Here is a 70716-nt window from a genome sequence, read left to right on the forward strand (position 1 = left end):
GGCATAAACGTCGAAAAAAGGTGGCATATCCTTATAGAGAGGTAGCTCCTCTACCAAATGGTGGTTATTGAAGCCATTGAGGTGCTCGGAGATGCCATGTTCATTTGCCTAAATGTGGCAACTCGATCAACTTTCTCGACTAAAAAATATGGTAAACAGGGGTAGGCGATGTGTCACTCAGTTTCTTCATTAAATTTGAGTGACATATCGTCTTCTTAAACCCTACAAATTAGGTTTTTTTTAATTAGGATTTTGTAAATTTCAATTTGGTCCAAGTTGTTTCAATTTAATCTCAAACATTCTTAATTGAGACAAAACTGATTAATTTTATGTGATTAGGCCCTTGCCAAAAATCAATTGAGACCCCTCAAGTCTATTGTCTTTTACAAAGTGGACCTTGGTTCTCAATTTGTTCAATTTAGTCCTCAATTAAGCCTTAAAGTTTGATTTTCTTCAATTTAGTCCATGTAAAATTTTGGTACAACCCCTCAATGTTGTGTGCCTTTTGTAGAAAGGTTCTTGGTCTTGAATTTATTCAAGTTGGGTCATAAACTTTAATTTTTTTGCAATTTCATCCCTTATTACATCCGATTAAGCTTGTAAAAGTTAAATTTAAGACCAAATTAAGCTTCTAGGATTAATTTTTTACCAATTAAGTCCTTCATAAAATTAATTTGACCCATTAAAAGCCTAATTAATTCATTGCACATAATGAATTATTTTGATTTTGGTCTAAATTAATTTATAAACTTAATTAAACCTTTAATTAGGCCCGTGATTAAATCAAATCAGCCTATTAAAAATCTAATTAAGTCCTAAAACTTAGTTTTTTTTATGCAAATTCATCTAATATTTATTTAAGTCAACATTAAATTTGTATTGCTTTTAACATCTAGATACTTCAAGGGTGCAATTGAGTTTCTAAAAATGTCAAAGATCCAATTTGGTCTCTCTATCTATTATTTATGCATGTAGATCCTTCTTCAGCCTATTCTTATTAACCAAGTCGCTTGTCTTCCTATAAATTTTTTTGTATAAAAAAAGATAAGTTTGAGAGAACCTAAAATTAGGTTATGATAAAGGTCAAGCCTCCATGCTTAGCCTTATTTTGTTTTTTCATTATGTTCTATTTTAAAAAAAATAAACAAATGATTTGTCATCTATTAGTAAAGTCTCTAACCACTATAGGTGGCCAAAAAGTCAGGCCATGAGTTTTTGTATTGTAAAAAATCTAATTTTAACCATTTTTTTCATTTGAAATAAATTAGAAAAACACCATAAGCATCTCATTAAACTATTTTCAACTTTAAAACACTTTTAAATCAGTCAAAATTTCAAAAAATAACTAAATCAAAACAAATTTCACTAGCTCCAATCTATTTTTTTAATAAAATAAAATTAAAAAAAAAAAACACCTCTATGACACTACTCTTGTTAAAATGAACCTTCTAACACAAAAATCAGTTTTTTGTTGCTAGAATGCTGATCATTTTATTTTATTTTTTTCGATGACTTTCTCTTTTCTCTCTGAAAAATTAAAGATTGAAATGTAAAAAAAATAAAAGGTAAATTACATAGAGCATCTTGTAGTTTGATAATTATTAGTAGTTTTGGAAATTTAGCTTCAGTTCCTTAACTTAATAAAACTTTACATCCTTAAGTTTTAGTGAAAATAAATCAACCAAAAATATACAGGATTGTCATTATATTTTATTTAATAACCAAAAATCTCTTATAATGTTAATATTACAACTTTGCCAAGGCACTAAAAAAAATTACCAAGCCACCATTTGTCTTCCCTGTTATTCAAAACAAAAACAGAGGTGAGGCGAGGAAACCTTTAAAGGGCTCTTCTGTGTTTTAAAAAGATGAAAAGAGATGTGTTATTTTGTAGGAGTGTTCTCATCAACCAGAAAGGATAAGAAATGAAAGAGTACCAAAACCCATCATCGTTTGGTGCTTCTGTGCTCTTTTTTCCCCTTGATTTCCGAGAGAGAGTGCTACCAATAATGACGCTACAAGTCCAAATTCAATGTTGCAAATCCAGTTTGGAAGGAAATGGTAGTGTTGTCGATAAGGTCGTTCATAAATTCATGAAGAGGTAGTTTTTTTAGTTTTTATTTCGGTCATTCTTCTTGTAATTGTTTTTAATACTACAAACTTAAATATTAATTCATGGAATTAACCTCTAATTCAGTTCAGATCTTTCATAAAGAACCTTGAATTGTCAAGAACATGCATGGAGAAGAGAATATTGTTAAGTAATATTTATCTAGTTTTATTTATTAAGGGTAGAATAGTATTTTCAGTTTAACCTATATATAATTTCTTTGTATTTAGGTTAACTTAAGCACTCATAATAAATATATCATTGAGAATTCTAGCCTCCTTTTATGTTTGATCTGAATTACTTTAACATGGTATCAGAGCCTAGTTGATCGAACCCTTAGCTTGTTAATTTTATGGAACTCGCTGCCCTTGTAGAAATCATGTTCACCAATGTCAGAGCCACTGCTCGTATCAAAATTGTTATCATCATCCACTTCATTCCCTGTAGGATGTTCCAGCATGCTCAATGCATTCCTTTGAAGCTTAACTTCAGATTCATTTTTCAAAACATCAGACATGAGTTGTTTGACCTATTAAAAGATGGAGGATGAAGATCAAGTTTTGTGCTTGCAGCTGAAGAATTAATATCTGAAACTTTATTTTAGATTTTTCAGCTTCTACAATTTGGTATTTCTGTTCTGCCTCTGCAATTGTTTTGGTATTTCGTCTTCTCATCAGTCTCTGCAATTTGGTATCAGTTTTTGCAATTTGGTATTTCGGTTCTGTCTCTGCAATTGTTTTGGTATTTCGTCTTCTCATCAGTCTCTGCAATTTGGTATCAGTTTTTGCAATTTGGTATTTCTGTTCTGTCTCTGCAATTGTTTTGGTATTTCGTCTTCTCTTCAGTTTCTGAAATTTGGAATCAGCTTCTGCAATTTGGTATTTCTATCTGTCTCTGCAATTGTTTTGGTATTTCATCTTCTCTTCAGTTTCTGCAATTTGGTATCAGCTTCTGCAATTTGGTATTTCTGTTCTGCAATTTGGTATTAGCTTCTGCAATTTGGTATTTCTATTCTGTCTCTGCAATTGTTTTGGTATTTCGTCTTCTCTTCAGCTTCTGCAATTTGGTATTTCTGTTCTGCAATTTGGTATCAGCTTCTGCAATTTGGTATTTCTGTTCTGTCTCTGCAATTGTTTTGGTATTTCGTCTTCTCTTCAGTTTCTGCAATTTGGTATTTGAGTTAAGTTTCTGCAAGAAAAATAAAAAATTTGGAGTGATATTTTGTCTTCCGCTTCTGCAAAATCTGGTATTTCGACTTTCCTTCAGCTTCTGTCATGGCATCTACTACCAAAGAGATTGTTTGGTTACGTTGGTTACTTGCTGATATGAGAGTTTTCTTTTCTCATCCTACTTCTATGAATTGTGACAACCAGAGTTCTATTCAGATTGCTCACAACTCGATTTTTATGAGCGAACTAAGCACATTGAGATCGATTGTCATCTTACTCGTCATCATCTCAAGCATGGCACCATTACTTTGTCTTTTGTTCATTCTTCCTTACAGATTGCAGATTTCTTTACCAAGACGCATTCCATATCTCGTTTTTGTTTTCTAGTTGGCAAACTCTCGATGCTTGTAGATGCCGCATCGTGAGTTTGAGGGGAGATGTTAAGTAATATTTATCTAGTTTTATTTATTAAGGGTAGAATAGTATTTTCAGTTTAACCTATATATAATTTCTTTGTATTTAGGTTAACTTAAGCACTCATAATAAATATATCATTGAGAATTCTAGCCTCCTTTTATGTTTGATCTGAATTACTTTAACAAATATCACATGGAAGGATGAGATTATTTAGAAAATAAAGCTGAGTGACAAAAGTGAAATATGAGGAAGAGCACAGTAATCAACAATGAATTGACATGTCAAAGTTTACAGTCGTGAAAATGGTGGGGGGAAAATATGCAAGGAGAAACTCAGTTAGCCCTTAATCTATATGCTCATCATCAATGCAAATCCAATTTCATCGACCATGTCTCGTACATTTCACACATTCTCAATTGGATCCTTCTCTAGCGTGCATATTTTATAATTAACATGAGATGAGGAAAATATTTCCTCGGAAAGTCAACCGGTGACTTTGAATCCTGCAACGCCTGAATGTACAGGCAAATCAAAATCTTGAAAAGTGAATGACATGAGGAGAGAGATTCCCATTGGAAAAGATCCATCACCTCATTTATTCTGAAATACATGTTAACAAGTTTAAGAGATTCTATGTGAATAAATATCAAAATTGTAGCAAGAACGTGCGAATTTCCATGGGACCAAGTTCAACAACGAGAGTTGAACTATCAACAGGACCACCTCTAACAGGTGAAGGTTGCTCTCCGTTGTCTCCCTCAACCTTCCATGTCATCTTCTTCATCTCTGATTTCTCTTGGTTTGATGACAAGCTCATTTCCTTCAGCTCCTTAATCTGAAAGTTGAAACACCACTCAGCAACAAACATGAAAGAAGACAAAACACATTGCGCTGAAACAGATAGAAATATCCTTACTGCTTTTCCACTGAACATCTTCTTCAGTTCAACTTTAGCTAGTGTTGAATAAGCAGCATCTTCTCCCGCCTGACCTCATTTGCAGCATTGAAGAGGTTCGGATTAGAATTATTTGCAACTTAGCCGGGTTACTTCAATTCAATAAAATAAACACTATCATGAAGCAGGATAATGCTTGGTTCAAAGTTTCACATCTATCCTTGACAATGAGACAATCATCTTGGTTTCCAAGATTCAACATTCAGCAACCGGAAACGCTGAGGGTTCTTTCCCACAATCTTCCCTTTGTAAGGTTGAAGAAAGACAGGTCTATTCTTATACTTGGTGAAAGGAGTTATTCAATGTTCATCTTGCTTGTGTAAACACGGGTCTATTCTTATACTTGTTCTCATAACGGTGCTATTTTTTAGAGTAAATATGATGAGAAACTAAGCAACTAAGAAGTGGTTAACGGATGTCAGCAAGTCATTGCAGAGCAAAACAGAATGGCAAGGTGGAGTACACAGAGCATGAGTAATGAGCTCATTACCTCATATAAATGAGCCAGACGGAGAAGAACACTCCCATCATCCAGCTCCTGCAAGACAACGACAAGTGAGAAAGAACTACTCTTGAGCAATGTAATTGTTATTCTACAATAGGATGGCACCCTCACCTGAAGGGTTATCAAAGCAACATTTAGTGGCAAGCTGTAGCCGGAATCCATGGCAGTTCCTGTGGCCACATGAGATGCTTTCCAAGTCTCTTCCTTCTTTATAATCAATCAATTGCCAAATTAGGATCTAACAAAATTCATACGTATGGTTATTACAATGAGGGCATACCTCCTGTGTGAAAGCTGCAAGAAGTGGTGTGTAAATCTCTTGGCCAGTTGTTCGGCGCCAGACTGCTCCAGCCCCTACCTGGTTGATGCTCAAATAATAATTTCCTCTAATCTGAAAAAGAAAGTAGATTGATTGTAAGGAAAATGAGCATATGAAGCATTTATATCCTTAAGGTGCTTATCCGCAGCCCTTTATTTCATCCAAGAATGAGGTCAAGAAACTTAGAACAAGCATTTTCTCACAGCTGTCAGTTTCAACAACGCAGACCATGTACTTGTCAAGTAACAACTATGAAATTGTGGTCAGAATGAGAATGAGAAGTGTTCATCCAGGACTTCTAGAATATAAAGTTGCTACTTCATGGTAAATCATACCGTTAGTCCTTCACATTCATCTCCAATGCAAACACTTTCATCAAGGGCTTCATTAACTCCTCTGGAATCATCATGGAGAGTCCGCCTTGTGTATGAAAGGAACGACAATTAGTTTAGTATGTCCACAGATGAAAAGCATAGCGATTCTTGAGCATTGAAGAAAACATAATGTAACTATTTGAACCTATGAAGCATTAGTTCTAGTTGACCATCTTCAATGCTGGCTCCTCCAGTGGCACGATCAACCAAGACTGATAATTCAGATCTCTTATCCATCGTAAAAATTCCAAGGTTAAGCTGAAAAATTTCAAAAGGTATCGATATTATTTGTTCATTGACCTTTTTATGATGATTGATATGACAGATCACTTTCATCAATTTGGAAGGGGAAAAGAAAAGAACTAGACTAGCAATTTATAAGCAGTTGCTAAGTAATTGTCAAAATGAATCTGAATAACTGGATCTCTTAACAACGATCAATGTCCACAAAGACAATATGTTTTGCAAAGTTTCACACGTGAAAAACTGAATTTTCTGTAGGTTGATGCTAGCATAAAGAAAATTACTGGATAATAGTTTCCTGCAACAGGTTCATTGACTGAGAGGCTCCAGTCAGCTCTGTAGTCTCGAATCTGTGAAAAAATAATGATAGGTTAGATTAGAGAATACAATATCCTTAGTTACTAATGGAGGCTTCAATAAGAGAGAACAAAATGAACAGTTTAAAAAAGAGAACGTAGGTTGAGATGGATGGACCTCTGTGAAAAGCTGTTCATAAACCCAAAACTGACGTTCTTGAAGGCAATGCAGATTTATAATACATAACTTTGTATTCCAACCACTCATTGCTTGATGCATGCAATAAGGATGAGTGCAATTTATAATTGACAATCACAAATTTGATGTGTCTTTGCTAGCTCCTACTCGTGATCAAGTTGAGAATTCTTAACTTAGCATTATTTAATGTGCATGTTCTTCCACTAAGGATATATTGAGAGGTTCTGACATTGGAAAGAAACTATAGTGAGAGTTACCCGCTTTAGAAAGTCCCTTCCATTAGAATCAGTATAAAACACCTTTTCTGTGGCCATATTTGCTGTCATTCTTGTGATGACCTCTTTTCCAACACCATCTTCAAGGGGAATTGGGCCAATCTTCATGATTCAAAAACTTGTCAGGAATGCTTAGTGTGAATCTTGAGACAGATTTTTAACTTCTAGTTTACAGAAAGCAAGCAGCAACATTGGTAGGCAGAGCATTCTTAGTTACAAGAGTTGAATGTTATTGTGAAGAACAAGTCAGACTTTCACAAATGAATAATAAAAGCAGTTAGGATTCAGAAAATGTGACTTACAGTGTATTCAAGTTCTGCATGCTCTTGATCTTTGTAAACTCTTGTTACCTGATAAACAAATATAAACTAAAATTCCAGGGGAAAAAAAGAGCTAGTGGTGGAGGAAACATAAACCATAAAAATTTATGGATAAATGCTATAACAAAGTTCTCATCATATATTGTGAATGTTCTTGTCGGAACTCAAGCGCAAAATTTATGGTCAAAAGGATTTGATATTCAGTATCATAGTTATTAATATCCCATTTTAAAGAAAGAAAAAAAAATTATAGGGAGAGATGCCTATAGATGTTGACCTGGTAGATCCATGAATTAAATTGTTGGCGAACCTCATCAAACAGTGGTCCACGATGAACCTGCAGGGGCACCTGCAAATAAACAAAACAGTTTCAAAATAAATAAAAACATAATCAACTCATAAAATAGGAGCTAGAATTTAACCCTTTATTCTTGGGGTGTGGGGTAAGCACTACAAGTCCACATGATTTTTTTACTCATTTGTCATTTTAGTTTATACTCCACGCAAGAAAGGGTTGGTAATTTGTTAAGCATAAGAAAAAAGAACTTACTGATCTTGCAACAACATGGGGAGGGGAACCATCAGGCCTTAAGATATATGCACCTGAAGATTGCTGTATAAAAGATGGCACATCAGCAACTACTGCATCAATTTAGTCTCAGGTATAAAATCCTTATACAGGTTGGGAAGTCGCATACCATGCGCTCAGAGCTTGAACCATACCAAAAGTAGCTTTGCTGTATTGGCACATCAACCTAGTAAAATGTAACCAATTAATTATAAATGATGTCCAGTTTCACTGTCGTAACATCTCTTGATCTATATATTATTTTTCATTTCAGGATTGTCATTAAGAAATGATACAAGGTTCTATATTGTGAAGATTGATGTTACACAACAAAGAGCCAAAACTAAAACTAAATGATAAACGAACTAAAGGAATAGAAGCATATGCAGATTTCAAGCAAATTTTAAGACAAAAACATCTCTACATGAGTATTGGAATTTCCTTTTCCAAACTGTGGAGTTATTTGTAGGCATGCTTGGTAGAAAAGAAATTAGCTCCTGACAAGCATAATGTTTGCAGGCCGTAGAAGATTTCCCAGAAGAGTGACATGCATGATTGTGGTTGAATAACCACTGCACATGCCGGCTACTTTCAGAGTTAATATCATAAACTTGTAGTCAATTTATTTAAGAATTTCAGTATGTTGGCCACAAATACCAAAGTAAGAAGAAGATTTTCCTTCCCAAAACCTAAGAATTAATTTTAGAAGGTCCAGAAAAGAATGGAGCAGCTGGTAAAGAATGAATCAAAACCCATAAGGAAAGCCTATGCTGCCTCCATTCGTGAAGTGAAACAAGGTCCAAAAGAACAATCTGCCAAGCATTATAAACCTCTCATAGGAATAGTTAAAAAGTCTACCCCTGTTTTGGAATTATACATCCGTTTGAGTTGACCAGTCATTGAAGAAAAGGACATTTTCAAATTTCCAGATCCGATTTCAATGGTATCATTCTGTGGGCTGTCCATCACAGAGAGCCCGTTTCTTCTTTTCCCTGCATAGTTTTGTTATCCAGAAATGAAAAGGGTAAATTGAAAGAAAATAAAGAAACAAACTCAGTTTCATGTGTTTCTCTTCAGCAGATCAACCTTAGAAGAAATCACGTTAGTCTTAAGCAGGGTCGTAGAAGGAGAAAATAAAATCAAATGCTTACCTATCCCAGTAGCACTAGCAATAAAGTAGGTACTCCAACCGAGTGGTGGCACAGACACTTGAAAGTGCAGCCAATACCGGGGCACTTGAATGGATGGAAATCCATATGCCTTCAAATAAAAGTTTCTTAAGTTGCTTGTGGTATTATCCATGGTAACATATTGCGTCTCGATATGTTTTCCATAGGAATCAGCAACAACTAGATTAGGGTCATTAACCTGGTAGATATAGTTACTCAACAATTTTAGTGAAAGAATGAACTCTGGTCATAGAAAGAGAAAGGGAGAGGACATCTTCGAATCACATCGAACTCAATTTAGAAAGACTAGAAACTGCAGATTGATGCTGAAATTACTGAACAAGGAATGAAACACCCAAGATGACTTGACCGGATACTTCGAGCTGAACGTGCTTAACATCTAAGTCATGATCAGGACAGGTCAATGCATAACAAAAAAATATATAAATGAACTAGAATACAGGTTTTTCCTGCCTTTTAATCATTTATCCTAACACCTTGATTTGATTTCATCTACTAGTTGAATGAAATGAACCCATTTCCTCCTTTACAGTATCAACAACAAAACAAGATTTTACTTACCGGTATCCTAATAACATCAGTGCGATTCCATCCAAGAGCGTTATACAAAACCATGACCTAGAAATAACAAGTTTTACATAATGAATAGGATTCTGAGTTAAGTATTCATAAAGAAAAAGTAGAAGAATGTGAGATTACCAATCTCTTCCCATTTGCAATAGCTTCCTCTGTTGGTGGGCAGTAACTGATATTTAGTAATTGACACTGACAAAATTCAAAGAGGCAGCATCAGGCCAGGAGCATTAAATTGATCATCTAAATGGACATATTTGATAAAGATTGAAATTCAGTGGTGAAGACGTAAAGGAAATCCTCAAATAACGAAAGTGCGTTGCTTCTTCTCATGGCCTTAGTGCAAAACTATATTTTCATCTGAACAAGGAAGATCGATTAAGCAAATAACAAAAAGTACCTGACTAAAATTCAATGCTGGTTTTGCACATTGATCTCTTGATTTATTGCTAACCAAGCATGACAGAGCAGAACTCACACTAGCTTCTGCCTGTACATTAAGTTAACTTTGAGGAATAAAACTAACTAGCAACGATGAAGAACTAAGGATCAAGTAATTCAGAAGAGATTTTAGCTGCCCACCTCCAAGGCTCCAATAGCAAGGCGTTTTTCGTAGTCATTTGTAGTGTGTTGTTTGGCAGTGCCAGTGACACCATCATGGTGCTGTGCAATGCCTAAAGCATCTCCAAGTCTATATGTGTTGGGACCAGTGGATTTTTTCCCAACCAGGAACTCTAGTTGTCGTGCTGCCTGTTTTAGAAAGCAAAGAATTGTGTCAGTAAAACAGCAACATTCTACCGCCCAAAACGATAAAATTCAGCCAGAGTAGCCATTATAGATGTTTTCCTTTCTCCACAGGGTACTTCCATTTCCACCTGGTTCAAGCAAAATTAAAAGCAAGCTCTAATGTAAAAACTTTAGAACCAGATCGGAGCTTTTCTTAATATTTTTTCGAAACCACAAATCACCAAGACAAAGACGCTACTGACATACCAAATAATATCCACTCAGCTGACGAACATATCGCTTCAAGGCTGGGCGACTAGTAAAAAAGCCAGTCCAGTAGGCATTTTCCGTATCTGCATAACTGACCAAAAACAAGCATCAAGTGTGTGTACTCAACAGACTGATGTCTGATGAATAGGGGAAAAAAAAACAATAAGCTTTGCTTTTCTTACGGGAAATAATCATCAGTTTTCAGTGGCCAAGACTCATTTGCTGCATTTTTCACATCAGTGTAGATAGATGGTGTAGAATACAAAGCATTCACTCGACCATCCTGAAAGATCAATATGCTTAATGGAAGTTCAAATTGCATTTAGCATTTAATATCTTCAATTGCCTGTGCTGGGATTTTGGATTAATAAGAGTTGAAAAAGCATTGGACTACATTAGTTTCTTATCTTATCACAACTGCAAGAAACTTAAACAAGAGCTTTCTGGTCTTCCTACATCTAGTATATACCCTATAACACATGTCGTTAGCAATCTGATTGATGGGCTCACACTCTTTCTTTCTTATAAAATAGTAGTGATAGAGAGGTTCTTTGCGCATCTTCTGTGATTGTCCGACATTATATCTAACTGCGGGGAAAACCAAGTAGATTATAGGAGGTAAAAGGCAGGGTGAGAGGGAACAGCGCTTGGGAATTACACCACAACAAATTGCTTCTGTAGAGTTTTGGACTAAGCGCCTCTGGCAAGCATTATACATCAACAGTTGTTAAAAAGGCTTAGAATGATGAGATTCAAGAAATGTGTTTTCCTATTTCATATAAATATTACCTTGTTAACATAGTGAATTAATTTGTCCATCTGCTTGAACCAAGACTCAGCATATTGATACTGGAAATCATCACCCATGGTCCACATAATATGGTTTGTCCTTGTCACATTTGCCTGCATGATAAATGGTGGTATGATTCTATTATACATGGTCAGCTCATTTAGCAAAATGAAGTGCTTAACACCTGACTCCTTTGCAGCCATGAGAAGCACATAATTAGAGAGCAAGAGAGGAGTTCAAATTTTACTTGGGTCATAGCAGCATTTATAAAATCATTAACCCGCTGCTCAACATTGTAGTCATCTAAAAGGGGGTTGTCCTGCAATATGACATGCAATAGGCTAGGTGAAAGTTCAACAAGAAAGTTGCATAGTATTTGGAAATAGTAAGTAAACATTTGTAGTTTGTAGTTAGAACCTGGACTGGCACAAAGTCGTCAAATACTTCGAAATGAAAACCATTTGGGGGACTATAATGTACAGGAAAGGCATTGGCAAAAATCTGCAATCAGCCCAAACATGTGAATTGTCAACCCACGGACCATTTTCAATAAACAATGGATAGGTTGTTGTTAAGAACCTGAGAGGAAGAACCAAATGTCTTGGATCCACGCCATATAACTTCAAGAGCTTTATCATCTTTGCGCTTCGCTCTGTCCTGGTAATCAATCCTTGCAAAGTGTACAGAATCAAATCCAAGCTGAAGGAACAATATAACTAATCAAAATGTGTCCACTGTCAACCCATTGGAAAATAAGCCAACTTTAAAAAAAAAATAATAATCAGATGACAACAGTACATCAACTTTTGATAACGAAGGTTTTTATTTTATTTTATTTTGAGAATAATCGTTCTAATAAGATTCTACACCTCAGTCCCAAGAAGGTAAGCTTGCACTGCAGAATGTCCAAATGGATCAATCTGCCACCCAGCACGAGGAGTCTTGTTAAACTGCTCCTTTATTGCGCGGTGACCTAGAGTTGTTTGGTCAATCATGTCTATGTAATGACAAGTTGCTTCATCATGCATACACCAACCACCATTTCTGCAATTGAACACTTAAACGCTTGTCATTTCCATAAAAGAAATGCATGTTGTGCGTCCATAACTACCAAAAACGTTAAATCTCTCCCTCCCTACAAAAGCACATGAATATGCAGACACACTGAAAATTGCTTTATAACTACTGCATACACAAATTCCAATTGGCCAGCATCAACAAGTTTCCTCACTTGCTCTTGAATTTCCTCACTTTGTTCTACCCACCATCGCTGGAAAAAAGCCTACATATCATGCACATTCAGCTTTGTTAGATTATTGTAACCGCATATGTACTGGATAGCTTGACAAGGGAAAAAGGGAGAGAGAGATAAAAAAGACATGAGAGAATTTCACATCAAATGGCAAGATATCGTGCTAGTAAACAGCAGGAGCTGCCAAACAGCCCTGGATTAGTCCAAAGATTTGGGTACTCCACTGTGAAGTCAATCAACTTCCATAGGAGATCCAACTTCTAGTTAGAGAGAAGAAGAAAACAAAAATTGTAAGTTTCTATATTGACGATTGAATCTTATGATAATCAAGATATAACTCTTCCAAGCCCTATTTTCTTCGTAGCTTGAATGAAATTTCAGAATCAGCTAATATGTCACAGTTATCCTTAACTATAAAACTAATTCATAGAACAGCATTTGATGTATGAATTCTCAGAAAGTCTAACAACGCAGAACTGCATTTAGGATTCCTATAAAAGAGTAGTGTATCCTGCACATAGCATATCATACATCGGTTGTTTGTGCAGAAAAAGCAATTGATTGAAGTTAGAACTTGTAAATAATATTCCAGGAACAACGAAAACAAAATATGCAAAAGGGATTCCATGAATCTAGTATTAGACTAAAGACCAAGCAGGAAAAAAGAAAAATCTTCATTTCATTACCATTTCAACAAAAACAAACTTCCTATTGGAATCTCGACGCAATGATTCCACCACTGAATCCAGCACATTCTCAACACAAGCACCCTGCCAAAGAACGGTAACGAAGTCAAACATGAAAATCAATCCCTTTAAAGAAAACCATAAAATCAATCAGAAGACAAACAGATTAGAACCTGAATACTGTTATTTGATCCAACATAGTATTGATCAACAGTCTTTAACCAACCAACATCATCATGTGAATGTGGTACCAAATGGACATTCAACTTTCCTGGCACAACTCCACCTCCAGTATTGTAATCCACATAACCACCATTAACTACTGTACCATGCAAGCCAAAAACAACCACGAAAGCAATAAGAACCCACCCATCAAACCATGTCAAATCCCTCTCAAGCTTTTCCATTTCAACCCCAACAAATTCTAAGCATGAAAGGTTGTCTTTCTGTTTTCTTTTGTTTTTTAAAGGGTCCAACGTATTCAGCCAAAGGAATGTTTTACTTATGGCATGTAAAGACAATTCTTTTCCTTGGTCTTATCTTCTCCTGCATTTCCTTGCCGGCCTAGTAGCTGTAAAGAGTCAAAGGAGTGAAAGGAGTCTTTATAAGGAAATGAAAAGGAGGGAGAGAGAGATAGATTTTTACTGTGGAATCTCATATGAAATTTTGATAGCTAAAGCTCGAATTGAAAGGTCATCGAGTTTACCTAATAATAAATTCCAAGATTTAAATTAAATTAAAAATCGAAAACAAAACTCAATTTTTATTTTTAAACTTTATTTCTTTACTATTTTATTCTTGCACTTAGTGTTTACATCATTCACTTTTATTTATATTCCATCACATCTACATGGTGTTTAGGATGAATTAAAAATTAATTTTATAAAAAAAATTAATTTATTGTAAAAAAAAAACAAGGAGTCAAATTAAAAAAACAAAATCAGGCATTTCATTTATGTTGTTCAAAAGATATAAAAAACTACAATTTTATCTATGAAGTTTCAAATCTTTACATTATTAGGTATAGAATTGTATGTTTACATCATCAATTTTATTTTATTTGAGTGTTGATCCCTATATATTAAAGGAGAAGAGAAAAATCATTTGATTGATTATATTTCAACAATTAAAAAAAAACTTATATTAATGTTAAGGGGATTCATCTTAAAGAGTAGAGTTCTATGAAGGTGGTTTAGAACTTTTAGTAGCTGAAAAAAATGAATTCAAACTTGTTTTTCTTGAATAGATTTAATTTTGTTTTTGGATCGATTTTTATTATGTTTTGGATAAAAATATTAGATTTGGATTTTTAGGATTTTTTTTAAAAGTGTTTTTAAATAAAAAAAAAGATTGAAAATGAGATTTTTAGATTAAGAACACAAAAACCAACTTTCTAGCTAGAATTTGAATTAGATGACAGCATGTGGTACATGTTATCTATTTTATTAAAAAAATATGATAGTGATGTATTGTTTGTTAATTTAAAAAAATAAATATTTAGACATTACTGGGCTTTGTTCTTTTAGCCAAGGGCGCTGGCCTAGTGTCTTATTTTTTATATATATTACCCTCTAGTTTTTTAAGGTTTTTTTTTATCAAATTCAATATAAATCAAATTAAAATGTTATTTTAGTTATTATCAAAAATTTTAATAGTTCTTAAATTAGATTATATTTTTTCATGATAATTTTAACTACTACTTTGTAAAATATATGTTTTTGTAAATAAAAAAATACATTAATAAGAAAATGAGAATTGCCCTAATAAAATATATTTTCTTTAGAATAGAAGAAAATAAAAAGTTGATTTTAAAAAGCCTCACGGTATAGATGGAGCAAAAAATTAGGATATATACCCGCAACAAAGCACGTATATATCCATTTAGGGAGAAATTAGGCAAATTAACTTAATTTGCTAACTAATAATATCCATTTGAGGAGAAATTAGGTGAATTAACTTAGGTGAATTAACTTCATTTGCTAACTAATAATATCCATTTGGGGAGAAATTAGGTGAATTAGCGTAGGTAAATTAACTTTATTTGCTAACTAATAATATCTATTTGGGAAGAAATTAGGGAAATTAACTTTATTTGCTAACTAATAATATCCATTTGGGGAGAAATTAGTTATAATATCCATTTGGGAAGAAATTAGGGAAATTAACTTTATTTGCTAACTAATAATATCCATTTGGGGAGAAAATGAGGGATAAATGTTGATTTCTTGCCTCGCTAACATTTTAAGTAATTCCACTGGATCATGATGTACAAGTGCTATTATTGGATTTTAAAGAATAAAACAAATTCATGGCTAGATATCGTAGAAAGAGAGCTAAAGAAAATAATGATAGTCAATTCCCTAGAATGGGGATATAACAAGGAGATCAAATACCAATAAAATAAAATATCAAATGATAAAATAAAAGGAATAAAAGATAAAAAAAAAAAAAACAATTGAGAGAATAAAGACCATTTTCAAATTTCATTCAGACAGAACATATGGAAACGCTCAATGCTGACAATTAGAATGTAACCCTAGAGAAAACGAGAGAGAGAGAGAGAGAGAGTGTGTGTGTGTGAGAGAGAGAGAGAGAGAGACAGAGAGAGAGAGTAAAGCATTCACCCCATACATATCATTATGCGAAAGAACGAAACAAAATCAGATACAAATTACAGTTTCCTTCATTTGGATAATGAAACAATAGAAAGAACATTTCGATGTTCTTCGGCCATCATCGTATAATGTCTGTCCTTCTAGTGCCCTCTCAAGATTAAACCGTATAATGAAAACATGCATGTACACAACCAGAATAAAGGGCTTTCGGACCTTCAAAAGTCAGCTAGAAAGCGTGATGACTGGTAAGCTTTAATAGACCGGTTTAATGCCCTTAAGAATGGAAGCATCTCTCCAAAAGCTGACAACAGATCCTGAAATGGGTAAAATTCAGAGACTAAAACCTGGCATGAGAAAGCAATGTAGAAATATCACTTCTCCTCCTTTGGCTCTTTGTCTTCATCCTTCTTCTCTTGGGGCTACAAAACATACAAATGGGGCAAGCAAAAATACAAATGCTATTAGAAAACATGGGCATCATAAAAATGTCATCACATTTTTTACTTTAAATGAGAAAGATACAAATCTATATTGATCACACTTTTCAATCAGACTTGGACGGCAGGTGAAAAGTCAAAAGACAACAGGTCATGCTATTAGAAAATCATCACATTTAATTGGAAAATATATTACGTAGAGAAGCGCTTTTTCCATTAAGCTTTGCAGGGGAGAAAAACTTGGAAAGCATTTTTACCAGCTCAACGTTTTATCTTGAAAACATGAAAAAGAAGAAAAGTGTGAGACCGTGTTTGATCACAGTTTATTTTCCATGTTCCATGATTCTTAAAAAATTAGAGTGATAGTGCAGGAGAGTTCTCCCTTGTTTTTATGGTTCAACTTGTTTAAAAGCCTAATTAGCATTGCATTTTAACAGTGTTTGAGGGTGTTTTGAAAGTGTCTTTCCCTCACAAAAAACTTCACTCGATGTTTTTTTTTTATTTTATCGTTTTTCAATAATTTTAATATATTAATATCAAAACAAAAAAAACATAAAAAAAAATCATTTTAATATGTTTCCAAACAAAAAATACTTTTCAAAATTATCTTACACCACAATACTAAACATGCACTAAGTGAATATTTGTTTTGCATTATAACCTGTTTTTCAAAGTGTTTTTCGCATGAAAAAATATTAACATAATGCTTTTAGGTGTTTTTGAATAATTTTAATGTGCTAATATCAAAAATAAAAAAAATCTAAAAAATTTATTTTAATACATTTTCAATTGAAAAATATTTTTGAAAAGTACATTACACTATAATACCAAACACACGCGAAAATGCTTTTCAAATTGGTTTTTAACTTAAATAACATTAAATTAATTTTTTTTTGGTGATTTTCAATTATTTTAATATGGTAATGTAAAAAATTAAAAAAATCATTTTAATATATTTTCAATTAAAAAAAACTTTTTAAAAAAACTTTGTACTGCATCACCAAACGCATTATATTATTATGCAAGAGGCCCACCATGCCTTCCTAAATAACAAAAACTTCTTACTTTATATTAACAACAGACAATTTTTTGAATAATTTTGCTTTCGTTTAATGTCGGATCAGCTGTCTGGTCTTTGATATTTGGGTCTAAAGTTTTCTTGCATCTGCTGTCCCTGATGATTGGGCGGGCATGGTTATAATTATAGTTATTTTTTAAAATGTTTTTTATTTTAAAATATATTAAAATAATATTTTAAAAAAAAACAATCATTTTTAAAATGATCTAAAAACACTAAAAAAATATTAATTTAAAATAACAAAAAAAATAAAAAAAATTAATTTTTTTAAAAACACTTTTAAAATATAAAAACAAACAGGCTCGAACACCTTAGTCTATATAGTAAAATATGGAAAGCGCGATAGAACCATTGATTGTTGCACATGTTACTAGCTCAGATTGAACTGAAGTTTCTGGTAGTCTAGATAATTTCAAATAATATGATGGAATTTAGTAGAGGAGGGGATCTGAGTCATCAAGATAAAGTTGGGTATTATTTTCTCTGTTTCTTTGCCATCTAAAACATGCTTTGCAAGTAAAAAAGGATTATTAATTTAACTTGGCATGATGTCTCTAAACATCGATTGAATTTAGGTTTAGATAAGATGAAAAAATTGTTCGGATTAAGTGCAAGAGACTAAGATGAACAAATTGCGTGCAAAAGGTCTAGTTCAATAGCAATGTCGAACAGAACTAGGTTGCCTTAGAGCTCAATTAGCATGCCAGTACATCCTTAATCTTAGAAAACGGAAAGCAAGTGTATGTTGAATAACATTTTCATTTTTCCATAATTCTATAAATTGGGTTCTAGAAATTGCATTATTAATAAGGCTGGTGAAAATTTAGAAGCTGTTTCCAAGTTAAGTCCCTATTCCTTATGGAGTTGTATCTAGACTGCTGCACATACAGATCTAGGGGTAGAATTATTTAACAAGCTCATAAATGTAGAAGCATGTAGTTAAAAAAGATTTTTAGCAGAGAAATTGTCAAATTAGCCTGAGCATACGCTGCTCATTGAAGTCGTTATTAAAATCTGTTAACCTGAAAGTTCAATGAATTCACCTTGGATTGGCTTTGCATGGAAGCAAGCAAATCTTTAACTGAAGGATTGTTTGGATCAACGCCTGGAAGCTGCAGAAACAATGAACTAATTAGGTATCACCAAATTGAGAAATTTTCCCATTTTGTTGTTGGATAAAGATGAAAATAATAATTTGCAAATTGAAGAAGACATACTGATGCTAGGATGGAGGACACAAAAGATTGATTAGCCAACAATTTACTTATATCTATCTGGCTTGATGAATCCCTTAAACTGTCCTGCATAGGTAATTGAATACCTGCAAGCAGCAGAGACCAGGCACTTAACATGAATAAATAAGGAAACAAATTTGAGCATTGAATAGTTTCATCTAGTTCCTTGCCATAAATAAAGAAGACCAGGAAAAGCAGAAAATACATCCACCTATCCATAAACAATAAAATTGCTCCATTGAGTATAAGGGCTCACCTAGTGCCAACTTTGGGTCATCCGTGGTTGCCTCAGACATATCCATATCTCTCACATCATGACTAGAGCCAGGGCCATCCATCGACATTGCAAGAGCCTGTTGTAGCAGAGAATTCTCCCCATCCTGTTATCAGTTAGAAGTTAGTGCACATAGAGCAGGTTGATTATGCCCATGCCAGTGGTGTCAAGCATCAGCAAGCAATAAAGATTGCAAAAACAACCAAAGAAATGACAGGAAGACATCGAGTTACAACCGGATTTTAACAAGAAAATGCTCCTTTTAGAAGCAGCACTCCCATCTGTTCTTGCAACAATACAAGACCATAAGAAATGTAAAGCTCTCCTCCATTTACAATCATCATATTGATGCACAAAAAACAACACAAGAAAGACAGCGAACACATGCAACACAAAATTATGCCGAATGGTGTCACCACATACAAATCCTAATTCAAAATTTTATTAGCAATCCCCTGAAATACAAACTAAACAACCCTATTTATACTAGTTCTAGACCTAAACTGAATAAGAAAAAATATCTAAGGAAAATAAAATTCCTAAACTAAATAGGAAGAATAAAAACACCATAAAGGAAAATATTTTCCTAAACTATATAGAAATAACAATAATTAAGGAAACAAATAACTTCCCCTAAAATTCCTCCTGCATCACATGTTTATCCAGAGCTAACAAGTTTAATACACGTTTATCCAGAAGTTAACAAGTTTAATACATTGAGAATTCAAAGAGCCCCGCGTAAGCTTAGTCTGATAGGTCATGGGTTCAAGAAGAGCCCCACATGTCAAGTCAGATAGGAAGATGCCAGAATAAAATGACACAAGCAGTAGCTTAGAAACCATGTATTATAAAAGCCATTGACTAACAAGCACGTCGCAGTAACAAGTGCATAAATCAAGTGCTCAACACTGCAATCAGAAGTAAGCAGCATTAAAGGTTGAGAGAAAAAATCACACCAACCATTAACTCATTTTTTTTATTGTCAGCGTCAGGAGCTGCAACACTGTTATTTTCAGTCATTGTTGCATCCCGTGAGCTAGATGGTTGTTCCCCTGCTTTTTCTTGTTTAGTAGCCTCCTCCGCTGCCTTTTTAGCAGCTGCTTCTTGCCTGGCCCTCTCCTCTTCCATTGAAACTCTAAGAGCAAGCGCCAGTTCAGGATCAAGATTGGGATCCACCCCAAACTCAAAACCAGAGACACCATCAGCGGCGGCAGCTGCTGCTGCAGCAGCAAAACCACTCCCACCTTCCCCATCCCCAGTGAAGATAGGTGTACTGACATTCAACAAGGAGGAAAAAAGCACTAATTAGATAAACAATGAGCCGATCATTGTTGCCGTGTGGACAATAATGTAGTTTACTTGACATTGAACAAAAAAAGAAGCAAGGAAGATAGAATCCTTACTTTATAAGCACGTCAGAAAGAGCACTTGGACCAGGGGGGACATGAACAATATGGCTGGTGTCATTACTGTTCACAGCAGCAAGAAGTGCTTCCAGTTTCTCTGCCTTCCCGTCACCTTCTTCACCAAAATCAACAATATCAAGTGCTACATTATTCTTTTTCAACTTTCTTCCAATCATCTCCAATACCTTCTTGTCATGTTTGATGGGACTGTAAAGACCAATTTTGTTTTGATAATATTGTGAACACTGGAAAATAATGGATTGCGAGAGACACCAGAAGGCACTAGGAAACATACCTTCCAACAAAGACAATAATCCTTTGTTTCTGCTTTTTATTTTGACGATGCTTGAGAGCCAATTGAGCCACCTGTATACCAGCAACCAAGTTCACCTCACCACCTATTTCTAGACCTAAATTAAGAGAACATATGGTTCAATATAGCTCTAGACATTAAGATGGAAAAACTGAAAGTGATACTCATGAAACTATTCAGCTGAAAGATTTGTATTAGAAACTTCAAAAATGACCAAGTAAAAGATATTGTATGTGGGATGTACTTTTGGCATTTACTAGGGCACCAAGTTCCTAAACAGGTTTTAGCGTTGTCTCCAGACTAATTTTGGTGTCTTAATTCTTACAACTCTTACAACTATCGATCATCTTAATTCTTAGCCAAGTCCTTTGGATCTTTTAACCTGATCATAAATATTTACTTCAAGCTTCCTTCAATTATTTTTTTTTTTAAATCCTAACATGTTTGGACGAATTTAAACCATGATATCCAAGTAAAGGATAACAGAGAATCAATACTTCAGAAATTACTTCTAGGAGAAACACCAATCGGTTAGAGTGTACATGAGAGTAGAATGAACTGACAACAAAATACTGCCACCTGGTCAGAGAAAGCTTTGTGCTAGTCCTATAAAACTGTGTGTTCTCAGCTACAAACAATGGTCACTACTGCACTTCACAAGGTAACCTTAAGCAAACAGCCTCAACCATTCATCCTTCAAGGTAAACAGGAGGGCACCAGAGAGGAGCAAATATATAATGCAGGAGGTAAGATGAAGAAAAACAAAAACAAAACGCCAACAAAGTATAGGTCTCCCCTTATTTTTCCTCAGCACCAACTCTTGCCATTAGCTTAGCAGTTGGCCTCATCAGTGGCAAAAATATGGTTTCATGCATGTCAATTGTGCAACAAATCAACTTTGAATTACTGTAAAATGAGATGATTATATGTCTATGACTAAGAGCATGCTTATTCTCTCGATCCGAACCTAAAATAATTGAGGAGTTCCCTCCTACACCCATTAAGCCTTCAGCTTATAAGAGCTGACTCTTTTAAGGGTTTAACGATAATCCAACTTCAGACCCAAGGGGCAACTGTCCTTTACCTATGAGGTGATTTCCAGTAATAAACTCCAAGTTTCAAAATGCCATCAGCATCAATCATGAATCACATCTTCAGAAGTGACCATATAAAAAATCCTTGACTAATAAGGGGATTGATTCTAAGAAACAAATTTTGTCCACCCAAGCTCAACATATATTATCTGCCTAATTAGAATACTTGATCCACACTTGCAAAAGAGCCGTGTGATATACAATACTTCAGGTATTTCTTGATGTAGTTGCTCATTACCTATCCATTTCATTTAATAAGCACAAATTTGATACCAAAACACTAACTAGTAGCACAAGATTAACTAATAACGACCTTATCCAAGCAAATTCTAGCAGATATAAACTAACCATGCATGCAAGCTAAGATCTTGCCAAGGTCACTAGTAGGTGTAACCAAAACACGAACCCCTTTTCCAGCCATAGTAAGAATTCCAACCGTGTTCTCTGGATTCGACTGCAAAACATAAACCCAACACATCCATTCAAAAATCTTTCTTAAACCGCAAAGATCACACACACTAGCTCCAATCACATAAAAATAAATCAGCAAAAAAAAAAAAAAAACAAATTCCTTTTTCAAACCCGAAAATCATATTTTCAAAACAAGTTAAGCAGCATTAACACAAATCTTGAAATCCGCATTCCATACCAAAAAGTAAGTCCAAGGTTTTTTACTACAGAAATCTTGGAATCCTCTTAAACCCCCAAAAGAACAACTGGCAGAAACCTTGGAATCCTCTTAAACCCCCAAAAGAACAACTGGCAGAAACCTTGGTTTTTTACTAAGATTTTTCTACATGAACCCACAAAAAATAACCTACTAAAAAGCTCAAGAATTCTTAATTATATCGTTAAGCTTAGAACTTTTGAAGTGAGAGAAAAAGAGACCTGAGTTTTAGCTCCACAAATGAGATTAACAGCATCTGATAGAGCTTGAAATCTTGACGGAGAGTAATCACCGTTTCGCATCCACTCTGAATTATCGATACAAACCATTGTTGCCTGTAATTAAACATTTGAAATTAATTACAATAACTAAGAATCCTTAATTGGTTTGATTTGAGAGATATTTGGGTTTTTCTTCGAGGGTTACCTCGAGAACCATGGTTACGGGGGGGGGAGAGGGCTACTCGTCGTTTCGGTTTATGAGAACAGCAGAGAGATGGGAGAGGAAACAGAGTTTACTTGTGAAAGGGGACACTGGGATTAAAGTGTGGTCGCTATTATTCACGTTGCCGTCGTGTCAGTTCCTCATTGGTTTATATGTTCGAAACATTATTACTTGAGCAAGACCCAGAAATGACGTCAATCTGAGTAGTGCCAGTGAAAGACGATATAAAAAGAAGTCAAAGCTAGTGGTCAACTTCTTAGTCCTCAGTGAAAGACGATATTTCAGATTTTATGCAAGGAAGATATTGTTTTGGGCTGATTTGATTTGATTATGTTGAACTTTATTTTTTCTTGTTCTTTTAGTAGTTTTTAGAACTTATTAATTTTAGTTTGGGTCTTTGATATAAATTGGATTTATGACTACCTAAGAGTCATTTTTTAGGACTTGTATTAGGTTTTAGACATGTCTTAGCTGGATTATAACTTGAGCTTTTGGTTTACAATTCAAAAATAGATCTCTTAGGATTATTATACGTTGAATTACATAAAGTTTTATTTGCAATAAACTTCGGTAGCTTTTGAATTTAAATGATATTAGTCTTTTGTTTTAATGCAACATAATAAAGATTGAATCAAAATTCATTGATAACACTTTTAAACTTTTTTTTAGGGGGGGTGTGGTGGGTACCATAACATCAAAATATTAAGTTTAGAGTTATTTGGACATTTATTTTTTAGTTTCAATTCTGATTGTTTAAATTGCATAACGAGTCATATTTGTGTCAAGATATGAAATCATGTCTTGCTACTATTGAAATAAACCTAACCATTATACTAAAGTTGGGATATTTAGGGCTTAATAAATGGAGGGGGGGTAAAGTCATTTTTCATTGGTTTCACATTTGATTTATTTTGTCTTCAAAAATATTTATATTTCATATGAATTTGTTTGCTACTTGTGAAATTATAATTGTAATTTTTTACTTTCTTGTTTTCATATATTCCTTTTTCTTGAGTCAAAATTTATATTTGGGTTGCATTAATAAGTTGTTCTATGTGGTTGTGTTGAATCTTAATTTTGAAAGGACACAAGCTGAGTGGAAAAAACGAAATGAGCGTCTTAAAATGAAAAGCTTTAATAGTGTGAAACACGAAAAGTATGAGGATATATTTTACCTGCTATTTTAGAAAGTTTCATTGTCCAAAAAAAGTTCAATTGGGGTTGGGGTGGCATTAAAGGTGGTTGCTATGAGTAATTGTCTTTTCAAGTTTAGCAAAGATTCCATACTAAACAAGGAAGATAAAGAGGTGGCAGTAATGGAATACCTTCCGTATTGTTTTTTTTTTTCTTGTTTTACAAGAATTCCCTAATCTACAAGGAAAATAATAGGCGACTACTTATGAAAGACAAGTCAACATTATTTTATTTTGTAGGCAACAATTTAAGGGGAATTATTTTAGTAATTAAAACAAAAGGTTTCTTAGTTAATTTAGGGCATAAATGGTAGCAACACAATCTTATCTCTACTAAGATATTGATTTCAATTGTAAAAAATATCTTATGCGATTTGTTTTGGATTTGATTTAATTATGCTAAAATGTATTATTATTTGGGGTTTTCTTGTTTTTTTATTAGTTTTTAGGACTTAATAATTTCATTTTAAGGCTTTGTTTTAAATTGGGTTTATGACAGCTCAATAGTCATTGTTTAGGACTTGTTTTAGGCTTTAGGAATGTTTTAGCTTAATTATAGTTTTGGATTTTGTTTTACATTTCAAACAAGATCTATTAGGGTTATTATATGTGGAACTATATAAGATTTTCATAGCTACAAATTTTGGCATCCTCTGAATTTGAATGATATTATTGTTTTTGTTTGATGCAACACATTTTTTACTTTGGGTACAACTAACTTTACAGTGTACTTTTATATTTTGGGTTCCTGATTCTTTATAATCAATGGGCCTAAATCAATTCAAATACCTTTGGTTTTCTAGTACAAGGTTATCTTTGGGTTAAGGTTTTATCTTGAATCTAATTTTTAGTTTTTCAACATTGCGTGAATGTTACTTGTGGATTTTTTTTATCTTTATATCCACGATATTCATATTAGTTGTGGTATTGGTAGAAAGGTTGGTGGTTGGTAGATGCATTTTAAAATAACACGTGGGCAGGAGATTAATATTAATAAGAAAGAATGGACGTTATATTGATAGCTTGTAAGCAAGTCATTTTTCCTTATGGTACATGTTTGGAAATTGACAAGATGTTAGGTTGAGGTCAAAATAGTTGCAATGAAGATATTTAAGGTTTTGTGGATAAAGTCAATCTGTTTGGGCCATATACTAATACATTAGTACACCTCAGTATAGCCCATGTTAAGCTTAACCTGAATGGCTTGGAGAGAATGTCATTGAGGCTTAGCCCAAACAACTTGGAGGAGCCAAGCCATTTGGGCCTCGCCTAAATGACGTAGAATCATGCCACTTGGGCTTAGCCCAAACGGTTGAGGGTGCCATGATATTTGGGCTTTGTTAGAATGGCTTGAACGTGACAAACCATTTACGCCTGGCCTAAATAGTCTAGGAATTTTTTTTTTTGCATTATCATTTGTCTCCCTAGTTTTTTAAAAATTCATATTTGAAAGACTTGACTAGTAAAAGTACAAAGGAGAGAAAAATTATACATGAAAGAACAAAAAAATAAGAATCACCCTTACACACAAGTTGAAAATTCGTAATGATATTATTCAACGACTGTTGAATTTTAGACCTACAAAAAGTTTATATATTCTTAGAAAATAACTTTAATGAATCTACTCTTATGGATTAAATTGACACACTTACAAAATTGACCCAAAATAAATAATAATAAGCCTAAAACACTTATCTAAACAAGCCTTGAATCTTAAGCTGAAAACCAAGTATTAATTAAGCCCAAACATGAAGAAAATAATAAAAATAACAAATCCGACACATAAACTAAAGTTGTTGCTCCTAATTAAACAAAATAACTTAAGATAGATAAATTTTCCAGTTTAAGTAATTTTATGAACGAAATTTTCATCCTAGAAACACTAAGGTCTTTGTTGCCACCTTTAAATATAAAAAATAAGCTAAGAAATTGATTGTTAAAGTTGCTTCCCTTTTAGTTTTCTTATTTTTTTTAGGATAATTAATTGTAACTTTAAAGAATTCTCTCAAAACATGAAAACAAATATTGCCTTTTTTTAACCTTCATTGTATGATTAGAAAACTCCCTAAAATAAGATAATCAATCTGTCATTAAATACCACTAGTTATTTTTTCCTTGTGTAGTTAAGATAAATAAGGAATCATTAGATTTTGAAACATTAATGAATCATTGCCACATTAAAAATTATGTTGTAACCAATTAAAGACCCTTGTAGAACTAGAAAATTCCTGAAACAAGTTCTCACATCATTGTAAGAAAAGGATCCTTGTCAAATAAAAAGTCTATAAGTCAAAAGAAAATAAATAACAAAAACCATACAACTTGATCTGACCTATATCGCAAAGCCTTCCTGAACTCCGATTAACTTAAAAGTTTACTCCAATATAGAAAAATACCTCTAAAATCTTCTGGTAATGTTTTTGATATAACAGTTTAATTTGGAGTTATTCTCAATAGCTTTGTAAAGCTGGACAATAGCAATTATACTCCAAAATCCAAATTTGGCTCTTCTTGGATCATATCAAGTTGAAAATTAGGAGTAAAAAATCAATTTGCTTAGATTTTCTTACTCGATGGAACTTAACATGTATGATGCTAGAAGTTACTGTGAAGTTTTAGATGGTTTTTATAAGGTTAAAAGAAACTGATCCAGTTACTTTGAGGTTGACTAAAAGGGGAAACAAAAAACTTAGGTCTTTTTATTTAGAAGATTGGGAAAAGACTAAATTTTTTGTGAAATTCTCATAACTATTTTACATAGTTACATTGAAATTCTATAACTTGCTGTATGCGACATCTAATTCTTTTTTTCATGAATTAATTTTCATGCACACAAACATATCTCAACTTTGTAGAAGTGAAGGTGTTTTTTAAAGTGAAATGACCAAAATTATGATGACAAAGTATCAAAAAAAATAAAATTTGAGGGGGGGGTCAATATAAACAATACCTTTTGTTATATGTTAATGTTATGTTAAATCCATGTTTCAAATTGAAATATGTGAGATTTTATTTTGAGCAATGATATGATGTTAAAAAGGCTGAAAATTTTATAAAAAAGTTAAAGATATTTTTCTAAAGTTGTATGAGTATTATATGAAGGATAAGGATGTTGAAATTGTGCATGATGTTTAAAGTAGTAGAAATGAACAAGATGTTAATGTTGATTCAATGGTGCTAGATGATCTGTTAGATGACTTGACTTTTCAATGAAAAAAAAAAACAATTAGAGGAGAAAGGTGGCATTGAGAGAAAAAATGAGGTTAAGAGGTGTTTGGGTGATGATTGTAAGGACCCTAATGATTCTAAATTAGATATTTTAGGTTGGTGGAGACGTAATGCTACAAAATACAAGATTTTTTTTAAAGTAGCACAACATGTGCTAACTATCTTGGTATTTATTATTGTTTCTAAAGCAGCTTTCAACACTGATAGTCGTATATTATATCCATTTTGAAGCTCTTTATCCATATCAATAGTGCAAACACTTGTTTGTTATCAAAATTTGTTGTGCTTAATACCAATTCCAATCAACATAAGAGCTTTTATGGATTAAATTGAGAATTTGGATATAATAGAATCACGTAATTTCTTTTACAAATTTAAATTAGTTATTTTATATTTATTGTTTATTTACATATGTTTAATCTAACATGTTTGATTTTTTATTTTATAGAATTTGATGATGTTAGTAAAATACTGGAATATAATTGTTTAGGATAATTTATATATTTTAGTAGTCGAACTCTAATATGGTATTATTTTGTTAGTTTTTCTTTAAAGCATTAACCTTCCAAGATCTTCTGGTGTTTGTGGTGTTTGCTATTGCTGGATTTTATGGATGCTAATGTTGATAGATTTTGCACATCTTATATAGTACGGATGTTTTTGTTAAATTTCTATTAATTTGGATTTTTTAATATTAGATTTATTTATTTGTTGAAATATATAATTTTTTGTTTTTAGTGTGAACACCTCTACACTAAAAAGTTTAGACAAACATGTCATATGACCATGTACTAAATATATTAAATGGATTTGCACCCCTTCAATGTAGTAATTACAATTAGGTTATGTAAATAAACCTGCAATTTTATAATATTAGACAATCACTTCACGCATCTTATACTTTTTAAGCAAATAATACAAAGTGATAAGTCAGTTCTTATATTTTTAAGCAAACAATACAAAGTGACAAGTAGTTCTATTAATTTGAAATTCCATTTTAATAATGGAGTTAGGCTGGTTTTTTTTTTTAAACCTAATAAAAAAAGTTTATTTAAGAAGGTTATAACATCATAAGAAATTGTTAAAGTCCAATTCAATATAAATCTATTTAAATAACAAAAAACAAGTCTATTAATAGGGATTAGGTTTCCCAATTTTAATTAAAAAACCATTCTTGATTAAATCGGTTACCAGATTTCGGTTTATTTCAGACCATTTTCTTAAAAACAAAAACCATCACCTGATTCAGTTGGAGTTTTAGGCCCAACCGTGAACACCACCCCTGCTAAAAGCCACGTGTCATATACTCTATGAAACAGCGGAATTTAACGGCAATAACACTGTAAAATTTGACCTATCATGGTGTACCATTTGTGGGCGAATGAAACAGGTCAGGCAGCTATAGTGGACAAGTATTAAACATCCATTCATCTGAGGCAACACCAAAAGTTCGCTCTTACGTTAGTAAACAAAATCTTGTTCTAGTTCGGATTCAACAATTACCCAAAAAAACACATACCAAGCATCCACTAGTGTGAGTGACACCAAGAAAGATGCTTAAGAAAATTCAGTTCACAAGAATTTTTACTCGCCTGCTGTTCGAGTGTTCATTCCTCATCCTCTTCATCACCATCTCCACCAGTAGCCTTCTTGGCAGCAGCCTTTTGATTCTTTCTCTTCACTCTTCCAGGACGGCCACCTCCAAGTGGACTTGTGAGAGAAAAATCAATGTGTTTCTGGGAGTCAACCCTCACCATAAAAGATGGAATGTTAACAACCTGCCTTCCAACCCTGAGAATACAATAAATAAAATCAGCATTGGAAGAAAAACACTTACCTCAGCATCTTCTAACAAAATTCTCGGAAGGATTATTAGGGGATAAAGAGTCAAGAGGAAAAAGCATTGGCAACCAACGTTTGATCCAGAATGTGGCATTGTTCGCATACAATCTTCCATACTCTAATATAGGGTTTCTTAACAAGAATAACAAAAAAAAAATCCAAGAAAGAAAGATGATAAATTAACCATTGTGGTAATACCAATGAGTTACCAGTGTCTGATTATCATATTTCTAGTAAAAAGAAAACTTGTAGTTTAGTTCCTCATGGTTACACTTCCTCAACGTGTGAAATTGGCATTATTAATATCCTTAAAATGGGTTGTGGATTTTCAGATTTTAGGCTCCCAGTTAGGATCGAGGCTATATGGCATGAATGGGAAACCAAAAAGGGTAAAAGACCAGGGGCAGTAAAATATGTCCACTGGTAATTCCAGTCAAGCTCACTGATGACAAGGTGCCATGAAATTGCTCACCGCTGTATTGGCACTCCTCCAATTTTTTGAAAGCCCTGGAAACAATGGCTAAAGGAGGAATTCCACAAAACAAATGGCACTGGAGTGTAGAGTACAAGGAAAGTAACTTGTTATGGGGTGCTTGATTGAAGAAATAACAGTAACTCTATTTAATATGAAATAGATGTCTTGGTACTTAAACCACAACAACTTTACTTAATTCAGATTGAGTAAATTGTAGGACATTACATATATATATAAAGAGGACAATCTTAGATGCCTAAAATTAGAAATGGGCATTCAGCCTTTTTTTTAAGCTACCAATTTGATGATAAAAGTCTAGCATTCATCAACAAACGGTCACTCATTTACACTAGCCCCACTAGCAGCAAGTGCCAAAACTAAAAAACAGCAACAAAAGTGGAGTGTGGAATACTATAAACTCAGTATGCAACTAACCAACAAGAGCAACTAATGTTCACAGACACTCAATTAAGGAAACAACCAAATTGCACACATAGAAAACAATAATATTATTCTAGCAAACAAAAATAATTAATTTTACCTAATGTGCCTCTGCTTGATGAGCACACGAGCATGGTGAATAGACTTTGCCATGCCAGCCTTGAACACGAGGGTCTGGAGCCGACGCTCAAGGAAGTTCTCAACAGTGAGGGCCAGGACATAATCAAGCTTGTTCTGGTTCTCCTCCAGAAGACCATACCTGTTCATCCTGCGGAGAAGGGCTTCACCTTCAAAAATTCGGCGTGGGTTCTTCTCGTCCAGGGTGAGAAGCATTCTTGCAGCATTACGAATGCGGCTCAGGGCATATTGAACCCTCCATAGCTCCCTCTTAGCACGGAGCCCATACTCTCCAACAAGTTTCAGCTCTGCGTCCAACCGTTCCTTCTCATATGGGCGCCTCGGCTTCTTGAAAGTCTTCCCATCTAAAACCACCCAAATTGCACATTCAAATTACATAAAAATAAGAACACCAAATTCAAAAGCTAATTTAAGCTTCTGATGAAGATTAACAGGGTTAAAAAGAAAAAGGCAATGAGTTTCTAATATTTCACCCAGATCAGAAAATTAAATGAGCCCCAAAGTCAAATATATTATAAATAACAGGTCAATTACTTGGGACTCGATTTACTCTTGACAAAAAGAAAATATCTTGCAACACAATGCCCAATAGATAACAGTTTAAAAAGACCAAACAAAACAAAGAAAACCTTTTCTAGTAATTTGCTTTCATCAATAATGATAATTCAGAAAGTTACAACACAAAATTAGAAAGCAGAAAACAAGTTTTAAAATTTAACATGAAGGGACTAAAATGGCACAGTGCTTCCAATCAACTGATCCCGTGTTACTAAATTTCTAATAAACAAAAACCATATTTAGTACCAGGTCTTGATAATCAATTTCCAAATCTAGTGTTTTCAATGTCCTGAATAATTACCAAGCAAAATGTTTGTCTCAAAAAAAAATTCAACCTTACAAAACGATATAATGTAGATTTACTAGATCAGTTCATCGTCAGTGAACAAAATCCCAAAAGGCGTAGAGGGCAACTAATGGTATCACAAAATAATCAGAGCCAAAAGGATATAAAGAAGAAAAAAAATTCAAGATTCACCCAGATATCGAACTAAGCATTACAAACGCATTATGGAGGTAGCGAGATAGAGATAAAGAGTATACAGTTTCTGTAAAAACTGACGTGAACCATGGTTCGGGCGCCGTATCCTCAAGAGAGCAGAGTGAGCGGAGAACAGCAAGGACGACCGCAGCAATGGAGGATCGTGTGACTTATATTTGCAAACCCTAAACCCTTGCAAGCTTTTAGGAATGGAGTGGCATGTCCGCATGGGCTTCACATACACTGGGCTTTCAGAAAAAAAATTATTGGTTTGCTTTTGTGTTTTTAATTTTTTTTAGGTTGATTTTTTTTTTATATTAGAAGGGTGTTTGTAATTAGATGGATTTATGTGAAATAAGTTGAAAATTAAATTTTTAAAAAAATAAAAAACACTCTATTTTTAGGCCATATTCGCTTCATTTTTATACCAAAATAAAAGTTGGATGACAGGTTTTCTATCACTTAAAATAAAAATAAAAATAAAAAGACCATGTGCATATTATTTGTTTTGTTTTTTTATTTGGGTTTTTATTTTATAATTTTATTATTTAATATTTGATTTATTTTGAATCGGTCTTTATAATCGTATTTGATTTGTTTTTTTATGAGGTTTTCATGATCTGGAATAGATATCTCAATATTTAACTGATACTTAATTTTATGAGGGATTGAATTTTTATCATATAATTAAATAAAAAATAATTTTAAAAAATAAAGTTTCAAACTTAGTACAGTCCAAGACATGGATCATGAGCTTAGCAGGTTAATTTGGGTTGTTTGAGAATTGAGTTTCATACTTTGTTTTTATTTGTTTTTTATAAAGTTATTGTGGTCTCAAACAAATATCTCGATAATGGGTTGGTGGTCAATTTTATAAGTATTTATTTTTTTATTATATAACTAAATAAAAAATAAGTTTTTTTTTTAAATAAGACTATTAATTAAATTTAGATTGTGGGCTTGACAGCTTAAACCATAAAATCTAGGTCGATTTAATATATCACTATCTTAATAATTTGTTTTATAAAAATATTATCTTGATTTTTTTTAAAAAAATAAACTATACTTTTATTAGTTATTTGAGTTATTTTTTAACCATTCAAGTCGATTGAGTTATATTAGAATAATTTCTACATAATTTAATTTAAAACTTAAAATAAATAATTAACAAATTAGATAAAGAAATCATAAGGTTTATCCATTGAACTTATTTTAGTTAAACTGCCGAAGAAAATGAATTTTCTGTTATCTGTTTTTCCAAGTGAAATTGTTTATAGTTAAACTCGATCGTAGCATGCATTTTTGGCCTTAAAACTCACATCAATATATCCTTAATTTAACACCTTAGCTAAAAACAACAAGAACAACCCGACTTAATATAGGCAAACAACGAGAAGCAAGAAACAAAAAACCCCCCCATCAAAAGCAGCATGTTTCTGTTCTTTTTCCAACTTTCTTCTCTAATGGCAACTTGTTCTCTTCTGATCTCCCTAGTCATTCATGTCATGGCATTTTCAATCAATCTGTCCCATGCAGACCCGAGAACAGACCTTGTTATACGTACGTGTGGCAAAGTGCGCGTTCAAAATGTGTCAAACTACTTCAAGTACTATTCAAGCATCACAGATTACATGCAAGATGAGATTTATCGCAACAAGTTTGCATTTAAGGATACAGGAGAGCCGCCAGATCGGTTGTATGTGCTTGCCCAATGCATGGATGATCTAACTAACGATGAATGTGCTATGTGTTTCTCGCAAATTAGTACTCTCATCCCCAGTTGCTTTCCTAGCACCGGTGGTCGCGTTTATTTTGATGGTTGCTTTATTAGGGCTGAGAATTATAGTTTCTATCGTGAAGCTCTTGCCCCTGAAGATACGAAGGTGATCATGCTTTTTCTTCAAACCATAAATTTAAAAGTTCCTAATTTCTTTCAATTAAATGGCAATTGAATGTACATTAGTTTAAGATTCAAAGTCGAATTAGGTCTGGTTTAAGCACTTTCTAAATTACCTTAATGAGTTATGGAATTCTTATCTGTTGATATGGTGATGGAAAATATTTTGCATTTAATTAATTGCCAATAAGCTATGTAGCTCCATTGGCATGTTGTTTTCTCCATCCCCACCTGGATTTTGCATTTTAACGTTTCAATCATCATGTGATCATAACGTGCGTTAGATTTGATGCATTTTTCAACCTAGAGTTTCCTAACAAATCTTGATCAAGGTGCCCAGCTTGCTGTTAAGATTTGAGATTTATGCTAACAAGTTGTAGGTTCAAACCCTAAGAGGTTTGGATTGGGATTCAGAGATGGGGAAAGGCTTCGTCTTTGTGTTGCTCATGGTTTGTTGGGCCTCTCAGATGACCAAAAATAATAATAATAAAAAACTTCACACCTGAAATCTGCCGAGCTTGTGAAGTTATTGAGCAATTTTTTTAAAAGAAAAAGCTTTAATTCAAATTCAACGAAGGTTTATCTGTCATTATTTGGTTATAAATTTCTTCTTCATTTAATATGTTATACTGAATTTTCTCTCCGGGAATTAAATGGAAGTAGAGATGCAGTGGCATTGTAAACAAGGGGCAAGAATTTAGCGTTGCAGTAAAGGAAGTGCTGAGTAAGATGTTATTGAAGGCTCCGAGTTTCCGAGGCTTTGCTTCCAAGCATGAGACTTCAAATGGCATATCTGCCTATGGGATGGCTAACTGCTGGAAGATCTTGGACCATGATTTGTGTTCCATTTGCCTGTCAGAGGCGGTTGCATCTGCCTTATCATGCATTCCATCTACGGAGGCTCGTGTGCTTAATGCTGGCTGCTTTCTACGCTATTCTGATGCTTCATTTGCCAATGATTCTAATGGTGAATACTCCAAAGGTTAGCCCATTTATTTATTACAGTCGATGCAGTCTAGAAACCTGCTAGCTGGCCATGTCTTGAAACGCAAATTTATCGACTTCAAACTGTTAGTTTGACCTTCCACATGCATGTTCTTTTGTTTTTCATTCAATGATGATTTTTAGAGACTTGATGGACAACATACTTGGTTAATTTAGTACAGTATTCTCTTGCAGAAGAAGTATTTTCCTACATCACATACATTATGGGTGTGGTTCTGATCTGCGTAATAGCGATAGGTATTGGTGTTTGTGTGGGTAAACTTACCTATAGAAGAAAGATCCGTCTCAAGCAATCGAAAGGTAATTAATGTGTGTGTATATGGATAGCAATGCTTAGATAGGAAGAAAACAATCATGATTTCTTCCTTTATTTTAACATTTTCTTTGATAAAACCCCTCTGCAGAAACATTAAGTAATGTTTATATGATATGATATTGAGCATAATGAAGCAGATAAATAATTTGTTTTCCATCGTTTTGCATGTTAATCATCATCAAAGAGACGGAGGACTTGTTATTAGAGGAGAGGGTGCAGTACATGCAGTTCAAGTACGCGACACTTGACACAGCAACTGAAAGTTTCAGTGAAGCTAATAGGTTAGGATGTGGAGGATTTGGTGAAGTATTTAAGGTACCTGAGACACACACACACACATGTAGCTTAAATTTCATTTTGTCTTCGTTTAAATCTATTCCATGAATTTCTAAATGCGGATGATTGACCTGAAATGACTAGGGAACCTTACCAGACGGTAGAGAAATTGCAATAAAGCGATTATATATTAGTAGGAAATTTCGAGTACAAGAGATTCGTAATGAAATGGAAATTATTGGTAGAGCACAACACAAGAACTTGGTTCGATTCCTCGGTTGCTGCTTCACCAGCGTTGACAGCTTCCTTGTCTATGAATACCTAGCAAACAGAAGCCTGGATCTCATTTTATTTGGTAAGCTATAGAAGCTTGATTTTTTCTCTACAGAGTTTTGGACTGTAAGGAATTAATGCTTTCAATAGCAGATTATGAACATGGCCAATCTATCTTGTTCATAGACATGTTCTTAAGATTGGATTTAAGGGTATCAAGATGTATAACTTGTTGGCATCAAAAACTAATATTAGCTCAATTGTAAAATGACATGACTCAAATTAATAGACTTAAGAATTAGCTGTTCTTTGTTCACTGGGAATTGATATTTACCCGTTCTAGCTTTCTTTCTAAACAATCTGAAAATTTCTGTGCAAACACCCACGGAAGCAAGATCCGGCAAAGAAGAAAGAACTTGATTGGAAAAGGAGATTTCTAATTATCGAAGGAACAGCTGAAGGTTTGGAGTACCTCCACAAGTATTCTCAAGTGCGGATCATTCATAGAGACATCAAAGCAAGTAATGTCTTACTAGACTTGAGACATCGACCAAAAATCTCAGATTTTGGACTAGCAAGATTTTATTCCTGTGACCAATCCCTCGTCAACACTGCCATTGCTGGAACACTGTAAGCATAAGCACTGATATTTCCATTAACCTTTTTCTTCTTATAGCTGTCTATGCAAACTCACATTGTCCTAATCAAAAAATTATCACTCTTTTTGGTGTCTTGGCGTAAAGGGGGTACATGGCTCCAGAATACATTGCCAAGGGAAGGTTAACTGAGAAGGTGGATGTCTATAGCTTTGGAGTTCTCGTCATCGAAATGATTACTGGAGTACAAAACAACAAATATCAATCCGAGAAAACATATGAAACTCTAGTTACCTGTGTAAAATTCCTGTCACCTTCTTGTTGCCTATATAGTAGAAGTACTATGCATTTATTATGTCCACATGGTAAAAATGCATGTCAATATATTACAGTTCATGCGCGCTTGCTTGCTTTCAACCTCCTTTGTGTTTCCCTTTATAACAGGCATGGAAGCATTTCCAATCAAACACGGTACAAGAGATCATTGATACAAGTATGACGATTGAAGATGCTGAAGACATCGAAAGAGTTGTTCAGATTGGTCTCTTATGTACTCAAGAGTCACCAAATTTGCGGCCAACGACGACAGAAGTAGTTCAAATGCTTAGGAAAAAGGATGTTGAATTGAGTTCACCATCCAAGCCTCCTTTCACAGATGAACTTATGGAATTACATTATTTAGGCAGCTTGGACCAACAACACCCTTCTACCTTTGGTTTGTGAATATGACTGCTAGCTAGAATTTGAAAATAGAAAGAATTTTGAAGTTTAGAACATCGAATTCACACCCACACACAGGTTTTGCCATGTGATTTTGCCATATGTATTATTCAACCTATTATAGACTAGTTTGAATTATTTCTAACATTTATTAAATTGAGATGTTTGTTTCAAAATCTAAATAGTTTTTGTCTAAAACTTGATAATTTATAATTAATTTGCAATTTTCCTTTATTTTTTTGCATTTTAATCCCCGCAAACATTTTTTACTATCTCTTTTTTGTTCTTTGTATGTTAAAAAGCAACTTGTTAACACTTTTCAAAAACTGATTATAAACCAAATAAATATAAGTATGACAAGTTATTTGATCATAAAAAGAAAACCTTATGAAAAACTCTTCAAAAGATTATATATAAAAATCCTTTTAGGACAGCCAAACCCAAGACAGTAGTTTAGAAAACTACAAGATGAGTATTTATGACTACAAATCCTTTGTAACTCTAATACTTTACTTGTCAAGACAAACACTCTGTTTTGTTTTCTACTATAGTAACTTGCCAAAACACTTAAAGATCTTCAAATTGAAACATTCAGTTGCTAACAGTAACATATGAATTTCCCCTAAGAGTTTACAGGTCTTCTAATTCTCTAGCGAACAATTCTCATTGGGAATTTTCTTCGCACACACTTGTGTATCAAGAGTATATACTGTGAAACTCTATGTAACTTCTTAGCTGGTAGGGCACTATTGCTTTATTGCCAGTGTTACTCTTGCCTTCTTAATGCTTCAGATTATCCTTCCTTATATACACATCCATGTAATAAGGTTAAGAACATTATTTTCAAGTTTTCTAGTTTATTAATTACGTTTTAAACAGACTGTTATTTGTGTTTCACAAAAACACTTCTTTGATAATTTTTTTTTGATAACTTGTATTTATCTTATATCTAAACTTATAATCAATACAATTACAAAAATAATCATGTTATATCCTATAAGATAAACCTGACTGATTCTTTATCTAATTTGGATAAACAATCTAAATAATTTCATCGCGAATAATCCTTCACTAATCAAAGCCAATAATTTTAGCATTTACAATTTTTTTTAATTTGTGAAAAAACATAATAAGAATGAATTATCATGCAAGTAGTTCATATAGTTTGATATAAATAGATACTTTATTAAGGTATTCATGTAAGCACAATTGAAACAATGTTATGTAGTATGAGAATAGTTAATAATATGTATGCAACAATATTGATACATTCAAAGAGTGTCAAAGTAATAAATAACCCGGTAAGACCGGGGTCGAACCACATGGAGGTAAACTATATAAAATTATAAACAATAAATGAAACGGAGTTGAAGAAAACTTTTGAGATGTGATATTGATGTAAAGATTAAACAAGGATAAAATAATTGTCAAGGTTAGAGGATCCACTAATGATTTTTCAAACAAGTATAGTATAAACTATTTTTATTACTTGACTGAAAACCACACACAAAGAAGGTTCCAATTGGATTATAAATTATTAACATGATTACATTAATTATCTTATTCGAGTAATGTCAATACTTGTAAATATTATCAGGTATTCATGGTGATAACTTATGTTAACAACAAATCAAGTTCCTTTCATAACTCAGGTGTCGGTTATACCATACAGTTGGCTATGAAAGTGCCAAGTATTGTTGTATCAAGGGTTGTTCAACACAAATCTAAATTAACCATTTATCAAGCAAGGTATTAAGAGAGTAAGATAATAAATACAAAACATGTTATTATCAAACATTAAAGTCCATGTTAAGTTTATATTATACTTATTCTTACACTGTTAGTGTAACCTTGTCACCTTGACATAATAAACTTAGTTGAACATTATGAATAAAAGAAACAAACATAAACAAGATAAGAACATAATTATATAAGTATAGTAAAGGAAATAAAAAACATAAACAAGAGATTAAGGAAAATATAACATAGAATAAAACTTGAACATTACAAAACACAAAGAAAGAGAGTAAGAGCAAGATCTTGATATGAACAACCAAGATGCTTAAATGCATGGCAAATGCCTCCTTTTATAGGCCAAAATTTGGAACTATTGATTTGATGACTAATTGTTGAGTAGGTGGCCACCTCTTGACTTGGTAACAATTCTTATCTTCTTGTCTGCAGAAAACAACATTGCTAACATCGGAATTTGAACTGATAGTCTTCATGAAACTTCTGGGAAATTATCTCAGCATTCGAACAAGACAAGAATGAGGTCATTTTGACTTCTAGAATTTGATATATAAGCTGAACACTAAACGATGTTTGGGCTGTAAAATAGATTATGATTTCTCTATTGTTGCTACAATTTGAACTTGAAAATGGCCATTTTAAATCTTGGACTCTTCATGAACATTTTAGACCTATGTCTTAGCTTTCTATCAATATAAACCAAACCTAAATCCAAGTTCTACACCTCCAGTTATGATCCAATAATCGAATGGTGTTTCAATTTGAATTCAACCAGTATCTCATTTCTAAGCTTAGCTCTCTCTTTGTTTTTTGAATTTTAGTAGTTAAAGTCATCAATCAATCATTTGATTTATGTGATAGGCCTGCATTTAAAATAAACATTTACCATAAATTAAAGGTATCTTATATTATCAGACTTGTTATTATAAAACATGCTCTAGTTAAGAAGTTATTGATACTTCAAGTGCAAAATGATGATATAAAATCTTAATAAAAATGCACTTTTAAATACTAATCAAATATCCTATAAGTTCCTAATATGTTTCATGAAAAACAATTCATAACTTAAAAACTTCACATGTTGCATCCTAACAGTTCATAATCTTTTTAAAAACTATTTTGCATCAGATATAGTTATACAATTACATGCTCAAGTTCAAAACGCGTCAAGTATTCAACATAGAGGATTCTTTGTTAAAATAACAATATTCAATTATTCTTTTTTTTAAAAAAAAAAAAACTATAGGGTTGGCTGGCTTGGTTTGGTTGTTTTCTTCCTTTCCTTTCCCTTGCATGCATCCTTATCTCCCTCTGTTTTGGCATTAATCTTATTCCTTATCTTTACCAAGAAAAGTTTGATGCACATGTTCGACGTCCAACCTGAGTTGAACAAGTCTTTCATTAACCTGTACAATATCTTGTTGCATATCTATTAGCAACTTATCAACTATATCAATCTTTTGTTCTACTTACCAGTAAAACTATCAAACTTATTTGATAGTACTTGCAATTGTTCTATTATAAAAGGGAGTAAGGGGCTGGTTTGAGAATTTTTGGGCTGAAAGAAGGTAAACTCTTTAGGATGTGATCTTTTCTATTGACTACAACTTCAAATTTAAAAACAGTTACAACTAAGATTTTTCCATGCATCTTAGTTATTGGCTCATTGTCATGCAAGAGTACTTTGGCCATGATTACTAATCTAATTATCAACCATCTAAAAGGCAGACTCATTTCCTTTCAGTTGCAGCTTTTTGTATGACATCAATAAAGTAAGTGGCTAGGTCGATAGGAGCATTAGTAGCAATAAAATATATAAATTGAGCTTTTTCCTCTGTCAACTCAATATGTCTTGTTAATAGGCTAGGGATTTATTAGCACAATTTTTACCAACAGATGGCAATGAGTTAGCATAGTATGTATATGCAGTTTATATTTTTTAAAAAACTATTTTGGTCTTGTAGGGCTAACAAATAGATCACTCATTTGAGTCTTAGAATAGGCTCTTATTCTTTTATAAGGAAAGTCGGGATCTTTGATTTCAAGTAGCTCATATAACTTTCTAAGGACAACCAGAGATAACTAAAGGTTTTGACCTCTAATAATAGAAGTAATGAAGTGGTCATTAAGATTAAAAGACTCATAATCTGCACCAAACTCCTTAACAACTTCAACATATGAAGTAGGTGCTCTTTCAGTCAGTTTACCTCATTGTCTTTTCTTAAAGATGTCCTTTATGAATGCAAGTGAGGGGTCAGAAAGACCACTTGCTGAAACTTCTCTTTCACACAGTACATTCTTATTAGAAAAGTTGTTTATGTAAGCCATCTCAACATTAGAGAAAATGAAACGATTAGGTTTTCCAGACTGCTACAGGTTTAGAGGAACCAGTTATCACTTTGCCCTTTCTCTTTATCCTTTGAATTTTAGAGGGCTGGACTAGAGTTTTTTTAAGGGATAAAGTCTCATGTTCTTCCTCATTAGAAAATAGGGGTTCCAAAATAAAATGAAAAAATTACTAAATTTTGGTTGGACTCCAAAATAAATTATGTAAATGTTAGGGGGCAACCCCCACATTCTCTGAAATTAAAAAAAATAAAATCATTTGCATCCTTTATAAATATAAAGAGACAAAGCTTCATGCTTATTCTTATCAAAAACCATAAAAATCACTTCTATCTCTATATGAACCTTACAAAGAGAAAATATTGCTTCCAAAAATGAAGAGTTTTCATTCTCCTTTCGCTTTTAAAGGGCTAACCCCCCCCCCACACACACACAGTTAATTTCCACTATGTCCTTTATTTTATACTTTTTATGTTTTACAAGTAATATTTTTCAGATCCCAACGCTTGTTTATACCAAATTTGACCTGAGTAATATGAAAATTCATTAAACTTTATCTTATAACATTTCTTTTCTGATATATTACTTTTATTTATTATTTATTTGCATTTATGTATTTTTTATTTTTCAATCATTTTTCATATTTTTATTTTTGACGTAATACATAAATATTTTATTTTAAATTCCCAAAATCTATTATCATCCTCTTAGTGTAAATAGTTCATTTACGTGTTTAGCATATTATTTACTTCGCAATCCTTATGAATTTACCCTGGAGTTTACATACAACTCTCTCTCCTTATTCATAAGCCTATTCTTTTCTTTGTGTGGTGTTAATTGTTATTATAAAGTATATAACCTTTAGTTAAGGTTTGAGGTCTTAGATCGTCAGGGGTGTTTTGAGTTGATAAATGTGTTTATTAAGGTACCAAGAATGTTTATTGGGTGTCTTGAGGTGAAAATATGTTAAAAAAATATTTTTTAGTAAAAAAACTCAAACCTGATTTTTTGAACACCTCTTCAGCAATCAAAATCTAAGCAAGCAGATGACTTATTATTATTGTTAACTATTTTTTTCAAAAAAAGCATAAATAATAATAATAATAAAAAGGTCAAACACGTAGGCCTAGCCTTACAAGCCCAAACATTTATGCCCTTCTTTTGTTAGGTTAGGCGCATAGCCCTGGCCCTGACCTAGCCCTCTCCTATATTTTTTTTTCATTTTTTGTATTTGAATTTAAATTCATTATAAAAAAATTCTCATGATATTCAATTATTATTCATTTTTGCAACGATTCTCAAATAATATTATAAGTTTTTATAAGAATTTTAACAACTATTTTTAATTATTATATACCTAATATGAAAAAGAAAGCTCAAGAATTCAATTAAAATAAAATTTATGTTTTACAATTTTGGTAATAGATTTTATACATAGTTTTATCTAATTTATTCATTTTTTCTTCAATCACATACAAAATACTAAGATGTTATTTTAATATTTTTTTAATTACTTTTAAGATCATGATGAATTTTTGTTTATAAAATAATGCTTGCAATTAAAAAACATGTTTTTGTTAAAACAACCGAGAATTGCTTCTTCTTTTTATTTGTTAAAAACATTCATTTTAAGACAATAAAGTTTAGATTGGAGAAATACATTTTCTCTACTATTTCAAATGGTTGAATTTTTTGAAAAATCTTTTCTTTTTATTTTTTCTGCCTTTTATTAAAAAAATGCTCCTGATATAAAAATTATGTTGTTTTTAAGAAGATTATGAATTTTTTATGATAATACTATCAATTGCTTTTATGGATAATTATATATTAGCATGATATACAAAGTTCTTATGATAATTTACTCATTAATATTGAATGGGAATATAATATCTTTTTTCTTGTTTTTCCATTAAAATTTTTGTTGTAAAAAAAATACATGAATTAGAAAAAAAAATAATTTAGATGAGAAAAATATATTTTTCCTCAATAATTTATTTGTTGTCTTCCTTGTAAATGTTTGTTCTTATAATTATTTAATTAAATAAAAAATAGGTTCTAGAGAGCAAGGTTAATAAGCTTATTTTGGGTAATCCTAGGCCATTGGTTGGGCAGGTTTACGTAGTTTGATCAGTTTGATCAAACTTGTCATCGTTTCAATATTTATTAAGAAAGAAAATTAAATCAACATGATTTTAAAATATTTTTTCTTAAAAAAAAGTCAAGCTAGGTTTTTACTAGGTCGACTTATTTGTAAATGCACCTGCCAAGTTGATTAGGCCGCAATTAATCAACTCGTATAATGTTTGCTTTGAAATTTGACCCAAAATAGCGACATAGCTGATAGGTCATCACAATGACTTTTTGAGCTTGACCGCGTTTAATAACATCGAAAAGCTCCTCTTCATAACACATGCAACTAATTGTCACTAAAAATCATCTTTTAGAAGCAATAATTAAGGAGATCTATGAGTCTTTGGTTAAAAAATCATGGGGCTAATAACCTGTTTGGAATCAAATTACATGGTGAATTCAATTCAATTTATAAGCAAATTTAATTTAAATAGTCAATTATAGAGCATTATAATCTCAAATAACATTATTAAGTCTATTATGCAAAGATACACAACAATAGAATGTTTTCAGAAATTCATCGATGCAAGACAATTTAGATATGGGGCACCCATTTTAAGGTTGAGTTTGCGTCGTCAAAGATTTCGATCATTAAACTTTAGTTTCTAAACGAATCATATTACTTGAAATTCTAAAATTTTGCTTCTTGATTTCCAAATTCAGAAGGACTTGTTGAAAATTGTCTGGTAAACAAAAGAGATACCTCATTGTGATAAGTGCTCAGTTTTAGAAAGTAACTAGATTATTTTTTTGTGTTATATTGCAAGTGCGGTCATTTCTTTTAACATAAAAAAATATTAAAGCATTGCTAACTTTTTTCTCTAGTAGAAAAGAAAAATCATGTGCGTGTTGACTTGATGTGACCTGGTCAACTTGACGGATATAAAGACAATCCGGATGGCTCGTAAAAACATAACTTGACTAAAAACAATTCAAGATGACAACTTTTAAAAAATACTGAGATGATAACTTATTAGATCCACCCGAGTCAATCTGAGTTAACCTTTCAAATCTACAGCCATGGTTGTAAAACCATTATAATCTCACAGAAAGAAAATCTAAACAAATTATAAGGTCTAATTCTCAATTAACACATTGTTAAAGGATGAAATTGAAAAAGAAATTCAATTAAAAAATAAACAAAAAATGACTTAAATAAACCCGATTAACCAACTAAACTCGTGACTAGGGTCATAAGACAAGGGTGACCTCATAAAAATCAAATTAAAATAAATTATAAAATTCAATTATCAATTAACTCAACGTTGAAGGGTAAAAGTTGTTTAAAAATCAATAAAAAAACAAAAACATTACTCGAGGTAACCTCAATTAACACACTAAACTCATGACCCGAGTCATGAGACCAAAATAATCTTATAAAAAACAAAAAAAAAAAACCTAACTTAACCCAAATTAAATGAATTAGTAAAAAAAAACCATAACTCTATCTTTTAAATCATTTCTCTCACTACAAAAACAAATATTCCAAAGCATGCATGTATCCTCCGATACATGATATCATAAACACCAACCATGTTGGTGTTGTTAGTAAGAGATGAAAAGTAGCCCAGCTCAAATCTCATCAGGCCCAAATACATTCTATTCCCTGACAAAATCCCAGACCATCCAAAAACCCTAGCTTCTCCTTTAACTACAAAACCACTCCCATTTTCTCCTCGAGACCCATATCAAACACAAACCCTAGCCGCAGTCTCCATCACCACAGCTACCACAATGAAATACAACCCAAGAGTCTCCTCCTCCCGCCGGAAGAACCGTAAGGCCCACTTCTCGGCGCCATCCTCCGTGCGTCGTATCCTCATGAGCGCACCACTTTCCACTGACCTCCGTCAGAAATATAACGTGAGATCCATGCCTATCCGAAAAGACGATGAGATCCAAGTTGTTCGTGGGACATACAAGGGAAGGGAAGGGAAGGTTGTCCAGGTTTATAGGAGAAAATGGGTTATTCATGTCGAGAGGATTACTAGGGAAAAGGTTAATGGCTCCACTGTTAACGTGGGAATTAACCCTTCGAAGGTGGTGATTACCAAGCTCAGACTTGATAAGGACAGGAAGTCCCTGCTGGATCGCAAGGCTAAGGGGCGTGCTGTTGGTGATAAGGATAAGGGGACCAAGTTCACTGCTGAGGATATCATGCAGAGCGTGGACTGATTCATCATGAGGTTTTTGTTTTTGAAGGCTTAATGATAGGCTGTGTTTGGTTTTACAAGTACTTGTTTTTGTCTTAGTTACTAAGCATATTCTTAATCAGTTTAATTGAATGTCATGTGGATTTTATTGGGGCTTAAGAAAATGTGTTTGAATTGCCGTTAACTCTGGCTGTAATTGTTTGCCATACACTTAATGTGATGTTATGCATTTCTAGTGATTAATTTGAGTCCGCACACTCATCTGATATATCCTAATTCTTGTTGGACTGTAGATTAGATGGGCTCTAATTATGCTTAGTGACCACCCAAAATCTGCAATTGATGCTTGTTTTAGTCATTTCTAGGGATCAAAGTGCTCGTTTTTTTCAGAAACATGGAGTGTGCGTTTTGTCACTGGCAAACAGAGAATCTTGCATCTTGTATCTTCATCTCCCTAGATGCTTGCATTGAAATTTGCAGATGTTGAATCTCAACTCCCGTCTGCTTATTAAATTAAATTTTCCAATGCTTCTTCCTTGACTGCTTGCTAGAAAATGTCAAAGCTACTCTACTTTGAGAGTGTTGCTTGTCCATTCTTTTTTTAACGGAAGAAGCTCGTTTGTCGATTAGCTTTTTCCTGAACTTCCCTTTTGTATATTGCAACCAATTCTTAATTATTTTTTTCATAAAAAAAGGGGGGAGCAGTTCCGCCCTGTGAAGCAAGCTCTGCCTATGGGTTGTGCCGATGTTTGAGAATCCACTCTATGGCATGAATGATGCATGGACTTTTTTTTTTTTTTGGCTTGTTTTAGTGTCTACTAGTTTACATGACCCCGCCACCCTACAGATCAGATTTTGTTTTTCAACCTGCCAAAAAAAGTATAAAGGTAATATAGAATTATTTGACATTATTAATAAACTTGGTTTGATGGGCTAACTTTAAAACCTTTTAATTTGAGCCTTTTCAAGCTAGTTATGTAGGTAGTATTTGTGATTGTGGTAATTGTTGTTTTTAAAAGTATTTTTTACTAGTAAATACTTTAAAATAATTTTTTAATTTATTTTTGATCTTATCATATCAAAACGATTTAAAATTATTTAAAAATTAATTTATTTCAAAAGCATTTTAGCATGTAATTCTTTTGAATCTTATGGGTCTCTTTTGAATTTGATTCCATTGGTGTTTGAGTAGTTTCACATTCTAGCGGATGTTTCTTTTATAGTCAACTTGTGCATAGCTTCAAATCTAAATAGTTGGATTTGTGATAAGGAAGTTTCCTTCTTTAAAGAAATAAAAAAAAAAGAAAAAAGTTAACGCGCCCCCTTGCATGACGCGTATCACATGATACTTGGTGTTTATGCTTGTGAGATGTCTTAGCTAACTTTTAAAGTAAATTTTTATTTAACTATATGACAATTAAAATAAATATTTGCATGAGTTTGAAAGACTAAATCTTAATGGAAAAATGTTTTTCTTATGTATATATTCTAAGGTAATTGAAATAAATATTTTTATACAGCAAAATTTCCTCTCTTTTTTTTATTGACTATTTTGTTTGGAATAAGACTATTTTTTTTAATTATTAAGTGGTTTCCCCCCCAAAGATCACATGTTTCAAGGCGTCCATTTAATTATAAGTTGCTTGAAGTTGTTTTTCAATGGAGCTGCACCTTGCATGTTATCTTTCAGCAAGGCATTGGGCATTGGTGACCTTGAGGTCCTTTAATTCAGCCACCATAAACAAACAACCTTCTCCTTTGTTAGATGTTGAAGGATAGTTTGTTTGCCCAAAGCTTGGCGATGACCTCCCTCACCTGACTCCTCTCAGCCATCTAATGTTTTTTCTTAATGAGTGTACATCATAAAAGAAATAATGGCTATAAAACTAAACTAAAGATGTTAGACAAGAGAGTTTTTCTTATATTAAAGGTTTTTTGTCCTATCAATGCTAGATTGTAGCTTTCATTAAACATCATTAAGATGTTTAAAGGAATAGTGAGAACCCTTTCCAGATGTTTCAAAATTAACAACTTAATTTTAATTGGAAAAAGGTGTTATTGGTGAAAATATTTTTATTTTGGATAAATAAATACAAATTTGGATAGGTAAGGATTGATAATTTTGGTAGGCTTAATTAATTTTATTGATGATTTAATTGCAATAAAAATTGATTTTAAAGTCAATTTAGGCTTAAATTGAAAGAAATTGAAGTTTGTGGTCAAATTGCAATTTTAAAAAGTTAATGTGGTCAAATCAAAGATTTAATTGCATAAATATTGAAGTTTGAGGGGCAATTAGAGACTTAATTGAAGAAATCCAAAACTAAAGACCAAACTGAAAAAGACGTTAAGGGCTGAAATTGATCAAAATAATAGCTAAATTAAAGAAAATTGAAAGTTTGATAGTCGATTAGGTGTCCAAGTGCACAAATCGAAGACCAAAGACAAAGATAAAAATGATGCTAAACTTTAGAGCTGATTCTTTAACTATATTCTTCCTTTTTTTTTGTTTTTTGAAGGGGGGCTGGGCTGGAACGGGTCCAACCTGTATTAGTGGCATTTTCCCATTTGCATGAAGAATGACTACGAAGGAGGTTGGAATAAGAGAGATGAGAGGAAAGCTTGCCTAGCCGGAGGAAAAGAGAGGTTGGAGGCATTCCTAATGGTGTAGGGAAGTCCAACGTGTGGTTGGTGGTGTCAATGACAACGGAGGCACGACGGAGAAAGAGGCCAAAGAGGTGCCCAAGAGGGGAGAAAAGTTTTTGAAAAAAGAGATGATTTTTTTTTCTCAACTTTGGCCTCAGATTTCTTAATACCCAATGCTTGGAATCCACCCCTATTATAGAGGTGGAAGAGGGACACTTTGTTTTTTTTAGGATCAATCTTGGTCTTTGATTCGAACTGGAAGAATTCTAACTGTTGGTTCAAAGTTCCTATCATTACCTGAGAAAGTTAGTAGCTATAAGCTGCCTGAGTTGACCACTTAAGGACGACATCGAGACTGCTTAGTGTTAATCGGCCAGAAAGAACCATATTATGGTATGGTCAAGTGTTAAGCCATCATGTTAGTGTATGGTTTATATGATTTGATTGAGAGATGAAGTATTAAATGCTCTAAAAAGGTAGCTACCCGAGTAGCTTTTTTAGACTAGAGGTGAAAGAAGATGAATAGTACCAGACGATACATTGTTTGATCAGTTTTTTTTCTTTACTGTACAAAATGGTGTCTTTTTGGACTTTTTTAGATTTTTAATTTAGAGGTTTGGCCAAAGTTTAATTTGGTCCTCTAACTTTTAATTTCTTTCAATTGCACCCCTATTGACCCTAAACTTCTAATTTTATGTAATTTTGCCCTTGCCAACCTTCAATATCAGGCCTGAATTTTAGCGTCCTTTTCACTTTGATCCTTAGTTTCAGATTTATAAAAATTGACCCTCAACTTACCACTAAACTTTCAAATTTCTTCAATTTCACCATTGATTTCAATCAATTAGGTCCCTCGAAGTCAGTGTCTTTTTCAAAATGGTCTTTGGCTATGAATTTCTTCAATTTAACCCGTAATCCTTAATTGACCCAAAAACTTTGATTTTTTTTGCAATTTTACTCCTGATTTGAACCAATTGACTTTGTAAAAATTAAATTTGGTCCTCAAAAATTTCAATCTTTTAAATTAAGTCTAAATTAGGCTTTCAAACTTAATTTTTCATCAATTAAGTCCCTAATAAAATTAATTTGACCTATTTAAAATATAATTAAATCCTTGCACCTAATTAAATCCTTTAATTGAACCCAAATTAATTCTTAAACATAATTAATTTTTTAATTTGGCCCATGATTAAATCAAATTGTCCTATTAAAAATTTAATTATATTTTCGGGCTTAAGTTTTATGCAAATTCATTCAAAAATCATTTAATTTGATCTTGAATCCATATTGTCTCTCTAGTTTTGGTATAAAGAGGTACAATTAGGCTTATAATTTGTTCAAAATCTCAACTTGATTTTTCTGTATATTTGAAATCCTTCACAACCTGCTTTTTCCAAAATATCAGTCTTCTTGCTATTATTTTTTATTTTTTTTTATGGAAAAGAAAAAAAAGATGAAATTTAAGGAATAACTCAAAAATAGATTAGGACAAGTCTTATGTTGGGTCACCAGGCTTTGTTTGGTTATAGCTTAACATAAAATGTTAAAAGTAAAAAATGATCATCTCCATACACCCCTAGGTATACAAAAATCTTCTAAGAGCCTATCATATTTTCATCCTCATTAATAATATATAAGTGATATTTATCCTTCATTAATATTATATGTAAGGGATATTCATACTTTATTAATGTTGGCAAGAGAAAATGACATTTCAGTCTCTCATTCAAGCAACATTACAAAGTTCAAAGGTTATATATACCCTCTGAGTCATCCACATAAAAAATTCATAATTTTTCTGTTATCTAAGTACTCATACTCTTATTTTTATAGTATTTATCATACATAAACACAAACAAATATTTTTGTTCTTAGAATTTAAAGTTTATTTTTTATTTATTGTAATTATTTATTAAAAGTAATTGACTTTTTAATTGTGAAGTCTCTAAATCTCATAAAAAAAAGACTATTTTACAAATGTAAATTTTTTTTATTATTAACCATTAACTTCATATCTCTTAGAAAAAAAATATTGATATAAACATATGATTACTCTCTATCCAAACTTTCAAAAAACCGTTATTCCTGCACATATTAATTTTTAGAACATTGCATCTATGCTTTTATGAAGAAAATGGCGTGCATTATGTTAAAAAAAAAAAACAAAAAAGAGAAGGGACAAAAGCACAATCGGATGATGGATGAATTGATAAGCACTGTAGAGATAGCTTGTTTCTTTTTTCGAGTTAAGATAAATCCAATATTTTTCAAGAATAAATCCAGATCTGGTTATTATGTTACAAGACAAAATAAAAAATAAATAAATAAAGTAGAGAATATTAATATGAGATCGCAGGCTAGTCCCACTCTGGGGTTCTGATGGATGGTTGATCCATTGCAAGCACCCCTAATGCTAAACGCAAATCTAATATTGCAGGAAACAAAAACATGAAAACTCAACTAAAATGTTGGCAACTGGATCACTCTTAGAGAACAGCCTCCACTGAATTATGAGAAACGGATCATAAATCCAATTAGCAAAAACCCCCATCAATCCAAAATTAAAGTTCTCTGCGGAAGAAAGCAGACTACAAATGCCTCCAAAACCTACAAATAAAGGAACTAAACATCAAATCAATCCATCCATCAGCCATCATATTCCTAGAAATATGTTTGTGCGGAGCTACTTATTAACACTCCTTTCCAAGTGCCGTCCAGAAAAAAATATAAGAAATGACAGTTGGATTAGACAACAGGCAGAGAACCTTTAGGGCTTCAGAGCAATTGCCAGCCCAAACCTGGGACTTTTATCCAAGGCCTTGGTATCAACCTCACTAGAGATTGTCAGCACTGACTTCGGTATGACCTCATGTTGCACCAATGCCCCAAGTTTCCCGTGGTTGTTGAGCTTGGCTTTCACCACTGTCAGGTGATCAACGGCAAATGACCCTCCAATAGTAAGAGTATTCTCATTAGTGGAAAACCTTCTAGTGATCTCTCCAGCAACAGCACTCTTTTTCAGCAGATCCAGATGATGCACGTATGATGCTCGTAAAGAATCTCCCTTATCACCTCTGTAAGAAGAGAGAGCAGCTAAGTAATTGGTTCAATACATATCACCTGTCTTTTCAATATCTATATTTTTTAAATCCCAGACTTTAAATAGATAAAATATTTAGCAGAGCTGGCATGCCAACGCGTCTAAGAGGCTTACAAGATCATCGAAGCATAAGAATCAGGTTTGGTCACACTAATGCCAGCAGTGTACTTTGTGAAACTACCCAAAGTAGTATCATAGCCTGCCTCTGCACCAAAAGCAATTGTTGGGGAACCAATGGTGGCTGTAACATCAATTGCTGGAGATTGATTCAAAGCAACAGCTGTGGTGAAACTTGCACGATCATGAAAATATTGAACCTCCAACTGCAAAATGCAGGGCAGAAACAAACTATGAAAAGCCATTACCGTCATTACAAACAGGGCCAGATTTGCATGTAGATATCAGGTTGCTTGTTGCCGTGCTTCACCCCAAACCAACAATACAGGCAATATTATCACTCTAATCAAAAAAAGAATTCTCCCTCGTATACCTCGATACACGTATATCCCAGTCAAGCCCCGCTGCCTCCAAAAGGGTTTGGCACTAGATACAATTACCACACGCCCTCCTACTAGGCACCCGAGAACAGCCCGAGCAGGACAGAGACAGCGTGGGCCGAGTATGACCAGATGGACGCTCAGCCCACGGGAGGAGAACCCCTTCCCTTTTGGGAACATACCCAGTCCCCGCCTGGAAGGACCTGACATACCACCTCCCTACCCTTATCCCCATGCAACTTGTCAAGTCTTGTGGTTATATAAAGAACAAGAAGGTTCAGGGATTTTCCCTCTTTCCCATATCTTTCCTTTCCTCTTCACTTGGTTTTTCTTCTTTCATATATCTCCTCCCAAGGATCCCCACACAATCAGAGAGACTCGTTTTACAAGTACACCAGCCACCTTCCCCACCACCAGTCAACTTTCACCTACTGTCATCTCATCCTTGGAGTTTCATGACTTCATCACTCCCTTTATCATAAATGTAGGACAAAAACCAAAATCACCAATGAAGGAGATACTTGATCTTGAAATGAACAAATCAAGAGCGACACACTTGATCTTAGGAAAGCTTAGTTTATTTTATTCAATGATTCAACAAATGTCTACGTGCTTATTTATATGCACCAAAACAAATAAAATAGGAAAAACCTAATAAGTCTTTATTAAAAAAGGAAACTAAAATCCTAAATTACCTCCTAAATAACAAATTAATATTCCTCAATAATAAAACCGAGTTAATATTCCTTAATAATAAAATCGAGAACAATCATACACTATAGCAATTCTCATTGTTGCCCTTCATTCCCCATCAATAATTCAGCATTTATTTCAGATTTTCAAGTATTTACTTTTTGAGGAGTTCAAGCTTAAAAGATGCCAAACTCCTTAGTTCCTACCTTGCCAGAGTTATAGTCAGGAAATTTGATGGAAGCAATGGTCTTAGTTGACGGAAGGAAGTCGGTGAATGTCAAGGTTGTTGATATCTGTCCAAATGAAATGATAAGGTAAGATGCTTATTTGAAATAGGGAATTTGCAGTTTAGTGTTTTAAACAAATGAAGAAGCAGCATACATTGGATTCTGTGTCAATTTTAACATCAAATATAGTGTTCTTGTACATGTAGAGCGCAGCAACATCCCCAGTTGATAGCCCTCCTTTCTTCACAGCTGATGATGTGAGGGCCTGAAAAACAGAAAATAAAAACACAAGAAGGAGCAGATGTTAAAGTTTAAGAGACGATGGATCTCAGCATCACTGCATCTGAAGACCAAAAATGACTGATTGCCTGACATTTAAGGGTCATTCAAAAAATTAACGACGGGTCATGAAGTTGAAAACAAAACCAAAACAAGTAGAGATTGAAAATGATCCGTAAGGCATTAGAGGGTAGCCAGAAACCCATGCATCAGTCACACGATGCTAGCAATAAATAATTAACATGAGACCACCCATATGATAACTCAGAACAACCAGTTGCATTAGAAATGCTGCATGGCTCTTCAATACATGATTGGATATCACATTAGTAAAGAAATGAAATAAACTTCATTTGAACATCTGAAGATCATTGCTATTGTTAAAACACTCTCCTCAACAGCATCGACACAGAGCTTGATGCCCAGACCCTCAAAAGGACCACATAATTATATGTACATAAATATAACAAAAGAATACATACCACTCCAGCATCGCTGAAAGTAGAGACGCTAAGCCTCTGATCAGAATTGTAATCCTTGGTCAACAGATCTACATAGCATCAACAAATCATCACCGTCAAATCAATGATTCTGATTTTCTTTCACAGATAGAAATTGACTGATTACCTTTGGCTTTCTTGCCGATATCGGCGAAGAGTACAGGTCCTTTGCTCATTGCTAGACTGGAGCGACACAGAGAGATCTCTCCGCCCTTTGTTTTTGGTTGAGATTAGAGAGAGAGAGATACAGAGTCCGGTGAAATGAAGGAAATATTTCAAATGATCGATGATGTGGGTATCATTGATTGATTATAACCATCACAGTTACTATAATTACAATTATAATCAAGAATTTAGTGTTCATGCTTCCGGCTTTCGGTGTAAATTACACTTGTCAAACATTTTCTTTCAATTGCGTTTTTTTTTATAGCTATTTTTAGTGTTTGGTGAATTGGTATTCTTCTATCTTCACGTGTTCCAGCTCTACGTGTTTTTTTTTAGCTATTTTTAGTGCTATGTGAATTGGAACGTATCTTAGAGTATATTTGTTATTGGGATCGTAGTTTAAAAAAAATTATTTTATAAAATGTATATTTAGTTGAAATTAATTTAAAAAAATAAATGCTTGATTAAAAATATAGTTGAAATTGAGATTGAATAAAAAATAGTTTAATGTGTTTAGTTAAGAATGCTTTTGAAATTGAGGTTATAAAATAATTTTAAAAAATATATATTAATATTGATGGTTTTTAATTTAAATATTGTAGATTTAACTATTACTATTATATCATGAAATAAATAATATTTTTTATAAAATATTTTTTATTGTTCCATTAAATTTTTTAAGAGCGCAACAACATAGGTAAAATATAATTAGGAATAAAATTGGGATTGCGATCAAATTATGCAAATATTACGTCATCAAGCGATCTCTGTCTAATTTATGTAATGTCATTAAATAATGTTTAACACTAATTTTTTGAATAAAACACAATTAAAAATAAAAAATATTATTTTTATTTTGTTAGATTGGACCTGGTTCAGTACATTTTTAGCATTGAACCAAACCGGTCTAGCCGGAACAGTGGAGCACTGTTCATGAGTTTTCCAGCTCAAAAAGTAGCAAATTGCTGCTTCTTGCAAACCTTTGGCCACACCACAATTAATAGTGGGCCCCACCAGTATAAATCTGTTATTGGAGCATTACCAAACGGTTGAGTTGCTGTGGTTGCTTCAAACGCAGAGGCAACCACGCAACCAAACACACTCTTAGTCCATTCGCTTTTCTGTTAATTCTTTACCTAAATAGATAGGTTTAGTAATCAATAGATTATCATAATATGTCTTGAAGCTTTCAAAAGGGAAAATGATTTTTGAAATCAATTTGGAATTTTTTCTAGGATTTTGAAAAAAAAAAATTAATTTACAACTCGCAACCAAAGAGAAGATCTTGATTTTTATGGGATTTTTTGTTTGTGAAGAGGACAGGAGAAATCGCATGATCCATCAATTGTAGGTTAATGATATGTTGCTTGTGTGTTTGCATTATTTTATATACAATGGTAGATTTGTATTTTTATCTTATTTTAAATTTTATGTTGACTAAGAATGTAAATTTTAATTTTTAAAACTATAAAGGGAAAGTGTAATTACGGGTAAATATTAGATGGGTCAGAGTAGTTTCCCCTAATTGCATGATTGGATGATAGAGTTTAGATTTCTAGAGTAGGCCAATTATTTGGTTCTCTAGGAAAACTATCAAACCTTTTCCTTTTATTGTCTTTACTGGAAAAACTTACATAAAAAAACCTCTTTATCGTTTCTATTAATAAATACGTGTAAAAAAGGTCTTAGACATATTTGGTTCTTTAGAAAAACTATCAAACATTTTCCTTTTATTGTCTTTACTGGAAAAACTTACATAAAAAAAAACTCTATATCATTTGTATTAATAAATACGTGTAAAAAAGGTCTTAGATCTTCTTGTATAAAGAGGAAGATCTTATATTATAACTCATAATAAGAGATAAGTCTTGTTTGTTGAAACAAGTGAAGTGATGTTCATCATATTAGTGTATATGCTTTATAGTCAATCGGTTGGTTACACGTGAAATTGATTTTATTTCTGTAAATATATTTAATTTTAATAAAGATTTTATTTATCTTTAATATCCATCAAATATTTAAATTAATGAATCTAAATTAAAGATAAAGTCCTTGGAACAAAAATGTTTTGTAAAGAAAATTATAAAGTTGTTATGATTATGTAATTTCTGTTGCATCAAAGTATTGTTCCTAAAATATTCGTAGTCAATGTTTTATTAAAATTAGATATTAATTAGAGCTATTGAGACTAAAACATATTATATATAATATGAGCTGTTGAGACTGAAACATATTATATACTGAAACATATATAATATGAGATGTTGAGACTGAAACATTAGATATACTGAAACATTAAAATTAGATATTAATTAGAGCTGTTGAAACTGAAACATATGATATACTGAAACATATATAATATGAGCTGTTGAGACTGAAACATTAGATATACTGAAACATTAAAATTAGATATTAATTAGAGTTGCTAAGACTGAAACATATTATATACTTTCATTTATAAAATTAGATATTAATTAGAGCTGTTGAGATTGAAACATATTATATACTTTCATTTATAAAATTATATGTTTTATTAAAATTAGATAGTAATTAGAGCTGTTGGGACTAAAACATATTATATACTTTTATTTATGAAAAGAAGCAATTATTCTCATAAGTTAAGGTATAAGAGATACCTAAAATTAATATATAGGTTATTGTGAGATGACATGTACACTAAACTGACTTGCGTGAGAATTCCATATGAAGAGATCACTTGTCTATGAAAAGGCTCATGTGATGGATGTGTAAGTGGTCCTTAGATTTTTGAGATCACTAAGTTATCTTATATATGAAGTGTTATGTTTTGATCTTACTACATGTTATCCTAATCAAGGGTAATAAACTAGCAGATATTTGGTATACCATGAAATATATAAATATATTTAAATAATTAAGAGAGGATTTATCACCCTAAGTGAATTAGACAAAATCTTTCATGTGTTCTCAAATAGTATTGATTAAGGTGGAATGAGATTTGAAAAGAGTTTTAAATCTTATTCAAGAAATTAATGACTATGGTGTTGAGAACACACATGATTTGACAAAGTAGCCATATTTCATACTATAATGTCTAAATCAGAATATTATTGATGAAAGACCAATAATTACACTAACAAAGTGATTACTGAAAGGTTAAATCAAATCACTTGTGATTTCTTTAATATTTAAGGGATCATGATAAGTTGCTAGACATTGTATTTGATCTTTAAATATAAATCAATCAATTGTTGAATTAATAATAAATTAATTTATTTAATTCTATTTTATTTAAGATTGTAATTTATATTTGGGTCATCCTATTAGGCAATATAATGGGTCACACATATAAGAACTATTGATTAGAAATTAAAATAAGAAGATTAATCAAGTGTGACTTAATTGTAAATAAGTTTTAGAAATTAAAACTAGAGTGTAATTTATAAAAGGAATCACAATTCTATATCTAAGAAAATCAAATAGGGACTTAATATGCAATATTATTCATAGGATAAATTGATATTTTTTCATTTATAGGGTTTTCAAGTTTCTCTATAAATAGAATGTTATGCATCTTATTTTCTATGTAGTAAATAGTATAAAAACTATGTAAGTTATAGAACATATGAAAAACATAAAAGAAAAGAGTTAGCACTCAAAGACATAGCAATCCCTCTCTCCTAAAAAGATTAAGGGGATTTCTCACTGATAGTTTGTGTAGATTACCATTAAAGGCTGGATACTTAGATGATTTGTGGTTTGTGACAAGTTAGCTTTAAAGAAATTATTCAAAGCTAAAAAAAATACCTGGTCTTCAGGTAATCTTTATATAAACCCTAAGTAAATCTAGATCTGTCTAATAGGATCCTTAAGACTCCTTAAAAATTTTAAATTTACAATTTCTGCTATATATATGTTTTATGAAAAACTCAACACATCCATCTTAGTAATTTCTTCCATTCTTTTCAAGTTATCAAACTAGCCTTTGTTCATAACATAATACATTGGACAAATTGATATGCTTGATTTTTATATGATTTTTCACCTATTTATACTCTTAGTTTTATGCTAGTTTATCTTAAATATTTATATTCCATATAGTTTTTATTTATTTATTTTTATTTATATATAGGAAGAAAGAAATTCATAGAAGCTCATTTTGAAGCCAATTAAATAATAAAATCTAACTTAAAGAGGTTGTGTACACGTTTTGGGAAAGAAGAGAAGGAAGGAAGTGAAATTTTCTATTGTAAGAATAAGAAATTTTCCTAAAAGAAATTTCAAGATTACATCTTGGTAAATCAAGCATAACTTTCTCTAAAGTTATCATAATTATATAATCTTGGTGTCTAAGAAAATATAAGAGAAATATCTATAACTCTTATGTTTATAACTTTCTAAAAAAAAGAAGTCATTCTTATAGTGAAAATAAAGCTCAAAGTCAAGGGTCAGAATCTGTTAGTTTTGGAAGGAAATCAAGAAAAACAATTTTGGACAAAAAAAAGAAAGAGATCAAGGGGAGACATCACGACTAGAGCTAATTAAAAATGAGGTTCTTTTCACCATTGAAACTAGAAAATGAGAGGAAGGGAGGACTAGAGAAAACTAAATGTAACTATGAAGTGCTTCGTCAACCGATTCCAAGCAAATGAGTTTTATTCTTCTCATTAATTTTCTTTTGATGTATTCTAATAAGAACATGGATTTTTCATATTTGTTATGAACTAAAGTTTTTTTTTATTTTCTAGGATTTTTATGTTGTCTAGTTTTGATTACACAATTTAAATTCCATGTTAATTTACTTTCAATTTCTTTCATGTTAAATGTTTATCCTTGATCTTATTGCTTAAAATTTTCTAGCCAATTATTGTTTGATCTAATAAAACATAATGAGACTAAGATGTAATTTATGATTATTAGAAGCTTTCAAGACTAGACACCATTAGCTAAGCAAAAGATAAAGATACTTTAACATGATTAATGTGATTTTATTTATAAAAAATTCAAATAACTGAATGAATCTGTAAATAATTAAATTTACATGGAGATATGTTGAATTATTAGGTAGATATATTTTTAATGTTGTTCGAGAGAAAACATTGAATAATTGAGGGGTCTTTTAATAATCAACATAAGGATTTTGAATTTGATAATAAAGAATAATAAATTGTGTAAGATTAACTAGATGAAATTAGAAGCTCTGGATTTATTTTTATTATCTCTACAACCTTAAGCTTTATTCTTTTTTTATTTTTTTTTATTTTTTTCAAACAATTTATGTGCTCAATTATTAGTTCTTGTGCGTTCGACACTCTTTTCTTCACAAAAACTATACTACTTCTTGCAATTTTGTTTACTTTCAAATATTATCACACCATAAATCCCAATTATAATGTTATAAAATGAGGATTATATGGCTCACAAGAACAATAGTTATCTCGAGACACTAGATCGACCATTAGCTTGAAATATAGATCCCTACATATGGAACTTTGTAGAGATGACTATAGAGTTTTATTATCATGGCACTAGGATCTAGCTTAAAAGCCTTGGGTTCAATAGTTAAAAATTGACTATGAGTTGGGTTTCTAAAGAATTTAATAATGACAACTAGATGATTGATCTTGCATATATAAAGTTTTGAAGTTGAGGTCTAGATTAGTAATTAGTGACTAGTTGCAGTACAAAACTTAGTTGAGGGATTTAAAGAAGTTTTTTTTTTTAAGTCTAAAGGGCTTTCACTAAGAAGAACTTAAAATCATTCCATAAACATTAAAGAGGGTACATCTCGAATCAATTTTAAGCCTTATTGGTATCCATACTACCAAAAGTCTAGGAGTAGGGTTAGGGTTGACCCTAATAAGATAAAAATTATTATTTAATGGCCCAAACCTAGTACAATCAAGGCTTTAAGGTGGCTTTTAGGCATGATAAGTTGCTATCTTAGATTCATTAAGAACTATAAGGTTATAGCTTGCCCATTAACTAAATTTAGACGTGATCCAAAAAATCAAAAAAACCGATTAAACTGAGAAAGCTGAAAAAAAAAACTAAAAAAACCGAACCGAAAAAAAACTGATTAAACCGATTAAAATTTTTAAAAAACCGGCCAGTTCAGTTTGGTTTTGGTTTTATAAGGAAAAAACCAAAAAAACCAAACCGAACCCAAACCGGAAAAAAAACAGAGCCAAACCGAGCCAAAATCGAAAACCGAGCCAAACCAAAAAAACCCGAGCCAAAACCAGAAAAAACCGAGCCAAACCAAAAAAACTAAGCCAAACCGGTTTGAACCGGTTTTTTCTTAAAAAACCGAACTGAACCGAAACCAGTCGGTTTGAATCGGTTTCGGTTTAAAAAAAATTCGGTTTGGTTACTTTTTTTTTATAAAAACTGAACCGAACTGAAAATGATCACCCCTAACTAAATTATTGGAAAAAAAGGCTTTTAGTTGGGATCACCAATCCAATGAAGCCTTTGATAAGTTAAAAAAGTTGCGACCCACCTACCAGTATTGGCTCTATCTAATTTTTGTAAGTCTTTTGTGGTTGAATATAAAGCATCATGAGAAAAAGTATAAGTTATCTTAATACAGGAAGGAAAATTTATCTTTTATTTAAGTAAAGGCTTTAAAGGGAAGGAGTTAGGAATGTCAAACTTATAAAAAAAAGCTTTTAGCTATTGTAATGTTTGTGTAGAAGTGGAAGCCCTACCTATTAGACCAACCATTCGAGAATAAAATTGACTGGCATATCCATAAACACATACTAGAACAAAAAAAGGAATCATAGTTTAATAAAAGCGAGTTTCTAAGCTTTTGAAATATGATTTCATAGTGGAATATAAGGTAAATAAAGAAAACCTAATAATTAATGCTTTGTCAACAACACCAGCAAATTTGGTTGTTGGAGAATTATAGGCCATTACATTCCCATTAGTTAGTTAGGTGGAGGACTTGAAGGGAAGTTATACTAAATATTTAGAAGTCCGATAGATTTTCAAGTAAATGAAAGGAGACTTAATGAAGACATTTAAGTTCCAACTACAATGAGAAGTTCTACTTTACAAGAGCATGATTTATATTAGTAAAGAATGTCCTCTCAAGCATGCTATCATGAAATACATCCATGATATCCCATAACAGGTCATTCTAGTTATGAGAAGACCCTTAAGAGAGTTAGGTGGATTTTTTTATATAGGCATAGGAATTGAGGTAAAAGACTACATTAGATAATGTGATATGTGTCAAAAGGATAAACAGGAAAACACGAGACAATCAAGGTTATTACAACCTTTTCCAACTCCATAAATGCCATGGTCATCCATCTCTATGAACTTCATCGAAGGGTTACCCCTATGATCATCCATCTCTATGAACTTCATCGAAGGGTTACCCCTGTCCAACATGTATTTGGTAATCTTAATAGTGGTAAACTGACTGACAAAATATGCCAATTTCATGTCATTAGTCCACCCTTATATAGCTTCCAAGTTGGCCTTAGTTTTCTTATAGACAACACTGAAGTTACATGGACTTCTTGAAATTATAGTGACTTATAAAGATCCTATTTTTACCAATAAATTTTAGAAAAAGTTATTCAAGGTGCAAAGAGTGAATTCACTAATGTCTATTGCCTACCATCCATAGATAGATGGTCAAACTAAGATAACTAATAAGACCTTAAAAAACCATCTACGATGTTTTGTAGGAGATAACCCTAAAAATTAGTCTAAGTGGTTGTTTGGTAATGTGGTTGCGTGTGAGGTTGAGAGTGAGCCATAAAAATATGTGTTTAGTTAAGTTAAAACTTGGTTTTGTTTTGGTGGGACCCACTATAAATTGAGACTGCACCTGAGGTTTAATAAAAGCAAAAAAGTTGAGCTTTGCAAACAGCAGCTCATCTCAGTTTTTTAATTATCCACCGACAAACCAGTTTAGCCACAAAACATATATTTCTAAAGAGAAAAAAAACCCATTGGAGGAATGTCAAACTTCCCAGAACCTTGACGATTCCTTTAGAAACAGAGGAAAAATAAGAAGGACCATTGTCGATCGGCCAAGTAGCTCCCTCAGTTCACCACTAGCCTCTGTTGTTTTCACCGCCAGCTAGACATCACTGCCGCGCAGGGTAGCCTACTAGCCCTTCTCCTTCTCCTTCTCATTTTTCTTCTTCTGCTACATTTCCTCGTCTCCACTATTTTGCAAAAGGAATAATAGTGGAGAGTGTCTCCACTGTTCATGAGCCGGACCGGGTTCGGCCCAAACCTAAATGTATTGGACCGGGTCCGACCTAGTAAAATAAAAAAAATTCAAAATTTTTTTCTAAAAAATCCTTTCCTAAAAAAATTGTGATTTCTGGCATATTTTTCCATCAATTTTACATAATCTAAAAAAATAGATATCATAACCAGTTTATGATCATCCATTAGGGTTTAACCAAAATATCAAAAACCTTTTTCCAATCTTTTTTATAGTGTCCAGACGTAGACTTTAATATTTATGGGGGAAATTACACGATAAAGTATACCCTCAGATATTATGTTTTATTCGAAAAACTAGTGTTTAACATTATTCAATGGCACTACATAATTACATTAGAAGGAGATCACATGATGACGTAGCATTTGTAAAATTTGATCTCAATTCCAATTTTGTTTCTGATGATATTTTACCTGATGTTATTGCATACTCAGGAAGTCATGGAAACTGTAGTCCTTGTCGGATAGATTTCGTACATGATAGAATTGTAAATAGTTTAATGAAACAATAAAAAATACTTTATATAAAGTATTGTCTATTTCATGATGTAATAGCAGTAGTTAAATCTATAATATTTCAATTAAAAACCATCAATATTAATATATGTCTTTTTTAGTTATTTTATAACCTCAATTTGAAAGGCATTATTAACCAAGCACATTAAATTACTTTTGTTCAATTTTAATTTCAATCACAATTTTAACCAAACATATATTTTACCAAACCAATCTCGATTAAAAGTGTTTTTTATAAAACAATTGTTTTCAAATCACAACCATAAAAGTTACTACAATACCAAATACTGGTTGATAACAACAGAATGGTGGTATAGCACCAATTATCATTTTCCCTACAAATTTCTCCTTGTGAAGCTCTATATAGGTATAAGCCTCTTAGCCTAATTAACTATATTTTAGGGATTACACAAAACCAAGTAGTTGAGGAATATCTCAGGGACATATCCATAATCAAACAGAACATCAGAGCTAATCTATTGAAGGTATAAGAAAGGCAAAAGCTACATGTCGACAAAAATAAAGGAAAAAAACATGAATTAAAAAAAAGGATGGGAGTACCTCAAGCTCCATTTGTATTGCCAGTTAAGCATACAATAATAATGAAAACTCAAAAAATTAGCTTATGATTATTATAACCCTTTTCAAATATGAGACAAAGTTGGAGGTGTAGCTTACTAGTTAAAATTTCTAGAAGATCCGAGAGTACATCCAACCTTCCATGTGTCATTATTGAAGAAGAAGATCAGAAAAGAAGTTAGTGTTGAACCTCAACTACCTTTATTTTGGGAAGGTTTAGCCCACCCAAAACTAAAAGAAATTTTAGGGTAATATGAAAGATTTATCCAAAGAGGTTGTAAAAGAGAAGTGATTTTTTAGTTTTGAGGGATGTAATAGGGAAGATGTTATTTGGGTGACTAAGAAATGGCTTAAGGAGAATTATCCCCACCTTGAGGACAAAGATCTTAACAGGGGAAGAAAATGTAACAAGATCTTGGTTACAAATCTTACAAAATTAAAATTGGGAATGAGAGTTATGTAGACAAATAAGAAGAATAATCAGAATGACTAAAAGAGAAACCCTAGGGTTTAAATATTGGGGATCAATGGTGGAGATTTGTAGGAAAATGAGATGATGACACTTTTCAATCTAGTGCTTTACAATCGACCTCTATTCTTTCTCATAAATAACTTTACCATTCAGTCTAATTGGCCCAACCCTTCTTACCAACTAGAACCACATGGTCCAATCCTTTGAATTTGAATTTTAAACCTATTTTATCTGGTTCAATCAGACTATTTAAAGAAATAAAAAGGAACTAAAACTGAAGTTTCAATTCTAGTCATTTGGAGGCCTAGTCACCTTCATTTGGTCATAAATTCTTTCCTATATTTCAAATTTATCCTTTAATTATTGTATTTAATTTCCAATCTTTCAATAAAGTTAGCAATTTCATTCCGCAATCTTCATTATTTATGTTACAATTATATTATATCACATAAAATTATAAGTATTTCCTTCTAAACTCACTAAAGTTAGAAAGAATTGTTAGGCAGTTGTTGCCTTATCACAAAATTAGTCCTAAAAATATCTAATTGGAAACAAGCACAACCAAACCTATAAAGTAAATATTTTAAACATCATTCATCATAATTTACTATTAGTAACATGTTTATATTTTTATAGACAATCATACGTATAATTAAAAATATAGTTAAACTTTCATGTGTGTATATCTAATAAGTGTTTTTTTTTAAAAGTGTTCTATGAATACAATAAATCATACTAAAAATATATAATACGAGATGACATGCTCGCGCGCTGCCGCAAGCTTATAAAATAAATGTACTTGATAGTGTTATAATTATGAACAAGCGCTAGATAAGTAATAGAAACTAAAAGTATAATGGAGCTAATATTTCATGATAGAAAAAAAAAAGTTGTGTTGGTGATCAAAAAATTAGAGACTGAACAAAATGATTTGTAGCAATCTACAATATTTTGTGATGAAAGATACAGTGATTTCGCCATATGATTTAGTTTTTTTGTTAATAAGAGGCAAAAAAAATTACAAAGCTAAATTCTCTACCAACTTAATATTAGAAAAATAACAAAGATAATTTTGGAAGGAAAAAAACTCATGAGAAAAAACACTGTAATAATTGACAATGTTTCTAAGAAACCTACAATGTTTTCCACAATAAAATAAAATAAAACCATTTAGAGAAATACTATAGCAATCCTTAGTATTTTATGAGAAAAACTACAATGCTTTCCTCTTATGATTTAACTTTATTGTAGTTATAATTATTAACCAACTAAATATTCAAAAAAAAATTGACAAAGATAATTTAAAAAAAAATCATAAAACAATCATATGGAAAAACACTGCAACAATTCACAGTGTTTTAAAGAAAAACAAATTACAAAGCTAAATTCATAATCAATTCAATATTAAAAAAAATCAAATCGATACAGACAATTTTAGAAAAAAAATAACAAAAAAACATAAAAAAAGAAAAAAAAAACCATGTTGGAAACACTGTAGCAATTCGCAGTGTTTTGTGATGAAAGCTACTGTGCTTCCCCATATGATTTAGTCTTATTTGTAATGACTTGTAATTGTAATTCTCAACCAGCTCAATATTAAAAAAATAAAATTGACAAAGATAATTTTGAAAAAATCATAAGAAAAAAACCATGTGGAGAGATACTGTAGTAATCCACAATGTTTTGTGAGGAAAGCTACAGAACTTTTTCCACATGATTAAGATTTATTACAAAGTTAAATTCAAATCAACACAATATTAAAAAAATAAAATCAAAAAAGATAATTTTGGAAAAAATATTATAAAAAAGAAAACACAAAAGAAACTGGAAAAAATATCAATCCATAGTGTTTTGTGAGGAAAAACTCGTATTTAATTGTAATTGCAATTCTTAACCAGTTCAGTATTTTAAAAAAAAATTGACAAAGATAATTTTAGGGAAAAACATAACAAAACAGAAAAAACCATGTGGGAAAAAATATTGTAGCAATCCACAATAATTTGCGATGAAAGTTACAGTACTTTCCTCACATATTGTAACTGTAATTTTTAATCAGCTCAATATTAAAAAATAAAATTAAAAAAAGATAATTTTGGAGAAAATCATAAAAAAACAAAAACAAAAAAAAACCTTATCGAGAAACACTGTAACAATCAACAATGTTTTAAAGAAAAAAATTACAAAATTATATTCTCATTCAACTCAATATAAAAAAAATAAAATCGACAAATATAATTTTAAAAAATAAAAAAAATAAAATAGAAAAATTATGTGGGAAAACACCATAGCAATTCACAGTATTTTAAAGGAAAAAAATTACAAAGCGAAATTTTTAACCAACTCAATATTGAAAAAGTAAAATCAATAAAGATAATTTTGGTAAAAAATATATAAAAAGGTTGAAAGTTGGAAAAAAAATATTTTTTTTTAAAAAGAAAAAATAAACGAAAAAAAAGGGAAAGTTGGGAAAAAATGAAAAAGTGAAAAAAAAAAGAAAAAGGAATGCACTGTGGATTACTATTGTAATCCACAGTGCATTGGATATGGGTGAATAATGATTTTCTCATACCCTTAAAAAAATAAAATAGAAAAATTATATGGAAAAACACTGTAGTAATTTACAGTATTTTAAAAGAAAAAAATTACAAAGCGAAATTTTTAACCAGTTTAATATTTAAAAAGTAAAATCAACAAAGATAATTTTGGAAAAAAAATAAATAAAAAAAAAGAGGAAAGTTGGGAAAAAAGGAAAGTAATTTAGGAAAAAAAGAAAAGAAAATATAAACGAAAAGAAAAAGCAAAAAGGGTAAAGTTGGAAAAAAAAATGAAAAGATGCCAAAAAAAAAAAGTAAAAAAAACAAGGAATGCACTGTGGATTACTATTGTAATCCATAGTACATTGGTTGTGAGTGAAAAATGATTTCTTTACATCATTTTGGAAAAAAAAAGAGGAAAGTAATTTTGGAAAAAAAATTAAAAAAATGAAAAAGAAAAGAAAAGGGGGGATAAAAAAGTGCAAAAGAAAAAAGAAAAAAGAAAAAGAAAAAAGAGAAATGCACTGTGAATTATTATTGTAATCCATAGTATATTGGGTATGGGTGAATAATAATACCTCCACAGCCTTTAAAAAAAATAAATAAATGAAAAAAAAAAGAGAAAAATTGGGGGAAAAAAATTAATTTTAGAAGAAAAAAATAAACAAAAAAAAGAAAAAAATTGGGGAAAAAATACAAAAATACAAAAACAAATACATTATAAATTACTATTGTAATATATAGTATATTAGGTGTAAATGAACAGTAATTTCTCACCTTTAGTTTTATGTATAACCAATCTTTTGATAATAAAAAGTAATAATAAGCACAACAATATTGGTACGAGTAGACTTTTTCTTTAGCTACACATTGATGACTATGATTTCGTGGATGATACGTGGCAACATCCCTAGCCTTTCATATTCTGGTGTTTAGCATCTCTCACCACGTTGCACTTGAAGTTCCAACCGCGTAAAATATGTCCGCGTAAAGTCCGTATCGCACGCACACTATTACTAGTTTATGTCCACGTTTATTTTTGCGACATAAATAATATTCCTATAAATTTTAAATATTTTTACTTAGACTTATTTTTTTTAATTTGAATATTTTGATGGAATAATATCAAAATTAAATTTTAAAAAAATTAAAAATTTTATTTTAATATATTTTCAAATAAAAAATATTTTAAAAAAACATATAATTTTTTTATATGTATACAATTGATTGATGGTATATTTAAAAAAAATTTGACTTTGGGTCAAAAATGTTGCAAAGGAACAGGATTGCATAGACCGTTAAAGGCTCTGGCGCCATAGATTTCACTCTTATTTCGCTGCCCATGAAATAACAGTTCTGTTACAAAAATAGAAAGCAGATAGCAAAAAGAAACCGAAAGTATTTCTTGTTCCGTTCCGTTCTATAGAATCTTAACCTAAGCTGCCCTTTTTTGTTCGTTTACCACCGTAAAATTCAAAAGCAAGTGCGTTGAAACTTCCTCGGATTCCTCCGTTCTTTCTCGGCGGCTGCTGCTTCGAATAAGAAACACGTTCTGCTTTTTATTAAAAAAGTTGCTTCGTAGAAATTTCTGCTGGAGTTTTGTATTTAAATCAAGTTTGTTTGTTTGCATTGAGGAAAGAAAGAAAGGAAGAGAAGGATGGAGAGGTTAATGAGTGGGGATTTTGATGTGACAGCGAAGCATTCATCAGAGGAAGCGTTGCAGAAATGGAGGAAGTTATGTGGGGTGGTGAAGAATCCTAAGAGAAGGTTTCGTTTCACTGCCAATCTTTCCAAACGATATGAGGCTGCTGCTATGCGTAAAACCAATCAGGTTTGTAACTTTTCTTCTTCAATTTCTACAATATCATTCCTTCTTCCTTTCTTTCTCTTATTGTAATAGTATAGGCTATGATTACAGTATTTACAGACGTTGGACTCTTGGACATATGGGCATGGGCCGAAGGGATTTTGAAAACAAATAATAATAGCCGATTCGGAAAATGCTATCGAATATGATATGGGAGTCCGAGCAACATAGGGTATACATGTATAATCCTTAATTGAATCATTGATTTCCATTGGTGTATACTAATGAGATGGGCACCTATGTTTTTTATACAAATATTTGGTTTGATTATCTTTATCACATTACATCCTTAATCAGTAACTTTAATTTGTCATGTTGGTGAATCGCTTAATAATGCATCAGTATTTTTTTTTCCCCAATGTAATTTGTGGAGCATGAAAATGAATGCCTTTTGTTTTGTGAATGTGAGATATGCTCACTTTTCTTTTTTCTTGTGTTTTTTTTTTATATTATATTAGGAGAAATTAAGGATTGCTGTTCTGGTTTCCAAAGCTGCGTTTCAGTTTATCCAAGGTATGCTTCTTCGGATTTGAGATAATTATGCTTCTTTTTTTTTTTTTACTATAAAGTTCTATAGCCTCTTCTTATCTGCTAATAGTAGAATGTTCGCAGGTGTCTCCCCAAGCGACTATAACGTACCTGCAGAAGTCAAGGCTGCAGGTTTTGACTTGTGTGCTGACGAGTTAGGATCAATTGTTGAAGGCCATGATGTCAAGAAGCTCAAATTTCATGGTGGGGTAACTGGTGTTTCTGAAAAGCTCTGCACTTCAATCGTTGATGGGCTAACCACAACGGATAGTGATCTACTGAATCGTAGACAAGAGATTTATGGGATCAATAAGTTTGCCGAGAGCCAACCTCGGAGTTTCTGGATATTTGTTTGGGAAGCACTTCAGGATATGACTCTTATGATACTTGGAGTGTGTGCTTTTGTGTCTTTGATTGTTGGCATAGCAACAGAAGGATGGCTAGAGGGAGCCCATGATGGCCTTGGAATTGTTGCAAGTATCTTGTTAGTCGTGTTTGTGACAGCTATAAGTGATTACCGTCAATCGTTACAATTCAGGGACTTGGACACAGAGAAAAAGAAAATCATCATTCAGGTCACTAGAAATGGATTTAGGCAGAAATTGTCAATATATGATCTGCTTCCTGGTGATATAGTGCACCTTGCTATTGGAGACCAAGTACCTGCTGATGGGCTTTTTGTTTCAGGATTTTCTGTATTAATTGATGAGTCGAGTTTAACTGGTGAAAGTGAGCCAGTAATGGTAAATTCTGAAAATCCTTTTATGCTTTCTGGAACTAAGGTCCAAGATGGATCATGCAAGATGATGGTTGCCACTGTTGGGATGAGAACCCAATGGGGTAAATTGATGGCGACTCTAAGTGAAGGAGGCGATGATGAAACTCCACTGCAGGTAAAACTGAATGGAGTGGCAACCATTATTGGAAAGATTGGCCTTTTCTTTGCTGTAGTGACTTTTGCAGTTCTGGTACAAGGGTTATTTAGCCACAAGTGGCAAGCAGGGACTTACTTTCGCTGGTCTGGAGATGATGCACTGGAAATATTGGAATACTTTGCCATTGCAGTTACAATTGTTGTTGTTGCAGTTCCCGAAGGGCTACCACTAGCTGTGACGTTGAGCCTTGCATTTGCCATGAAGAAGATGATGAATGATAAAGCACTTGTTCGACATCTGGCAGCTTGTGAGACTATGGGGTCCGCAACAACCATCTGCAGTGACAAAACTGGGACACTAACTACTAATCACATGACTGTTGTGAAGTCATGCATTTGCATGGAAGTCAAGGTAGTTGACCAACCTACTAAGGCTGCTAGCTTGGTCTCTGAAATGCCTGTTTCTGCTGTAAAACTTCTCCTGCAATCAATATTTAACAACACTGGAGGTGAGGTTGTTGTTAACAAAGATGGTAAACGTGAGATTTTAGGAACACCCACCGAGACTGCTTTATTGGAGTTTGCCTTATCCCTGGGTGGAGATTTCCAGGCAGAACGACAAGCTGTGAAACTTGTTAAAGTTGAACCTTTCAACTCCACGAAGAAGCGAATGGGGGTAGTGATGGAACTTCATGAAGGTGGTTTGCGAGCCCACACCAAAGGTGCTTCAGAAATAGTTTTGGCTGCTTGTGACAAGGTGATCAATTCAAATGGTGACATTGTTCCCCTGGATGAAGAATCCATTAACCTCCTTAAGGATACAATCGATCAGTTTGCTAATGAGGCTCTTAGAACTCTCTGTATTGCCTATATGGAACTGGAAGGTGGGTTCTCCCCTGAGAATCCTATGCCAGTTTCTGGTTATACTTGTATAGGGATTGTGGGTATCAAAGATCCTGTTCGTCCAGGAGTCAAGGAGTCTGTTGCAGTATGTCGTTCAGCTGGTATCACTGTACGAATGGTTACAGGAGATAATATAAATACTGCAAAGGCTATTGCAAGGGAATGTGGGATTCTTACTGATGATGGTATAGCAATTGAGGGTCCAGATTTCCGAGAGAAGAGCCTGGAAGAATTGCTCCAACTAGTTCCCAAAATTCAGGTGTCATTTCACTTTCTTGTCTATCGAATATCTAACTGCAAAAATTTTATTGGCAATATTGAAAAGAGTTTGTCTCACCAAGACTAACAAATAGGAATTCATTTGCAGGTGATGGCTCGATCTTCACCTCTTGACAAACATACACTGGTGAAACATTTGCGAACGACCTTTGGTGAGGTTGTTGCAGTGACTGGTGATGGAACAAACGATGCTCCAGCACTCCATGAAGCCGATATTGGTCTAGCAATGGGCATTGCTGGAACTGAGGTGAGTTTATTCTAGTTCTTTCCAGGAACCCAGCCCAACATCAATCTTTCTGCCATCCATAGAATAGGCAAAACAGTGCTTAAAGTATGGCTTTCATGAAAAACATTTTGATTCAGTTGGCCATTTGGATCAAATAACTGTTCCCTGTATCTTTTAAAGATATCATGCTGCATTTTGTGGAACCTCTTCCTTGTACATGGTCTTGCTTATAGGAATTGACATTGTATTAGTGTTAATGTCTACCACATATTTAACAATTAATATGTGGTCCACCTAAAGGTTGATGAAAAGTTCCTTGATTTCTCACATTGCCCTTTGTTATTTTTCACTGAATCCATTGGCTTTATGTGTTAAGAGCCGAGGTAACTATTTTTGAGAATCACTAATACGAGAGAATGAGAACTAACTGCATTATTCATAATTTCGTGGGAGTAAGTCAGGCCAAGCAAAAAGTGGCCGGTTTGGTTTTAGTCATGGACCTCTAGACTTTTATGGAGTAGAAAGAGGTGCTATTCTAGTGTGTTTTTTTATTCAAGATGATAAGAACTTTTCAGTTCTCATCCATTAGAATTTCCAAAATTATTCTGGGTCTTAATGCGGAGTTTGACTAATTGCTATTCGAACTTCAGGTGGCTAAAGAGAGTGCTGATGTCATAATTCTGGATGACAATTTCTCAACCATCGTGACAGTAGCCAAATGGGGACGCTCAGTTTACATAAATATTCAAAAATTCGTACAGTTCCAGCTGACTGTTAACGTGGTGGCCTTAATTGTTAACTTCTCTTCAGCTTGTTTGACAGGTATGTAACCAAGCCATATGCTGCATGTAGCTTTCCATGAATTACGTTTCTGCCTTTTGTTTTCCATTATAGAAACCATTCTCTTTCTTGCCGATAATTACTCGTCAAAATGTTTTTCAGGTAGTGCTCCCCTCACTGCTGTCCAGCTTTTGTG

The 70716-nt window shown here is 32.5% G+C and overlaps 7 protein-coding genes across 9 annotated transcripts in view; 3 read left to right on the top strand and 4 right to left on the bottom strand.

The window, feature by feature from the left end:
• Positions 1–4032: 4032 nt before the first annotated feature.
• On the bottom strand, positions 4033–13819 carry LOC133673173 (alpha-mannosidase). 2 transcript variants are annotated; one of them, XM_062093864.1, is made up of 29 exons: positions 13411–13819; positions 13238–13321; positions 12493–12581; positions 12169–12343; positions 11879–11998; positions 11717–11800; positions 11547–11618; positions 11299–11412; positions 10692–10792; positions 10507–10600; positions 10096–10263; positions 9914–10003; positions 9640–9705; positions 9502–9558; positions 8902–9118; positions 8609–8742; positions 7881–7937; positions 7733–7795; positions 7460–7531; positions 7165–7212; positions 6845–6964; positions 6377–6442; positions 5995–6107; positions 5811–5895; positions 5437–5547; positions 5268–5363; positions 5142–5189; positions 4613–4681; positions 4033–4531 (listed from the first exon to the last, which is right to left on the bottom strand). In XM_062093864.1, the coding sequence occupies exons 1-29, from the start codon at positions 13642–13644 to the stop codon at positions 4343–4345; spliced, it is 3036 nt and encodes a 1011-aa protein (XP_061949848.1). In that variant the 5' UTR covers positions 13645–13819; the 3' UTR covers positions 4033–4342. The 2 variants fall into 2 exon arrangements, with proteins under 2 accessions (XP_061949848.1, XP_061949849.1); XM_062093865.1 differs by lacking the exon at positions 13411–13819 and having other exon boundaries at positions 12531–12581; positions 13238–13324.
• Positions 13820–15844: 2025 nt separating this feature from the next.
• On the bottom strand, positions 15845–22928 carry LOC133673174 (26S proteasome non-ATPase regulatory subunit 4 homolog). The gene is made up of 10 exons (XM_062093866.1): positions 22783–22928; positions 22578–22691; positions 22038–22143; positions 20578–20692; positions 20280–20489; positions 19837–20149; positions 18859–18982; positions 18585–18688; positions 18411–18479; positions 15845–16271 (listed from the first exon to the last, which is right to left on the bottom strand). Exons 1-10 carry the CDS (start codon positions 22792–22794, stop codon positions 16224–16226), a joined length of 1215 nt encoding a protein of 404 aa, XP_061949850.1. The 5' UTR covers positions 22795–22928; the 3' UTR covers positions 15845–16223.
• Positions 22929–28651: 5723 nt separating this feature from the next.
• Positions 28652–31377, bottom strand: LOC133672346 (small ribosomal subunit protein uS4y). The gene is made up of 3 exons (XM_062092732.1): positions 31219–31377; positions 30080–30461; positions 28652–29012 (listed from the first exon to the last, which is right to left on the bottom strand). The coding sequence occupies exons 1-3, from the start codon at positions 31244–31246 to the stop codon at positions 28829–28831; spliced, it is 594 nt and encodes a 197-aa protein (XP_061948716.1). The 5' UTR covers positions 31247–31377; the 3' UTR covers positions 28652–28828.
• Positions 31378–32661: 1284 nt separating this feature from the next.
• Positions 32662–36242, top strand: LOC133672549 (cysteine-rich receptor-like protein kinase 46). The gene is made up of 9 exons (XM_062092997.1): positions 32662–33039; positions 33434–33502; positions 33717–34035; positions 34290–34358; positions 34559–34689; positions 34795–35005; positions 35319–35553; positions 35667–35817; positions 35964–36242. The coding sequence occupies exons 1-9, from the start codon at positions 32662–32664 to the stop codon at positions 36240–36242; spliced, it is 1842 nt and encodes a 613-aa protein (XP_061948981.1).
• A 7826-nt stretch (positions 36243–44068) lies between these two features.
• LOC133672334 (large ribosomal subunit protein uL24z-like) lies at positions 44069–44863 on the top strand. Its single transcript, XM_062092717.1, has one exon. It carries the CDS (start codon positions 44202–44204, stop codon positions 44640–44642), a length of 441 nt encoding a protein of 146 aa, XP_061948701.1. The 5' UTR covers positions 44069–44201; the 3' UTR covers positions 44643–44863.
• Positions 44864–49752: 4889 nt separating this feature from the next.
• Positions 49753–53037, bottom strand: LOC133672603 (mitochondrial outer membrane protein porin 2-like). Of its 2 annotated transcripts, XM_062093060.1 has the most exons (7): positions 52690–53037; positions 52545–52612; positions 51938–52048; positions 51763–51849; positions 50481–50689; positions 50032–50340; positions 49753–49873 (listed from the first exon to the last, which is right to left on the bottom strand). In XM_062093060.1, the coding sequence occupies exons 1-6, from the start codon at positions 52736–52738 to the stop codon at positions 50034–50036; spliced, it is 831 nt and encodes a 276-aa protein (XP_061949044.1). In that variant the 5' UTR covers positions 52739–53037; the 3' UTR covers positions 49753–49873; positions 50032–50033. The 2 variants fall into 2 exon arrangements, with proteins under 2 accessions (XP_061949044.1, XP_061949043.1); XM_062093059.1 differs by having other exon boundaries at positions 49753–50340; positions 52690–53036.
• A 13373-nt stretch (positions 53038–66410) lies between these two features.
• The window catches only part of LOC133673356 (calcium-transporting ATPase 2, plasma membrane-type), a 6146-nt gene continuing 1840 nt past the window's right edge, over positions 66411–70716 (top strand). The window contains exons 1-6 of the mRNA XM_062094098.1: positions 66411–66894; positions 67389–67443; positions 67543–69494; positions 69603–69761; positions 70391–70562; positions 70683–70716. The exon at positions 70683–70716 is cut by the window's right edge and continues 265 nt beyond it. Coding sequence (XP_061950082.1) covers positions 66721–66894; positions 67389–67443; positions 67543–69494; positions 69603–69761; positions 70391–70562; positions 70683–70716 — 2546 coding nt within the window. The 5' untranslated portion in view covers positions 66411–66720. The remainder of the gene's footprint in view (positions 66895–67388; positions 67444–67542; positions 69495–69602; positions 69762–70390; positions 70563–70682) is intronic.

This window comes from Populus nigra, chromosome 14 (assembly GCF_951802175.1).
Source record: "Populus nigra chromosome 14, ddPopNigr1.1, whole genome shotgun sequence".
Lineage (NCBI taxonomy): Eukaryota > Viridiplantae > Streptophyta > Magnoliopsida > Malpighiales > Salicaceae > Populus > Populus nigra.

Coding starts and splice junctions, on each gene's coding strand:
- LOC133673173 (XM_062093864.1), bottom strand. CDS start 13,644: ATGGAAAAGCTTGAGAGGGATTTGACATGGTTTGATGGGTGGGTTCTT. Junction 13,322..13,410: donor GATCAAATAACAGTATTCAG/GTTCTAATCTGT, acceptor GTTCTTTGGCAG/GGTGCTTGTGTTGAGAATGT. Junction 12,582..13,237: donor AGTTTGTTTTTGTTGAAATG/GTAATGAAATGA, acceptor CATGATATGTAG/GCTTTTTTCCAGCGATGGTG.
- LOC133673174 (XM_062093866.1), bottom strand. Junction 20,693..22,037: donor GATCTTAGCTTGCATGCATG/GTTAGTTTATAT, acceptor CTCTTAATTTAG/GTCTAGAAATAGGTGGTGAG. Junction 16,272..18,410: donor CCATGCAAAGCCAATCCAAG/GTGAATTCATTG, acceptor TATGTTTTGTAG/CCCCAAGAGAAGAAGGATGA.
- LOC133672346 (XM_062092732.1), bottom strand. CDS start 31,246: ATGGTTCACGTCAGTTTTTACAGAAACT. Junction 30,462..31,218: donor CGTCAGTTTTTACAGAAACT/GTATACTCTTTA, acceptor GGGTGGTTTTAG/ATGGGAAGACTTTCAAGAAG. Junction 29,013..30,079: donor ATCAAGCAGAGGCACATTAG/GTAAAATTAATT, acceptor TTGTATTCTCAG/GGTTGGAAGGCAGGTTGTTA.
- LOC133672549 (XM_062092997.1), top strand. CDS start 32,662: ATGGCATTTTCAATCAATCTGTCCCATGCAGACCCGAGAACAGACCTT. Junction 33,040..33,433: donor TTGCCCCTGAAGATACGAAG/GTGATCATGCTT, acceptor AACAAGTTGTAG/GTTCAAACCCTAAGAGGTTT. Junction 35,554..35,666: donor ACTGCCATTGCTGGAACACT/GTAAGCATAAGC, acceptor CTTGGCGTAAAG/GGGGTACATGGCTCCAGAAT.
- LOC133672334 (XM_062092717.1), top strand. CDS start 44,202: ATGAAATACAACCCAAGAGTCTCCTCCTCCCGCCGGAAGAACCGTAAG.
- LOC133672603 (XM_062093060.1), bottom strand. CDS start 52,738: ATGAGCAAAGGACCTGTACTCTTCGCCGATATCGGCAAGAAAGCCAAA. Junction 52,613..52,689: donor TATCGGCAAGAAAGCCAAAG/GTAATCAGTCAA, acceptor GATGCTATGTAG/ATCTGTTGACCAAGGATTAC. Junction 51,850..51,937: donor AAATTGACACAGAATCCAAT/GTATGCTGCTTC, acceptor TCATTTGGACAG/ATATCAACAACCTTGACATT.